The sequence below is a fragment of the Lichtheimia ornata genome (genome assembly GCF_029851405.1).
Source record: "Lichtheimia ornata isolate CBS 291.66 chromosome Unknown scaffold00027, whole genome shotgun sequence".
Taxonomy (NCBI): Eukaryota; Fungi; Mucoromycota; class Mucoromycetes; order Mucorales; family Lichtheimiaceae; genus Lichtheimia; species Lichtheimia ornata.
In genome coordinates, this window is record NW_026695347.1 from 157,771 (window position 1) to 229,859 (window position 72,089).

Here is a 72,089-nt window from a genome sequence, read left to right on the forward strand (position 1 = left end):
CTCTCATTATTGTTGTTGTCAAGGATACCATAACGCCATGCTGCAACACGCCAAGCTGGATGGCAAACACCCCTGCAGCAGATACATTGACTCTATCAGACAACTTCGTTGCAACCTCGTTATGGGTACACTTGTTCCCATGGTTATGAATGATGATTTGCCGTTTGATACCATTATCCCATATACGTGCATGTGTATATGTCTTTTTGTGGGGCGACCATAGCGATGGTTTACGGTTTATGGACGACTTTGATCAAGTTAACGGTTATTGAAGGAATTGGACAGCTCATCCTGCTTCACCAATGTACAAAGATGTCGATGATGATATCGCAAGAATATGACTGAATGACTTAGGCTGGTTACAGGAGCTGGACATCAATGGTAAAGTGGACAACACATAGCTATTCTTTTATTGACCATGGTCTTGATTAGGAATTGCGTATCCTCATTGTATGAGTCGTATTCGTCTTCAACATTTTCAAGATTTTACCGTCACTCACTGCTGATGGATTGTGCTGTCATTTGAATCCTACCATGACGCTCCCTGACCTTGCTCTCTCTCGCTCTCTCTCTCTCGCCATGAACCCGGGTTATCTTAAGGACGATGACTATCATTCACGAAGGAAGCAAGTTCAGTAGCGATTAAATGGTAGGGTTTTTGAAGGCAGTATCATGATACAAAGCACTTACACATTGAGCAAGGGGTGGCGTGTAATATGCATTTGAGGTGCCTGTATCAGGAGCCTTTCACGTTTTGGGAGATATCAAGGTGTTCATCATACCTGCATGGATACATGGCATGCATCGAAAAAGATGGCAGCATGATTGTACATTATTGTGTTAATGGTATGTATAGCGTTCCATCGACAAACCAGGCATCTTCGACCATACAAACTTCATCTCAACCAAGACTTCTTATCAAACTTGTATAGATACCCTTTGCTATGGTTACTAGTGGTGGTACGTGAAATAGGATGGGCACAGGATTCATAGAGTGTTAACTTCTTGCAGGCAGCCGATCATCATCATCATCATCATCATCATCATTGGTACATGTCTCAACACTACACCACGTATGCTGTTGCTCTGGATTCAGGTATGTATCTGTTATGGAACCCCTTTCATCAATACGAATTGCAAGCTGCATGATCACCTCGCAAGAAATGCATTGCCATGATCCAGTCTCCATTTGAACCTTGGGTTGTATTCGGTGACGACGTTGTGTTAAGGTGCCATTGTCTTGCAAGTACTTTTGTTGGTTCATGCATATCACGGTCAAGTACGGATGCAGGTAGGTTACTTTTGGGTTCGGGAGGCAATGTGGGGCCTTTGCGGATATGCATGTCCAAGGAGCATCAGGTTTGGTTTGTATGTATGTGGATATCTATACACGTTCGAGAATGGTGGAATGGATATGGTTAGAGCACATGGATTAGTGGTATGCGTGGACGATTCGCTTTCTCGTTTCCCTAGTTGTATTAGTATAGCCTCGCAATGCCTGAAAATAAAAACGGGTCATCATCCAATAGAAAAGAACTGTCAAAATGTAATAGCAGTGGGAGTGAGATGCGTATTGAATTGTGTTGAATCCAAGTAGTAAATCCTGCGCCTACATACCACGCAGTAAAACATCCACACACCTATAGGCGTAGACCTGTACTGGGTGATGCGTGTTGTACCATTGTTTGCCATGGCACAGTATCTCAAATGATCAATGAATAATAACCTCGCAATCCGTCGAGAGATGGTAATCCTGGTATACAATGACCGAACATGCTTACCTCATTATCCTTCATCTACGTTCCTAATTGTATTGTAGTATAGTGAATACTACAAAAGAGAAGCATTTCTTTCCCTTTAAAAGTGATCCATACGACAACACGCTTTCTAAAATCAGAAACCATGATGATGATGATCATTGCATTCAATTTGCAATGAAGGCAACATCATGCCATTCACCATGCAAAAAGGATAACGACACTAATTTTTCACCAGGCTCTGGGGAACGCAAGCCCATCGCTTGCAACATTTATTATTGTAAGTTGAAGAATGCCAACATGCACTATAAACTAATGATGTTGATAGGCAGCTATTGTTACACAAGCACGTTACACTTGTCTTCCCCAATATTGCCCTTCTTCCATTACTATCTCTCATGCTGTATGCACACTGTATCATGGTAGACAATGTTTGTGGGGGAAGGGATCCATAATGTTTAGTGTTCAAGCCAATTGTGGAGTGAAATACAATTTAGGCTGGTCACCAACATGAATCATCATCTCTTCCTTCTCCCAATACCACTCAACCATGAACCCAATCTACGATACCAACGTTTCCCCTGTTCATTCAATCGCTTCTTCTGTTCAACAACGTGACACCTCCATTTTAGCAACAACAAAAGCGGTCGATCAACTTGCATGTCAATTCATGGCGAAACTCAATGAGCGTGCGACGGCATTTGCGAATGGAGCCAACTTTGATCTTGCTTTGCGCGATGCAGCCCTTATACGAGTCATTACTCCAACGTCGTCACTTGGCTACTTGAAAGCAGGCACCATTTACCATCAACAAGGACGTCAGCAAGAAGCAGCATCAATGTATGAAAAAGGACTTGCCATGGTGCCATCATCGGATGAATGTTACGCCGACCTGCAAATGGGGCACGCTAATGCAACAAATGCCGGCAACAAACGTGTCGATTTCATTACTCAACTACCTTTCGAGATTGTCGCATCAGCCATCTTGCGTTTGTTATTTGACGAATGCATGGAAGCAGATACTCCTTGCCCTTATCTTTATGTATCACGCACATGGCGAGAACGTAAGTTGGTATGCAACAACCTGAGCTTTCATCACGAGGAGCTGCACGAGGGCCATCCAGGACACATGCGTGAGCTGAAACGGTTTTCACACCATGTGAAAACATTGTCAATGGAATCAGGATGGATGGACGTACTTGAGAACTCTCTTTCCATCTTCGACACATGCAAATTCCCCAATCTCACCAAGTTGACAATCAAGTGTACGTATTTGGTGAATGAGTGAGCATTAACAAGATAACTAATGTATTTAATGTAGACTATGGTTATTGGGCAGGCGATGTTACATATGCACTTGAAGCTGTGAGCCAGACCGTGACGGATTTGTACCTGTACACGGAGGAGCATCAAACACCTGATATTCATTTGACTATCGTACTCGATCTTTGCCCCCGCCTTGTATCGTTGAATCTTACGGCTTGGGACATTCTCGATCTCACTGAGCAATATCCAACATTGACGCATCTCACCATGAACATCTTGTGTGAACGGCTTTCGCATGATACGATGATCAACCTCCTCTCGCATCTTCCCTCACTCGTGCTATTCGATATCTACAGGGTCCCTGACATCCAATTTCTCACAAGCGTCCGCCAATATTGCCCACACATGAAGCTGCTGATGTGCGGTGGTCACCACATCTTCCATCATGACAACTACAATCGGCATGGTGAAGGCTTGCAAAAGCTATGTCTTGGATCTATTGATAACGACGAGCCATATGATGGTGCTGATCTCATCCCACTATTACATGACAACCATCAATCTCTCGAACACATTATCTTGGTCGGTGGCATTACAATGGAGGAAGGAGACTTGGAGTCATCCCTGGAATTCAACCGCTTGGAGGAACTTGAGGTCGATGCCTGTAATGACGACCTGGCAATACTCGCTATATGGATCATCCATCGATCATCACATCTCCATCGGGTCAAGATATGCAATCATGTTGGAATCGATGATGATGATTTATACAACGCAATGAAAGGATTGAAGGATTTGCGCATGCTTTCAGCAAGAACGTTCGAATGTCATTCGACATGGTTTGGCAATTTACTTGAATACCATGTACAACTTGGGCAGGATTCACCATTGAAGGAGCTAACGGTGGCCATGGATGATCATGTATCGACGTTTCCGTGGATGGATGCAATTGCCGGATTGAGAAGCTTGCAGAAGCTTGTGGTATCGACATCTGGTATCGAGTCATCTTCGGCATACTTTTCCACTATTGCAACAATCACCAAGGGGTGCCCCTCTCTTTCGTACCTTGAGTTGGACTTTGGTCGTAATCCAGCACCTGAAGGATTCATTTCCCAAATCAATGATCGGCCTACGCTCGAATGCCTCCATGTCCATGCTTCATCAATCAGTGCCAGAGATATCATTCGCCTCTTGTCGTTTGCCAACCTCAAGAATGTCATCATCATCGCACCTGTGGAAGACTACCTGATGGACTTGTTACGAAAGCACATACCACATGTGGAACAGCAACCTCGTTAAAGTATCGACATGTATGTAGCATCGTAGAATAGCAAATAAACGATCATCATCGTCATCATTCTCGCTCCTTTTATTGATATCATATCCGAGAGATGCAATAATAATTGGTAAACCAAAACGGCATTCATAGCTACATCCTGCCTACATCGATCACTCCTTTGTGCATGACATTGTACTGCTGCGTCTCGCGCTTTCCACAATAAATAGCGACATACACGTTCGTAGTATAGTATGAATGCCTTTCCTATGTTGTCTAGTGCCAAAGTGATGTTGCAATTCACTCTTTTTAGGGAGCAGATACCTCTTCGCCAAAATATGTACGATGGCTGATATTATACATCCATTTGCCATTCAACCAAAGGCAATCGGATCACGAGAGTCCTAGGATTGCCATGATGGGTTCACGCAGGACCATCCTTGGCAGCTTGTACATAGTTGTACTTGAATGGGCCAACACGTGAGAATGGGAGGAAGAGAAGATAAAGTGTGAGTGGAAGAAGTGGAAATTCAATAGGGTGGACACCTCTTGTACATATGCAAGAACACTGTACATCATAGCTTGATAGTGAGATTGCCTCTCTCGAAAGTGAAACTTTCACACAAGGTGCTCTTGGGCATGCTCATCACGTTGTCCTAAAAAAAGACCCTATGTTCATTCAAAATTATTGAATGGGAGGATGTAAGGTGGGTTTACTATGTAAGCCGGAAATGGAGATCCGCGCCAGATTCAAGATTTACCGATGTAGTATGTATTACCTTGGGATTCCCCATTTAGGACTTGAAACTTTGCCAGAAGGTTCGCTGGGACATGCTGATCACCGTCATTCATTTAAAATTGCCATACTTTATTGTGAATTTTTAAAATGCGGGGGGACCCAAATGGTGGACGATGCTAACAAAAAGAGGACGGCCAGCACGCCCCGAAGTTGGCCACCTCCAACTTGAAAATTGGTCTGAATGGTGCTCTCGAGCATGCTGATCAACATTTTTTAATAAAGACTTCACACTTCATTTGAAAATTTGGAATGGGCGCGTCCAAAAGTTTGAAAGGCGGAGACATTCGCAGGGTATGCGATTCATTAATTCTCATGTTTGCTGTTTCAGCGTAGCTCAGTCAAATCGGCTCGGATCGAGAAAATTAAAAGATGGGAATGATGGGCTGGAGCAGGAGAATCGTTCGTATGCAGTGTATTGGTTAGTAAATGAAAATAGGGTGAATGGGCTATTAGCTGTCAATGATTGGCTGCTACCGGATATCATACATTGCCGCTTCCGGTCATGTGTAATGAGCTGCGTTACACAACACGCGCCTCTGCATCTTTGGCTCTATCTGGGTCTAGCTACTTTACAATGAACAATGACCTCTTTTCATATACCATCACGCTTACAGCATATGTGAAACATACAGGTACCAGTATCTCTAAACTTTAAAATGAAACATGGGCTCTTTTTGGAACCACCGTGCTCAGCCAAGCTCAAGCAACCTTGTGTGCGCGTTTCACGATCGACCTCGTCAATCCCAAATTTCACCATGTCACCACCTGCCCAAGATGAAAACAGGTCGACCTCTTGAAACTTTTTTGGCTGGCCATCCACAAATCCAAAAATTGCTATTGACGAGTTCGATCCTGAAACTTTCACACAAGGTACTTTCGACCATGCTGAGCATGCTAGTATCAAAAAGAGCCCATGCTTCACTCTGAGATTTTGAGTTACACGTGCGTGAATGGTTTGCTATTATAAAGTCGGGTCTTTTTCAATTGTGACTCATATGTACATTTATAGTGAGATACATGCGAAAGATGGTATTTGGATATGAAAGCCAAGAAAAAAGAATTAAAACAGCAATGGATGATATGGGTACACTGTCTGATGGTCCTTCATAGATTGGATGCTATTACCCAATTCCACCCAATTGAGCCGATTGTGGATTTGACAACATGTGGTGAATGTGCCTGGTCCAAGGTTCCGCTTCATGGTTTAATTGCATTGATCCGAGCCAATTTGGATGAGCTACTCTTAGACCAAGTTTTGTCTAATCCATACACCCGTATAGGTTGCATGTTGGGAGCGATGTACCCGCTACTTGGCTGTAATTTCCTCAAATTGGCTCGGATCAATGTAATTGAAGGACGCATACGAATCTTTGGAGCAGGCGCATTTTTCGTATGTTGGCAAATCCACAATGGTCTGTATTGGGTGCAATTGGCTGATAGCTAGCAATCTATGAATGACTTTGAGATAGCGGATACACATTATCCAATGCTCTTTTAATCCTATTTTCTTTGCTTTCGTACCGAAACACGGCCTTCCCCAGCTATTTCACTACAAGTGGGTATATGAGTGACAATCGAAAAAGATGACTTTCCCATATAGTATCATCTTTACAGCATAAAGACAACCATCCATAACCTGAAACCCCTCAATGAAGCATGGGCTCTTTTTGAAACCAACGTGCCCAGCCCAGCGCACGCAACCTTGTGTGCCAGTTTCAAGACCGAACTCGCCAATCTCAAATTTGGCCATGTCACCACTCGCCAAAATGAAAACAGGTCGACCTCTTGAAACTTTTTCGCTGGCCATCGACAAACCAAAAAATTTGTTATTGACGAGTTCGATCCTGAAACTTTCCCACAAGATACTTTTGACCATGCTGAGCATGCTGGTATCAAAAGGAGCCTATGCTTGATTGAAAGGTTTTGAGTTACAGGTACATGTATGTTTTGCTATTATAAACGTGGGTCATTTTCGATTGTGACTCATATGTACATTTATAGTGAGATAGGTGCGAAAGGCGATGTTTGTATACGAAAGCGAAGAAAAAAGGACTAAAAGATCAATGGATGATATGCGTACACTGTATCACGGTCATTCATACACTGCGAGCTATAAGCCAAATCTACCCAATTGAGCCCATTGTGGATTTGACAACGTGTGGTGAATGCGCCTGCTTCAAGGATCAGATCCATGGTTTAATTACATTGATCCGAGCCGATTTGGATGAGCTACGCTTAAATCAGGTTTTGGCTACTGCATACATCTGTGTACGCTGCATGTTGGGACCGATGTACACGCTACGTGGCCGTAATTTCCTCAAATCCGCTCGTATCAAGACACTTGAATATAGGAAATGAATCTTTGGAGCAGACGCATTTTTCATATGGTATCAAGCCCACAATGGGCTGGATTGGGTGGAATTGGCTGATAGCGAGCAATGTATGAATGACTGTGACATGGCGTATACATATGATCCATTGCTCTTTTAATGCTGTTTTCTTTGCTTTCTTACCCAAACACGGCCTCGTGCAGCTATTGCACTATACGTGGTTATATGGGTGACGATTGAAAAAGACAACTTTTTATATGGCATCATGTTTACAGCATAACGACATCCATCACACAAAATGTCACAATGAAGCATGGGCTCTTTTTGCAACCACCGTGCTCAGCCAAGCTCAAGCAACCTTGTGTACCAGTTTCAAGACCGAACTCGTCAATCTCAAATTTGGCCATGTCACCACCCGCCAAAATGAAATCAGGTCGACCTCTTGAAACTTCTTCGCTGGCCATCGACAAACAAAAAATTTGCTATTGACGAGTTCGATCCTGAAACTTTCCCACAAGGTACTTTTGACCATGCTGAGCATGCTGGTTCCAAAAGGAGCCCATGCTTCATTGAAAGTTTTTGAGTTACAGGTGATGTGTATGTTTTCCAAAGCGCTGCTATTATAAAAGTGGTCTCTTTCAATTGTGACTCATATGTACATTTATAGTGAGATAGGTGCTAAAGGCGGTGTGTGTATACAAAAGCGAAGAAAAAGGATTGAAACCACCAAGAACGATATGGGTTAATGAGTCTGAATGTCCTTCATAGATTGGAGGCTATTACCCAACTCCACTCAATGGAGCCCATTGTGCATTTGGCAACGTATGGTGAATACGCCAGCTCCAAAGATGCAGTTCCGTCCTTCAATTCTCGTGACCTGAGGTGATTTCAGTGAATTACAGAGGTCCACCACTTTATACTTGGAATAGCCTCAATGAGACAAAAAATCTCTTCCAATTGACCAAAACTAGTTTATTTGAGAGTGAACGCGTTCTAGCGGCATGCGGCCAACTTACGCAGAAGGGCGCAACCTAAACCGAAAAAGGAAATCCCCGTCTCCATGACGACCATTGGATGAAAATCTAAAGGAAGTTAAATCATGACAAACACGGTACCATTCGAACCGCCTCAATGAGCAGAATCGACTTTTCTAACCTGGCAAAGGAAGTTTATTTGAAATTGAACGCGTCAGGATGGTTTACGGTGAACTGCTCGGTTGCAGCGCGCGCTTTGTGTAACCTCACAAAGAAAGAAACCTTGGTTACACCACCGCTGTGAAATGTGAAATACCAAAGTGAGCCGAATCATGACGAATAGGGTACCATGCGAATCGCCTCAACGAGCCGAATCCACTTTTCTAAGCTGGAAAAGGTAGTTTACTTGAATTTAAACGCGTGGTGACTGTTTACGGCTATCTGTCGGGTAGCAGCGCGCGCTTTGTGTAACCTCGAAAAGGAAAGAGATCTTGGTTACACGGCCACTGTGAAATGAGACATACGAAAGTGAGCCGAATGATGGCGAATAGGGTACCATTCGAATCGCCTCAATGAGCCGAATCCACTTTTCTAATGGTAAAATGCATGTTGAGTTGAGCGTTTCCTTGTAATTGAGGGCGACAGAGAACGAAAAAAAAGGTCACCAGGTCAAGGTTTCACAAGGAGAGAATGGATTCGGCAAGAACGTGTCAGCCTGCCAACGATTGGTTCCGTCTCAGTTCCCGAATTCGCAATGAGAGCAGGGTACGCGTAAAGTCGCGTGAGCATCGCAACGATTGGTTCGGTCGCGAGCGAGCGAAGTCACATTTTGAAGCTGCTGCGGCAGCCCCAAAAAACTATATAAGAAAGTGCTTTCCACAGCAAGTTTTCTTCACAATTTCAGCACACGACTACGAACACGAACACGAATACGAATACGAATACGACCACGAATACGAATACGAATACGAATACGAATACGAATACGAATACGAATACGAATACGAATACGAATACGAATACGAATACGAATACGAATACGAATACGAATACGAATACGAATACGATTACGACCACGATTTTAGCTTAGTATTAGGATAGATGGTCCGAAACGACCTTAAACTAGGGCGTGGATTGCCAACCACCTCCTCGTGGTCACGCCTGGAAACCATCTTTATGATGGGCTAAGAGTTGGCGCAGCTATTTTTTTTGTGATTTTTGATAAATCTTATCTTTCATTTATAAACGTGTTCTTACTAATCCGAAATCAATCATCATGCAAGGAGATATGATCTACCAAAAGGCAAGAATTGAACGAATTATGAAAGTCAAGCATCCAACCTCGTGAAACTTTTTTGGCTAGCATCGACTAACATGAAACTTTTGATTGACGACCTCGTGCTTGTACTATCACACAAGATACCTCGGGCCATGCTGAGCATGTTGGTTCTATTCACGACCCCATGCGTCATTGTGAGATTTTGAGTAACGGCCATCTTTATGTTTTTGTTATGCGTGAAGCCTAATCTTAAATAACAAGTTATCTTTAATGATTGTCAATTGTCTCGCACAAGAGCTGGGTATGAAGGCGAGAATATTGTATTCTAAGATTGATATTGAAAAACTATCTAGCTCCGAAGGCTTTAGCTGAATGGATGTGTTCCTATCTATTCCCCTTTCAAATTCCAGCGTCTTTGGGTTGTTGAAGGAAAGAAAGAATGTCAAATAAGGATGCCGAAGCAAGTACAAGCGAAAATGCGAAGCTGTATCGACGATGCCGTAACCAAGAGACGAAACATCATATCGAACCGATTGCCTGGTCACGAGTGATGTACGTTTAGAGTCCTCAATTGTGGATCACCAATAAAGGGGCTACGACATACAATGAAAGAGAGCTGCATTAGCAACCATACAAGAGCCACACCCCTCAAAGAGCTGTTATGGACTATAATATCCAAACTAGTCATGTACATACCATATGTCCTGATCCAATCCCAATACAACGAATGTAATCGCTCACAGCGGTACCTCTTCTCCCAAATAGAAAGGTTCCTGTAAATCGCCACGCCACGTTGCCTAGGCACGATCCACATGCCATGCTTGCTGCATCTTGAGGGGCTCATCCATCACTATCGCAATCCCAAAGCTGATACCGTTTCCCTGGTGGCTTGATTGAACGCGTACAGGATCCCGGATTGGGTCAATGTATACCTCCTGCATCCTCCGTAAACACGAATATCCCAAAATGCCCATCATCCAACCTACCTCATTCACCCAAAGAAACATCACGATACTGGATTTGATCAGCTCCATATATACGATGTGCAATCGTGACATGCCCAGCATTTGCAGGAATGCTCATGGAATACACTGATGGCAAAGACATGAAGGAATGTGGAGGTTCGACCATGACATAGGACTTGGATGACTAAAGGGTATCATTGGTGCTTGTCATTATTCTTTGGTGGATCCCTTGCGCTGAAACAATCCAATTCAATAACCAACCCAGTGTTCATCCTACAAGAGATGGACCATGAAAAAGATGATGATACAGTAAGCACCTTGAAATAGTGACCAATGTTTCCTTTGCAAGCAATCTCTCCTCATGTATTCCACATACCAATGCCTTTGTGTACGCAAAGCTCTTCAAAAATGTTTGCCCAAACCGACCACCATAAAGACCCACAATAGCGACCTACTAAATAGAGAGGCCTTAGTACTTGCGAATCAAAATCCAATGCACTTGAATACACATTACCGGAAAGAGTGACCAATGAAAAGTATATCCAAACACACCGGGTATCACGATGGTCCGATACGATGAATGTTTATAAGTTGCGTTGCTGCATGGTCTTGAGGCACCTTCCAAGAAGAGCAAGCGTATCAGCATTATGCCTTGCATTGTTACCGTGCACATACCAGGCTTGGTACCATCCCATCCAATGCATCCACATCACCAGGAATGAGCAAATTCAATGATGGTGACAATTCTTGAGGACTCTGCTCTACTCCATTAGTCATCCTCCCATGATACACTCCCTTGTCTTCAGTATCACTGCTCTTTGTACATACCATCTCCAATAGACGAAACATTTTCCCATGCTCGGTTGTTGCTTTGCATCACGTGATCCAATCGCGGGACAAAGGTTGCTGCTATTGAGTACAAGAAACACGCCTATAGAGCACACCAATGAATGCCTTTGCTGCACACGTTTCAAGTGGTCTTGCTTACCTCATCAGCAGTGCAACCTTTGCCGTTCGTGAACAGAATCTCTTTCCACATTCCTCTCTCAATCCTGAAATTGTCGACATTCCTGAAACAAGAAAGCTGTAAAAACACACGCCTGTCAGTATACACAACGAACAAAGGCAAGTCGGCTTTTACACTGTATTAACACGTTACGTACCTTCGTTGACACTCTTTTGCACATGTCGGTGACTAATGAGGGGCTGCATGTCGAACCACGATTGTGCTGTTGTGAGGTCTGGGTAAGAAGCAGCAAGGAGAAGCTGAGTAGACAAATCACCCCTTTGACACAAACACATGCAAATCAGCCACTACCAACATGCATGCATGTAACATACACACCGCTATCGTAGCCCACGCAACCAATCTCTCCATGGAAACAGGCTTTACTATTGTTGTCTTTCACGAGGTGCCCGAATGAATGATGGGGCACTCATCTATATAAGGTACAACATATAAAAACAAGATCCATAGACCGAGGGTGAAACTCGTGACATCGCATGTAGGAAGATAATAGTATAATTGATATGGGACATAAGGAAAGCTGTATGAATAAAAGGCAATCGCGTTAGCAATGGTGTTTTCTGTGTGTTCAATCTTGTGCCAAGGTGGGGTTGTTATTATGGTACTTCGATTGCAAGTTTTTTAGGCTCGTGCTCGTTATCGATCTTGATCGCATCTGCTTGCCTTTGTAATGCAGACAGATCCAGCTGCAGCTCCCGATCTATTATAGTATGATTGAGGTGATTAAGAATGAGCCCAAGACAATCTTTCATTTTGTAGCATCATGTCTACAGCATAACGACAGCCATAACTCAAAATGCCACAATGAAGCATGGGCTCATTTTGGAACCAACGTGCTCAGCCCAGCTCAAGCAACCTTGTGTGCACGTTTCAGGATCGAACTCGTCAATCTCAAATTTGGCCATGTCACCACCCGCCAAAATGAAATCAGGTCGACCTCTTGAAACTTTTTGGCCCCACAAATGCAAAAATTCCTATTGACGAGTTCGAGCTTGATACTTTCACACAAGGCAGTTTCGACCATGCTGAGCATGCTGGTTCCAAAACCAGCCCATGCTTCATTGAAAGATTTCGAGTTACAGGTGCGGGTATGCTTTGCTATTATAAAGGTGTGTCTTTTTCAATTGTGACTCATATGCACATTTATAGTGAGGTAGGTGCTAAAGGCGATGTTTGTATACGAAAGCGAAGAAAAAAGGATTAAAAGAGCAATGGATGATATGGGTACACTGTCTGATGGTCCTTCATAGATTGGAAGCTATTAACCAAGTCCATCCAATTGAACCCATTGTGGATTTGACAACGTGTGGTGAATACGCCTGCTCCAAGGTTCCGTTCCATGGTTTACTTAAATTGATCCGAGCCAATTTGGATGAGCTACGCTTAGACCAGGCTTTGGCTACTCCATACACCCGTGTACCTTGCATGTTGGAACCGATGTACCCGTTACTTGGCCATAATTTCCTCAAATCGGCTCGGATCAATCTAATCAAACCATCAAAGTGAATCTTTGGAGCAGGTGCATCTTTCATACGTTATGAAATCGATGATGGTTTTGATTGGGTGGAATTGGCTAATGGCTAGCAATGTATGAATGACTGTGACATGGCGTATACATATGATCCATTGCTCTTTTAATGCTGTTTTCTTTGCTTTCTTACCCAAACACGGCCTCGTGCAGCTATTGCACTATAAGTGGTTATATGAGTGACAATTGAAAAAGATGACTTTATAATAGCTGCAGCTTTGCAAAACATACACGCACCTGTAACTCGAAAGCTTTCAATGAAGCATGGGCTCTTTTTGCAACCACCGTGCTCAGCCCAGCTCAAGCAACCTTGTGTGCCAGTTTCAGGATCGAACTCGTCAATCTCCAATTTGGCCATGAAATCAGGTCGACCTCTTGAAACTTTTTTGGCTGGCCATCCACAAATCCAAAAATTGCTATTGACGAGTTCGAGCTTGATACTTTCACACAAGATACTTTTGACCATGCCGAGCATGCTGGTATCAAAAAGAGCCCATGCTTCATTGAAAGGTTTTGAGTTACAGGTGCATGTATGTTTTGCTATTATAAAGGTGGGTCTTTTTCAATTGTGACTCATATGTACATTTATAGTCAGATAGGTGCGAAAGGCGATGTTTGTATACGAAAGTGAAGAAAAAAGGATTAAAAGAGCAATGGATGATATGCGTACACTGTATCACGGTCATTCATGCACTGCGAGCTATTAGCCAATTCCACCCAATTGAGTCCATTGTGGATTTGGCAACGTATGGTAAATGCGCCTGCTCCAAGATTCATTTCCATCATTCAGATGTTTTGAACCGAGCTGATTTGAGTGAACTACAGAGGTCCCCCACTTTGCACTTGGAACAGCCTCAATGAGACAAAAAATCTCTTCCAATTGACCAAAGCTAGTTTATTTGAGAGTGAACGCGCTCTAGCGGCTTGCGGCCAACTTACGCAGAAAAGTGCAACCTTAACCGAAAGACGAAATCCCCGTCCCCATGACGACTATGGGATGAAAATCTAAAGGAAGCTAAACCATGACAAACAAGGTACCATTCCAACCGCCTCGACGAGCGGAATCGACTTTTCTAAGCTGGCAAAGGACGTTTATTTCAAATTGAACGCGTCAGAATGGTTTACGGTGAACTGCTCGGTAGCAGCGCGCGCTTTGTGTAACCTCAAAAAGGAAGAAATCTTTGTTACACCACCGCTGCGAAATGGGAAATACCAAAGTGAGCCGAACCATGACAAACAAGGTACCATTCGAATCGCCTCAACAAGCCGAATCTACTTTTCTAAGCTGGAAAAGGTAGTTTATTTGAATTTAAACGCGTAGTGCTTGTTTACGGTGAACTGCTCGGTAGCAGCGCGCGCTTTGTGTAACCTCAAAAAGGAAGAAATCTTGGTTACACGACCACTGTGAAATGGGAAATACCAAAGTGAGCCGAATCATGGCGAATAGGGTACCATTCGAATCGCCTCAATGAGCCGAATCCACTTTTCTAATGGTAAAATGCATGTTGAGTTGAGCGTTTCCTTGCAATTGAGGGCGACAGAGAACGAAAAAAAGGTCACCAGGTCAAGGTTTCACAAGGAGAGAATGGATTCGGTAAGAACGCGTCAGCTTGCCAACGATTGGTTCGGTCTCAGTTCCCGGATTCGCAATGAGGTCAGGGTACCCGTAAGGTCGCGTGAGCATCGCAACGATTGGTTCGGTCGCGAGCGAGCGAAGTCACATTTTCGAGCTGCTGCGGCAGCCCCAAAAAACTATAAAAGAAAGTGCTTTCCACAGCAAGTTTTCTTCACGATTTTCAGCACACGACTACGAACACGACTATGAACACGAATACGAATACGATTACGATTACGAATACGAATACGAATACGAATACGAATACGAATACGAATACGAATACGAATACGAATACGAATACGAATACGAATACGAATACGAATACGAATACGAATACGAATACGAATACGAATACGACTACGACTACGAACACAAATACGAATACGACCACGATTTTAGCTTAGTATTAGGATAGATGGTCCGAAACGACCTTAAACTAGGGCGTGGATTGCCAACCACCTCCTCGTGGTCACGCCTGGAAACCATCTTTATGATGGGCTAAGAGTTGGCACAGCTAGTTGTTTACTTTGATTGAATAAAGCTTTTCTTATATGCAAATGCATCTGTTGTGGTCGTCTTCTTATACAAGTAATACAATGTCTATAAGCACAGTGGCTTCTCTTTTATATGTTGTAGCTTTTATATATCAAATAAACAATCATTTATCCACACATAGTGATAGTAGGCATATAGGTTGCTATGGAAGCAGCTAGGTGTGAGAGATGTTGGGTAGTGCTGGGTGTAGAAAGGTGCATGGAGATGGGCCATTGTCATTTATGTGCATCAAAGGGTACGCCATGTACTCAGCTTCTCCTTCGTTGGTTCTATCCCGAGTCAACAACACGATTGTAATTCGATAATGAGATGAGGGCATTAGCAAACGGTGTGTGGTAGAGGGTGCCCACGAAGATGCGTATCGTCATAATAGCGTGCAAATGAAGACTTGCCTTTGTTGGTTTTGCATACTGATACTGTTGTCTTATCACCGCTGGGGTGGTTCAGGAATGGGTAACAAAACCAGATGCGTGTTGTAGGTGGATGGAGAGCTGCGAATGGTCGACATGGGTGTGTGTGGCATGGGTGCGTGGCATGGTTGCTGTGGAGTAGTAGATAAAGTGGAACCGCATCCTGCAGTATGAAAACCAAAAGGCGCCTCTGTAAAGTGGTTGCTCCTCATCACCATACCTGTAAAACAACTTGAGCCCTACCTTCGTCCCATAACTGCCAGCTTGCCCTTTTTCACTACCTTCATGTAAGATGTAACGCGACTTGTAATTACCAAACGACGTGACCTGTGATATGATAAAAAGGTACGGTAATCATTAGCTGGTTGCAAGTAATTGCCTACCCCATGATATTACCTTGGCATATACCCCACGGTCACTGATGAATTGTGTCATTTCCAATGCCTAAGCCTGTAATCCTCAAATGCAATTGATAACGCCACGATCGGGTCGGCACTCTGTTGAATGGAAACCATAGTTGCCAAGCATGCTTTACACAAAAGAGCAAATCCGGATCTCGTTCACCCATACATAGCAAACAAATATCCACCATAGCAGTAGTTGCTGCCATCAAGCGCCCTTCTTGCTTTGGCATCATCAGGGACACAGCATGCATAGCACCAAATAAATGTGGTCTTGAAGATATAGCACAAACGAAAGAAATCACATGCTGAGAGAATGAGCACGATGTTCATTCAGGGAATTGAAAATTGATGTGTGCCATCGAACCAATAATAAGCGTTGCTTTGAAGATCCACCAATAAAAGAGACAAGCCGCAGGCAGACGTAACCGTACTTGAGAACCACAACACATACGACGATCCAGTTCCTGCTTCTGAGTAATCCATCCAAAGCCAAATAGAGACCTTCGCCCTGCACAACAATAGCGCCCAGCATGCAAACCAAATAGACTTTCATGATACCAAAGAGTACTGAAGTCGATGGCCTGGTGGAATGATCGATCTATGGAGTCACATGTTACCAATTTATCTTTCAAGTAATGGATGCAATACTTACCCAAAGCCATATTCAAGTCCACAATGCTTGATGCCACGCAACAACCAATTTTAATTTCGCTGCTATAGAAATGCCCATACAATGACGATAACCGTTATCCAGGGGATGGTATGCTACTTGATGATGAATGCCTTTGGCAGCCGATAACCCTTGATACAACCGAAAGCCACATACACAATCGCTTGTTGATGGTATGATGGATCCGTGGAGAAGGCGTGTTGTCGTGTGTCCTTGAACGCAATTGGCAAACAATGAAATCCACGGGAGGGTCGAATAATGTTGATAGCATCATACCATATTGCTGCTTCTTGCATGTGCTGATAGGATCCATCGAAAACATGTGTGCATAGCAGGGTGTGGATGAGAAGAAATGTTGACACCACGGTACCGCTTAGGTGCCCCAAAAGATATAAATGGCGGTGTTTGTTGCTGGAGATGCTCATACAAAGACAGGTCAAAATGAAATCATGTAGTATGGTATGCCGATAATGAGAGATGCTGTAGCTGTTGGTACTTGATCCTCGCATGCTTCCCCTAAAAAAGATGCATGATGAACAATTTTCCCAAACGGAAATGCACGATACTTACATTGATTGCTGCATACACGAAGGATCCAAACACCAGAAGACAGGTAGTTAGTTGAATAGCCCACGTGCTATAATAAAAGAGGAGGTTCGTGGGTGTTGTATTATAAAAGAATGAATTATTACTTACCAATGATACCCATATGCTTGTAAACGTGTTGGTATTGAAACGAACCTAATCCTTTGCAATGGTCCACTTGCCATAACACGCTGCATTGACATACGGCCTGCAAGTGAAGGAAGGATACCTGGTAGTATACAAGTGAGAGGCGTGAAGAATACAGGTAGCACCAACGATAGTGCACTTACGTGAGACCGAGGAATCCATACACGGACCAACGTTGGCAATCCCTTTCAAACAAAGTAATGATACTTGATAGCCAAAGATATTCGACAAGCCAATCAACATGATGCCACATAAAGGTGTTCGCCTCGAACGTGTTGCGGACAGAGAGTAATCCATGCATAAGAGATGTGATCATGAAGAGATGCATTAAACTCGTTGCTCGGAACACAAAGCACCAGATGATGCGGTAAAGCTTGCTGGCTGACGCCAAAAAGATCGATTGCTCAGATGATCCACAAATAAATCATTAACGTGATAAGCATCCTTCGAAGGAATTCCCATGAAGTTCAAATGTAACCCATTCCAGAATGAACCCAATACCTTGATTACCACCAGGGGTGAAAGAAACCTTGTATCCCATCCGCTCCAATACGTGCTGATGCTGTTTCATTTTAAGACTCGTTGATCATCCTGTCGTATGTTCCAAATCCAATACCATGCGTACCAGTAGAGCCACATTCCACTGCTATAGGTTGTAAAAGAGGACGTTGGCAAGTGCCTTCCAAAAGAATGCGGTATTCACTTACCAATGATAACCGTATGTACCAGAATCTGGTGACACTTTTTCCAGATGATCCACCTTCAAGGCATGCAGTAGGGTGGTACCAACAATTGAAACAAAGTAAAATAAAAGAAGTGTACATTGTAAGAAGACGCGTAATATTGGTATCACCAAACACTTCATACTTACTCAATGCAGAGGAAAATATAGATAGGCGAATGTCCAACCACTTTTTGATCATACATGGTACTGGATGCTCAAAGTCATACGGGCTCCCATTGATGTGATGCCATACAAAGATAAACGCCTTGTGTTTGTTACTGGTACAAAGTAATCCGCCGATACGAGGTGTGGGCTAGGCGATGTACATCAAGCAGGATCTCGGTAATGGCAATCATCAGATGATGCGATAACGGTTGATGGCGCCAAAAAAGAAATAAACGTTATTGGTCAATCCATCCATAATCCATTACGTCGATAAACGGTCTTGCAAGGAATTGCCGGTAACCAATAACCACCAAACGCTCGAATAAATGCTGATGATGGCAAAGATACACACGCTGTTGCTTGATGCTGATGGATGATCCACCTATGTAATGATAGCTGTAATCCTGGAGACTTGAACGCACAATAATCCATCTACAGGCGACGGATATCAGTAAGGATGTTTCCAATTCCCAGGAAGTTTCCAAATGTCATACGTACTTGAATCTTTAATGAATGCGGCAACAGTGGACAGAGGATGCGATTGGAATTGGTCTTGGAATAACCCATAGCACGATGAGCACATGTTGCCACGTAAGGTGGTAACGGCTACATGGCCTTCCCAGGACAGTACACAGTACAATACCATTCTTGACGTGGTAGTGATATGAAGCCTTCTTAATCCTGTCAGTAAAAGCTTCCATCGTCAGTGCACTTGTATTTGCCACGTCCATAATGAGCGCTCTTACCTTCTGGTACTTGTCAATAGCATCCTTGCCTCAAATAAAAACATGACCCCATTCCATCCATAGTATGCTGCTGCTGTTCTATTGTAAGGCTCGTTAATTAACCTGCCACGGTTTGTAGAAAAAGCTGTACATACCAATGGCACAATAGTGTACGAATATAGTGCCTTCTTTTCCATACATGCCATTCATCCATATAAGTATGTTGTACACCTTCGTGATGCTCCCATCCTTGAAAGGCCACTGGCGGGTGGATAATACTCTGACACAGCGAATCCAGATCCTACATCGGCGCTCGGTAACGCGTAAGTGCTGTATTTTAATAATCCCTCAGAATCCTTACTATTTGATTGCTAACGTATTTGTCTCCTTCTTGGGTCATAGACATCGTCCTTAAGATGAGCCGAGTTTTCATGGCGATAGCGAGAGGTCCTGAACCACCATCGTAGGATTCAAATGGCACCGCAATACATCAGCTGTGAGTGACTGTAACATGTTTGAAAATGTTGCAGACCAATACTATGCATACAGTGAGGGATTTGCATTACCTAATGCATATGATGATCAACGAAAGAATAGCAAGGTGTTGATCCTCTTTACCATTGATGTCCAGCCGCTGTAACCAGTGTAACCCATTGACGCATAGCAAACGATTCAGCCATACTCCTTGGGGGTACCATACAATAATCAACATCTTTGTAGGTCGTTGAAACAGGATGAGCCGTCCATCTCCTTCAGGTTTGGTATCAAGGTCCAAGTCATTCATCAGTTGTAAGCCAACGCAATGATCGTGCCACACACATTCTCACGTACCAATATGGGATAATGGTGTCCAAAGGCATACCATCATTCATAAGCATGGCAACAAGTGTTTCCATAACGAGGTTGGAACGAAGTTGGCTGATAGAGTCAACGTATCTGCTGCAGGGTTGTTGACTTCCGTTTTGGCGTGTTGCAGCTTGGCGTTATCGTATCCTTGACAACAACAATGATGAGAACCTGCTGGAAAATATGGATAATATTGTACTGGTTACCTTGCCCACTGGGAACATTGGCTCCACATGACTATTCAAGTGTTGTCCATGGTGAGCGTTGTGACATGTGCTTCCCATTGTGAAAGGGCAAAACTAATGTCGCGGCATGGCGTTCCACCGATGGCGAATTGGTTCGAAGTTGACAATGAGGAATGCGTGGAATGTTGGCATTGGGGTACTGAATCGTAAAGCTTTATAAGATACGTGAGGGTGTCGGTAAAAGTGGGTTGAAGTGGAGAGAGACAAAAGATACCCAGCCTAGTTTAATGCCAGGCGGACCTCTTTGGCAGCACCTGCCACAAGGCATCATCATGCTTGCCATGCATCAAATAAAGACGCTACAAAGTCTTGCTTCATACGATAGAATCATCCAGCATTATTACAAGTAAAGATAAATAGAGAGAGACACACCACAGGTTACTGTTTAATCTTCGGTCTACGATTTTTATCATATTCGTGCTACACGGGCCCTTAACAATATCAGTGCGACATGTTGTATACTTGTGCCATAATTCTTTTAATGCATGAATAGGCAATGAACGAGCATTGATGATATGGCCCACCTTCATACATAAAGCAATCATTCAGCTAGATACCCATTTCTTTATATCGGAGATGGAGCTAAGGGCAGGCATCATTTGTCTTGTGAGAGATGAAACATCAGCAGTGGTTACACAGGATCCCACGATATGATGATTGACCCCTTTGTCTTCTTCACCTTATCCACCATATCAAGGGACACACAGCTGGGCACATGTTATTAGAAGTAGTTCCACACTCTTCAATGAAAAAGAAATCAAGGTCATCGTACGAGCTAGCGGCCATATGCGTTGTATTCCTTAAGATGATGATCGGATTTACTAGTTTTCATCAACATCGTACCAATGTATCAAGTAGGGATGTTGAATATGGATGTAATTAAAGATGTCTCATAAAGGGTGTGTACACGTGCTCCTGGCACTAAAGCACATAATTTAGGATGAACAGGAAAAGAACGCTAATGCCATATAAAGGGTGAGCAAGTACATCCATTAAAGTTACTGTACAGAAATATGGATACCAAGAGTGAATCTTTGACGCAAAGTCACACGATCACAACTGTATATGCCTAAAGCGGCAAGTCAAGACAATGATGGAATGAAAAAGATATCAGATCTAAGGCAGGGCTAGGACTGAGGATGAAGGCACAAGACAACCAGACTGTGGATTTATTCAATAAAGATGATAGCTTGTTTATGATGCAGGAGGTGAACGAGAAGGAGACGGCAATGATGCGATACGTGACCAAGCATCCAAGATAGTTTGAATGATGATCCTTACAATGTCCCACACGAACCAATACCAGTGATCCTTCACAATAGTACGCTGACTATCTTTATTTCCATGAGTCATAAAACTAGCCTAGTCCATCCAGCTACCAAATACAATAGGTGACCTCTATCATAGCTCCCAGATTGCGTGAGCCTCCAGCCAATACATACACAATCCTGAAGCTATGGAAGTAAACATATCCAATTGATCCATCATCCATACTTACGCCTTATCCCAAAGGATTACCACCCATGCAGGTATTCGTTGCGTAGACCTGGTGTACAATGATACCATCAGACAATGTCGTAATCGCATACAATGAAAACAATGAGACGTGGACGAGTTGGCACTGCATAATGGTAAAAGGTTTTCGTGATAAAAAGGTGCTGTGCAGCGTACAATCCGGATCGTTGAACTCGTTGCAAATACATCCATCAGTAATCATGTACAGCAGCATACGTGGAGGTTGAGTGCTTTGGCAAGTACTTGATGGTGGATGATGGTGCTGGTGATGATACTGATGGTGCTGGCGATGATGCTGGTGATGATGAACATGATGATGATGATGGTTAGCTGCTTGAATCAATTAATCATTGTATGACCATACCGCCGTTGCGTCCTTATTACTTCACGTACCAATACCTGTAACCATGGCAAAATGTATCCTACGCGCATTGAAAAGCTGCCAGCCGTTTACCTGTTTAGCCCTCTTGCGTACCTTTGGATTGGGCAAGACGACCAAGCTCAGTGCCACGATCTTACAAAAGAAGAGACAATGTGTGGTTGTTGAGGATGTATACTTGAGTGGGAGGTGTCGTTGACGAAGGTGGAGGTTGTGTAGCGTGTTATAGAATAGGAAGTTGAAAAGAGTACAAGCGAGCAATGACCCACCAGAAGTTGTTGTTGCAGAGATGGCGCGTAACGAAGGAGACGAATGTCGGCTGACACCAAATGTGTTGGCAGATGGCGAACGAGCAATGTCGACAAGGAGCAAAAGTAAAGCTTTAGTAAAAGTGGTAAAGTATAGAAAGGAGCTGTTGTTGGAAAAGAGGGAAATAAAGCCGCTTTGTTTGACTGGACGCGCTTGAACCAATAGATTTGATGCTTGGGTGGGACAAGACCTCTTCCTTCCTTCCTCCTCAGCCAACCAACAATGGCAGATTCCATTTGGCACGCTTTATGCAAACATCCCACTCAGCCTGTGTCAACTGAAAAATATGCAACGATTGTGGACGATGCAACCACTCAACTCCATGAACCCATTCACTCCATCCTGTCAACTTTGAATCGGCGCGCCATGGCATTGACCAAGCTTGCCAACTTTGAATCAGCTCTTCACGATGCCAAAGCTATACAACAGCTGTCACCCTCTTTAGCGCTTGGCTATATACGTGCAGCCGACATTCACAGTGAACAAGGAAAACAGCAACAAGCGATTGACGTATGCATCAAGGGACTCGATGTTGTCGATGCCAACGATCATGGTTATGCCACATTGCAACGAGCCAAAATGGATGCTGAGCAACGCCTAGACACACGCATCGACTTTATAAGCGAACTGCCTCTCGACGTTGCTAATACAAGCCTCGTTCCCATGTTTATCGACCGCCATTTACAATGGGATGTACAATGTCCTTATTTGTATGTGTCCAATCTATGGCGCAATTGTGTTTTTCAATTCATGGATGGATCAGAATTCGACATTCTATATCAAGGCGACGATCTTACACCAGTCGTTCAGCTTGCTCGTCATCTCAAGATATTGGAGGTTGATGAATATTCAAAAGGCACATGGCTTGGTGACTTACTACGCAATAATGACTTTGGCTCTTTACAGCAGCTAACCATTGGTGGTAAGTTGTATTCATACGTTCATGCACCTTTACTCATCCTTGTTTCTATAAGACGTCTCGGCCAATTGTGTTAATCACTTCGTTTCATCATTGAAGGCCGTCAGCAGCACTTTGACACATCTTGAAATTGAGCACGATGGAGAGACAACCCTACCGATCGGCGACATTCTTGTCAACTGTCCCAATCTGGTATCCCTCGAGATAACTCAGCCCAATGCAGCACCAGATATCAGCTCCCTTCCAATGACGACATGGCCCAAATTAACGACCTTCAACATGTTTTTGTGTGGAAAAAACATGATTACCTGTGATGAGATCATAGCGATTGGCAAACGTTTTCCGTCACTCAAGAGGTTACAAGTTTCCCCATGCGAAGATATGGAATCAACACGCGTTGTCTTGGATCATTATCCATGGATGAACAGCCTTTGCCTTATCACGTTTGTTGTGGGGTCCTGTATGATTTTTCTCGACGATGGACCCCGATGTGAAGATGTTGGGATTACGAGACTCGATCTCATCACCTATTGTCGGGAAAATGGTCCTTGGAAACGCGTTATTCACATACTACAACAGCATCAAAAAACGCTCGAATCCATCGACTTCGACGTGGCTACTTCCAATGAACCCAGAGAGATCTACAGCATTGAGTACGCTCGATTGAAGAAACTTCGTCTTTGCAAATCTGGATGGTGGATACCGCACAATGCACCTATGCTTGAGGAATTGGAGATATCATGGTCCTGCTCACTTGGTTCAGAGTCTACCATGCCTGACGCCATACCATTGCCGCCAACTTTGAAAAAACTGGAGCTACGCTTGTATCCTGGAAATAATGATACCGAGAAAGCGCCTCTTGAACGATGCATTCATCAATATGCCCATCATCCCCAGTTGAAAGAACTTGTTATTGCGTTTGACATGTCCAAGGATATCGACAATGTGCTAGATGCAATCCATCACCTTGGTCATCTTGAATGTTTGAGCATTGAATGTGCTGGTAATTGGGATACCATTCACATGCAACGATTCTTTGATGGGCTTGGCAAAGGATGTCCACGTTTATCGAGCCTTGTGATCAGCTGCAGACACGTCCCAGAAATGTACCCAATGAATGCTTTGAAACGGCTCGAACATTTGGAGGAATTTGGGGTTTCGATCAAGAACACACATGACGACGATGGGTTTTGGCATGCAATTCAAACCTTTTCACAACTGAAGCGTATCCATGTATACCCTGGAAATGGAACCAATATGGATCATCTTCGCCGCCTCCATGAACAAAGGCCTGATTTGAAGATTGTCGTCAACAAACGGCTGACATTCCGGTGAACGTTCTCTTCATTACATTGCCCTTCTCTACTGTATCCCTAGCTCGTGTCTCTGAAGACTTGTAAACAAGATGAATAAAGGTCGCTTTGCTTTCATGTATTCATAACACACCTTGACGACTTCTGGACTAAAATGCATTGTTGTCTCCTATGTAGGAATGTTGTGACCTCTCATTAACAGTGACAGCCTTCTTTGGTTTTTCGAATTTTTCTTTTGTAGGAGCTATATCAAATGACAATGATTCAATCTTATAGCAGGTCTTCACGTGACAACCGGCACCGATTAAACCAGCAACCAAAATAAAATTGCTAAAAGTAGAAGCTTGGGTAGCGCTTGCGTGCCAACATTCTCTTGCACTGCATAGTTGCATGCATTCAAATCATCACCCAGTTCATTAGCCAAGCAACCAAAACCACCATATCCTTCAATTGGTGCTACATGGATGAAATTGGTATCGATTGTGCTGATTGTAGTCCATTGCGTATGTCTAATCAGACTTTCTCGGTAGCGGCAACTACGTTTTTTCTTGTTTAAACGCTCTACCCTTACACAAATGTACTTGTTCTGGATCCATACATTTAAGTTAAACAAAAAATGTCTTCATTATTGATGATCACTGATATGATCCATAGCTACGCGTGACATTTGCAAAGCTCGGACATCTATTTGGTAACGTACCAAACCTATAAAAGGCTGCACGTCATCCAACTCAGAATGAGAAAAGCATGGGCCCATTTATTGTGGAAGGGGCAGAATCAGCTATACAGTATGAAAGAAGGAGCATGATGATTTGATGCCATCATGATGATGATTGAATGTCTGATGCCAAGTGGCTGCTGGACACGAAGACGTCCTCATGAGGAGATGGAAGTAGTGTGCGGGTGTTACTTTTGTGACTCCATGCTCATTCCACTATAAAGCCGGCAGAAATAGTAATGGGGCTCTAGGATTGTTTCATATCCAACGCTTGGCAACCGATCTCCTTGGCAACTGCATCCACATCATTTTATTCTGATAACCCAAATAGCTATACTACGATGACTAGCGAGACACCAATATCCATCATCCACTTTAACCACAACATGATGATCCCTTACCATATCCCATTGTGCGCTCATTCATTCAGCAAAAGACCATGGATACAGCAAATACATAAATACCCTGCCACTCCTTGCGCCACTTGATCAAGCATATCCAAAAGATCCATCGTCTTACTTTACCTCATCACCACGCATGTTGCTTCGATCCGGCTGTGCATGCACCGTAAAAGGAAAACCATCGCCACGATCCAACACCAAGGGGACAGCATATAATGGAAGAGATGAACCCATACATAATGAGACCCGATGGTATCAAATGAACTGCTTGAGACAAAATATGGCGTGGTACATGGCATCATCCTTTGCCGATTCGGGTGCTGAAACAACCACATACAATAAAAACGATCGCGAGCTTGCTTTGAAAGGTGCTTGATGATGATGATCATGATGATAACAAGCAACTTGAAATAAAAACCCACCCTTAGCAAACGTTGTCACCATTTCCTCGCTCACAATATTCCACTTACCAATGCCTTACCCACGTCAAAATGTAGTGAACAACGTGGTAAGAATGCTTGGTTTGGTGATGGCCCCTTTAAACACCATACCCGTTTTAGGTGCCTTGGGAGTTGTCAAGCTCAAAAAGAGAACCACGATCTTGAACCCAATGAGCCGGTACCAATTGTTGACGATCGTTTTGTTGTGGACGCCTTGTTATCAACTTGCAAGTTGTCTACCGTGCTGTAGTAAAATAAGCTGAAAAGAGTACAAGGAAGCTATGAGCCACCTGAAGTTGTTGTAGAGATGCGCGTAACCAAGGAGAGGAATGCTGACTGAGACTAATTCTGGTGGCAGATGGCGAACAAGGAATGTCGACAAGGAGCATAAGTAAGGCTTTAGAGAAGGTAGTCAATTATAGAAGGGGTCGTTGTTGGAGTAAAAAGGGCAACAAAGCAGCAGCCTGTTGCCTCGGCGGATTGAAGCCAATAATTTTTCTGTTTCGGTGGCGACCCCTTCTTGTTTCCCAGCCAACCAACAATGGCAGACACGATTTGGAACGATTTATGCAAGCAGCCAATACTCAAAGCCCCTTCTGAAAAGTATGCACAGCTCGTTCACGATTCGACCACACGACTCCATCAATCCCTTGAACCCATCTTGTCAGCTCTGAATCTACGCGCCATTGGGTTGACAAAGTGTGCCAACTTTGAATCAGCTTTTCACGATGCCAAAGTTATGCAATACCTGTCGCCTTCTTCTGCACTTGGATACATACGGGAAGCCAGCATTTACAGTGAACAAGGAAAACAGCTTGAAGCCATTCGTGTATGCAACCATGGCATGAGTCTTGTTGACACCTTGGATACCCACTATGATACACTGCAACGAGTCAAAATGGATGCTGAGCAACGCCAAAACACACGCATCGACTTTATCAGCCAACTACCTCTCGACATTGTAACCACGACACTCATTCCCATGTTTATGGATGATCAACCCTTGCGTTCAATGGAGCCAGCTCCTTTTTTGGATGTATCCAATGTATGGTGTGATCGTATTATCAAATGCTTTGGTGGATTAAGCTTTGAGACTGGGGATGATGACGACGCCATTCATTCACAAATCGCCCAGTTTGCTCGCCATGTCAAGAGATTGGATGTTGATTGGTATTCGGAAGGCACGTGGCTTTGTGATTTACTACGCAACAATGACCTTTGCTCTTTACAGGAGTTATACATTGAAAGTAAGTTGTACATATTCATTCCATGATGCGCTTGTGTTCATCCTACTTCCTAAAAGGTTTCTCGGCCAATTGCTTGCCTTACTTTATTTCGTCATTGAAGCCAATCAGCGACACTTTGACACATCTTCAAATTCAAGTCGAGAATGGGATGATGGTACCGATGGAGGAGGTTCTTGTCAACTGCCCCAATCTGGTTTCCCTGGAAATAGCCCAACCCTGTGCTACCGGTATCAGCTCCCTTCGAATGGCGTCATGGCCTAAAATAACGACATTGGTCATCTTTTCGACTGCAGAGGATATTAACAACAGTGCGATGATTACATGTCACCAGATCAGAGCGATTGGCAAGCGTTTTCCATCCCTCAAGAAGCTACAATTTCGTCCATGTGAAGATACGGAATGCATACGTGTTGTCTTGGAATATTATCCCTGGATGAACAACCTCGACGTTATTGAGTATGGTGCGGGTTTCGATATTACTTTCTATGATGATGGACATCGTTGTAACGAGGTTGGGATTACGAGACTCTTTGTCGACATTTATCATATGACACACGCGCCTTGGGAAAGTGTTGTTTATGTACTATGTCAACATCGAAAAACGCTTGAATACATACACTTCGATGTGGACACTCGCACTGAACCCGAGGAGATCTACAACATTGAGTATGTTCGATTGAAGAAACTTCATCTTCAAAGCTCTGGATGGTGGATACCACACAACGCACCCATGCTTGAGGAATTGGAGATATCATGCTTCGTACTTGCTGCAGAATTTACCGTGCGTGATACAACACCATTGCCACCGAATTTAAAGAAGCTGAAACTGGACCTTTCTAATTCGCTTCGTCCTATTGACAAAACGCCTTTTGCAAGATACCTTCATCGATATGCCCAGCATTTATGCTTGAAAGAACTTGCTGTTTCTCTCAACCCTGAGGAGCATATCGACAACATGCTCGAAGCTATCCTTCACCTTGGTCAACTCGAACGCTTGAGCATTTTTGTTTCTGGTCATTGGGATTCGATCCAAATGCAAGAATTATTTGAGGAGCTTCCCAAAGGATGTCCCAATCTATCCAGCCTGATGATCAGCTGTGAAAACGCCCCAACGATATACGCAATGAGTGCTTTGAAAAGGCTTGAACATTTGGAGGAGTTTCGGTTCCACATATGGAACATGGATGGCAACGACGGTTTTTGGCACGCAATTGCAAGCTTTTCACAACTCAAATGTATCCATGTCTACCCTGCAAATACAAAGAACATCCACCATCTTCGGCATCTCCATGCACAAAGGCCTGATTTGAAGATTGTGGCCAACAAACGATTGGCGCATTTTTATAGCACTGTTGTCATTTGATGGGTCCTTACCTACTTTATATAGCTTTTTTTCCAGCGGCGTATACGCAGCATGAATAAAAAATGCTTGGTTGTCATATATACATCAACAGCGTGAATACATATGGATTACACTGGATTGCTATCTCATATAGGCCGCTTGGGGTCACTCATGAACAGTGACAGCCTTCTTTGGTCTTCAATTTTCCATTGTAGGAGTTGTATCTATCATTAAATGCTATAATTCCATGCACCGGATAATCCGCACCACGCAAACCAGCATCTAAAATAAGTTTGCTAATAGAAAATGGAAGCATAGGCGGTTCTTGCTTGCTAACATTCTCTGGTGCTGCTTAACTGCATGCATTCACATCATCACCTACTTCAATAGCCAAGCCGTCAAAACCATCATATCCTTCAATCCACGCTACATAGACGAACCATCATTTGCTCTTATTGCTAGCGATTGCGCTAACCGTAGTGCATCGCGTATGCCTAATCAAGCTTTCTCGCTAGCGCCAGCTACGTTTTCTTAATTAAATGCTATAGCTGTTTTAACCACAATCATAATCGCATAAATGTAATCGTGATCGATCCATACATTGAGTTAAAGTATAAACGTCTTCATTATTAATGATCACTGATATGATCCATACCTACGCGTGACGTTTGCAAAGCTGGGACATCTATTTGGTAACGTACCAAAACTAAAAAGGCTGCATGTCATTCAACTCAGAATACGAAAAGCGTGAGCCCATTTATTGTTGAAGGGGCAGAATCAGCTCTAGAGTATGAAAGAAGGAGCATGATGATTTAATGCCTTCATGATGATGATCGAATGCCTGATGCCAAGTGGCTGCTCGATACGAATACGTCCTGATGATGAGAGGGAAGTAGTGTGCGGGTGTTCCTTTTGTGACTCCATGCTCATTCCACTATAAAAAGCGACAGAAATTGCAATGGGGCTCTAGGATTGTTTCAAACCCATCACATGGCAACCGATCTCCTTGGCAACTGTATCCACATCATTTTATTCTGATAAGCCAATAACCTATACTACTATGACTAGCGAGCCACCTATGTCTATCATCCGCTTTAACCACAACATGATGATCCCTTACCATATCCCATTGTGCGTTCATCCAACCTGCAAAAGCCCATGGTTACGGTGAATACATGTATGCCTGCCATTCGTTGCAGCTCTTTCAACAAGCGTATCCACAAGACCCATCATCCTAACCAACCTTCTCCTCCGTCATCATCCTGAAAGATCTTCCTGCATGGTATTTGGACCCGGATCTGCATATACCATAGAAGGAAATATGGCGACCCAATCGAACACCAAAGCAACACCATATAATGAACGTAAAAAGGTAAACCCATCTTGAGACTTGCTAAAGAGACTAGATCGAGGGAAAAAGTTGTAGCCGGGCATGTCATCATCCTATGGGAATTTGGGTGCTGAAGCAATGACATCCAAAAGTTTGACCTTGTGAATGGTTTGACAAATGTCTTGAAGATGATGATGATGATGATCGTATTGGCCAACAGCTTGAAACCAAAAAAAACACCTTTAGGCCGTTGCAGCATTTCACTCCTCATGGTATTGCACCTACCGATTCCTTTTTCCGAGATCAACGTATATCGAACAAAGTTGTACAATACCTTTGGGTTGCTGGTAACTCGTTTCTATACCATACCTGTGTTAGGTGTGTTTGTCCATGTCAAGCTGAATACTTACCCAGAATCTCGACCAGATGAGGCTGCAACAATGGTGGCGATCGTTTCCATTCTGGAGGGGTCTTTGTCAAACGTTCACGTTGTCTAGCGTAGTGTAAAAGAGGAAGCTGAAACGAGTACAAGAAAGCGATGCGCGACCCAAAGTTGCTGTAGGGATGACGCGTAACCAAGGAGACGAATGTTGGCTGAAGCCAATTCTGTTGGCAGATGGCGTACGAGGAATGTCAACGAGGAGTAAAAGTAAGGCTTGGGACAAGTATAGAAGGGTGTCGTTGTTGGGGTAAAAAGGGGAATAAAGCAACAGCCTGTTGCCTCGGAGGATTTATCCGCCAATTTTCAGTTTGGGTGGCGACGTCCCCTTCTTGTTTCCCAGCCAACCAACAATGACGTACTCTTTTTGGACCGATTTATGCAAGCAGCCTGTACTCAAAGCCTCGTCTCAACAATATGCAGAGCTTGTTTACGAATCAACAATACAACTCCATCAATCCCTTGAACCCATCTGGTCAGCTTTGGATCGACGCGCCATTGGGTTGACAAAGTGCGCCAACTTTGCATCTGCTCTTCGCGATGCCAGAGTTATGCAACACCTGTCGCCTTCGTCAGCACTTGGATATATACGCGAAGCTGACATTTACAGCGAACAAGGAAGACAATGTCAAGTCATTCGTGTATGCAACAAGGGACTGAGGAGCGTCGATCCCATGGATACGCACTATGATGATTTGAAACGAGCCAAAATAGATGCTGAGGAACGCCAAGACACACGCATCGACTTTATCAGCGAACTACCCCTCGATATTGTTACTACAACGCTCATTCCTATGATCGCGGATGGTCGACCCTTGCATTCATTCAACCAACCCCCTTATTTGGATGTATCCAATGTATGGCGTCATCGTATTATAGAATGCTTGGGTGGATTACATTATCAGACTGGAGATGATGACGAAGACGAACTTTCAGACATCACTAAATTTGCTCGCCATGTCACATTATTGGAGGTTGTTGGATATTCCAACGGCACATGGCTTGATGATTTACTTCGTTACGACAACTTTTGCTCTTTAAAAAAGTTATGCATCGATGGCAAGTTGTACATATTCATTCTATCATGCGCTTGTATTCATCCTACCCTCTATAAGGTTGCTCACCCAATTATGTTGGTCAATTGGTATCGTCGTTGGGGTCCATCAGCAGAACGTTGACGCATTTTGAACTGGAGCAGGATGGGGGAACCACACTTCCGATAGGCAACATCCTCGCCACGTGCCCCAATCTCGTTTTTCTCCGGTTAACCAACCTTTGTGCTACAGATATCAGTTCTCTTCCAATGACGACATGGCCCAAATTAACATCATTCACTATTATTTCCAACAACATGATTACCTCGAATGAAGTGATGGCTATTGGCAAACGTTTTCCATCGCTCAAGCAACTACAATTTTCACCATGCGAAGATATGGATTCAACACGCATTGTCTTGGATTATTACCCCTCGATGAACAATCTAAGTCTGATTGAGCATGGTGCAGGCGCAGGTTGCAACATTGCCTTCAATGATGATGGATCCCGACGTGAAGACGAAGCGATTAGGAGGCTTTCTATCAACATGAATAACGTGAATCACGCTCTTTGGGGAAGTCTTGTTGATATACTAAGGCAGCATCACCACACACTTGAGGATATCAACTACCATGCGGATGCTAGTAATATGCGCGAGGGGATCTACAACATTGAGTTCGTTCGATTGAAGAAACTTTATCTTCGCAACTCTGGATGGTGGATACCGCACAACGCGCCTATGCTTGAGGAATTGGGGATTCAATGCTTTACCGCCGACACAAAACGTCTCGTATCTGATACAGCACCATTACCACAAAATCTAAGGAAGCTTCAACTGGACCTTTTTCCTCTTCAGTACCGCGGCACAGAGCCTTTCGCACGATACCTTAATCGCTATGCCAACCATGCCCAGCTAAAAGAACTCGTGATTGCGTTCGCCAGCACGATTGATATCGACAATGTGCTAGGGGCAATCCTTCACCTTGGCCAACTTGAACGCTTGATGATTCGATTTACTGTTGATTTCATTGAAATGGCAGACTTTGTTGATGGGCTTATCAAAGGATGTCCAAATTTATCTCGCCTTGGTATCAGAAGCAGAAATGCCCCATCGGCTTACTCAATGAGCATTTTGAAACGGCTTAAACATTTGAATGAATTGGAATTTTCAATCATGGACATGGATGACGACGATGCGTTTTGGCATGCAATTCAAACCTTTTCACAACTCAAATGTATCCACATCTATCCTTCAAATGCAACCAACATGCATCGTCTTCGGTGTCTCTATCAACAAAGGCCTGATTTGAAGATTGTCGCCAAGAGATGGTAGGGGTACTATTGAAATTATCACGATTGCCTGGATCCTTGTCTACCATACCTCGCTTGTGTGCTGTAGTGATTTTCAAATATGATCAATAAACATTACTTTAGGGTTATGCATCTATAAACTTGAAGATGGATAGATTACAATTATACAATGGTGTCTAATATAGAGGAACAGTGTACCTCCATGACCATATCAATGTAAAAGATGTATATGCTTTAAGATTGTATCATGTCCATCACCTGGCAACCCATCTCCTTGGCAACTTGACCCACATCCTTTTATTCTGATAAACCAAAAGCTATACTACTATAACTAGCGAGCCGCCAATGCCCATCATCCGGTTTGCCCGTAACCCCATGATCCCTTACCATATCCCACTGTAAGCTCATCCAACGTGTATAGACCCCTGGACACAGTATGTACATGTATGCCTGGCACTCCTTGCATCACTCTGAACGAGCATATCCACAAGATCCACCATCCTAACTCACCTCATCATCAGGCATGTTGCTTTGATCCAACTGTGCATGCACCGTAGAAGGAAAAACATCACCACGATCCAGCACCAAGGCGATAGCGTATAATGGAAAAGATGAACCCGTACATAATGAGACCCAATGGTATAAAAGGAAAAGCTTGAGACAAAATATGGCGTGGTACATGGCATCATCCATTGCCGATTCGGATGCTGTAACAAATACCTTCATGAAAAACGATCGCGTGTATGCTTTGAAAGGTTGATGATGATGCTGATGATGCTGATGCTGATGCTGATGCTGATGCTGATGATGCTGATGCTGATGATGATGATGATGATGATGATGATAACAAGCAGCTTGATATAAAAAATCACCGTTAGCACGTTGTCGACTTTTCCTCCTTCATCATATTCCATGTACCAATACCTTTATCCCACGTCAAAGTATAACGGAAACCGTCATAAGAATGCGTGCTTTGCTGATAGCCTGTTTAAACATGATACCCATGTTAGGTGCTTTGGGAGTAGTCAAGCACAAGAAGAGCTCCACGATCTTGAACCCAATGAGCCGGTACCAATTGTAGCGATCGTTTTTCCCCTGGAGGGGTCACTGTCAATCATGCGAGTTGAGTGGCGTGGTGTAAAAGAGAAAGCTGAAAGAAGCATAAGAAAGAGACGAGTCACCAGAGGTTGTTGCCATAGAGATGACGCGTAACCAAGGAGAGGAATGCAGACAGAGACTAATTCTGGTGGCAATGGAGGACGAGGAATGTCGACAAGGAGCAAAAGTAAAGCTTTAGAGAAAGCGTTCAAGTATACAAAACAGCTGTTGTTAGAGCAAAAGGGCAATAAAGCAGCGCCCTGTCCGCAGGGAGTATTTAGCCAATGAATTTTTCTGTTTGGGTGAGCTGGCCCCTTCTTGTTTCCCAGCCAACCAACCATGGCAGACTCGATTTGGAACGATTTATGCAAACAGCCCACGCTCAAAGCCTCGTCTCAACAATATGCAAAACTTGTTCACGATTCAACAATACAACTCCATCAATCCCTTGAGTCCATCTCGTCAGCTTTGAATCTACGTGCCATTGGGTTGACAAAGTGCGCCAACTTTGAATCTGCTCTTCACGATGCCAAGGCTTTGCAGTACCTTTCGCCTTCTTCACCACTTGGATACATACGCGAAGCCAACATTTACAGTGAACAAGGAAAACAGCTTGAAGCCATTCGTGTATGCAACCATGGCATGAGTCTTGTTGACACCATGGATACGCACTATGATACACTGCAACGAGCCAAAATGGATGCTGAGCAACGCCAAAACACACGCATCGACTTTATCAGCCAACTATCTCTTGACATTGTCATCATGACACTCATTCCCATGTTTATGGATGATCAACCCTTGCGTTCAATGGAGCCAACTCCTTTTTGGATATATCCAATGTATGGCGTGATCGTATTATTAAATGCTTTGGTGGATTACAGTTTGCGACTAAGGATGATGACGACACCATTCATCCACAAATCGCCACGTTTTCACGCCATATCAAGAGATTCGACGTTGGGTGGTATTCCAAAGGCACATGGCTTGGCGATTTACTACGCAACAATGACCTTTGCTCTTTACAGGAGTTATACATTGGAGGTAAGTTGTACATATTCATTCCATCATGCACTTTTATTGATCCTTGTTTCTATAAGACGTCTCGGCTAATTGCTTGCCTTACTGTGTTTCGTCATTAAAGTCAATCAGCAGCACTTTGACACATCTTCAAATTCAAGTCGAGAATGGGATGATGGTACCGATGGAAGAGGTTCTTGTCAACTGCCCCAATCTGGTTTCACTGGAAATAGCCCAACCCTGTGCTACAGATATCGCCTCCCTTCCAATGACGACATGGCCCAAAATAACGACATTGACAATCTCGTGGACGTTAGACGACATGTTCAATGGTGGGATGATTGCTTGCGAAGAGATCAGAGCGATTGGCAAGCGTTTTCCATCCCTCAAGAAGCTACAATTTCGCCCATGCGAAGATATGGAATGCACGCGCGTTGTCTTGGAATATTATCCCTGGATGAACAACCTTGATTTTGACGAGTGCGAGTGTGGTGATGGTATCGATATTACTTTCTATGGTGATGGACCCGGAAGTAAAGAGGTTGGGATTACGAGATTCGACATGAATCCTGATCAATTCACTCCTTGGGAATCCGTTATGTATATACTACAGCACCATCAAAAAACGCTCGAATACATCAACTTCGATGTGGAAGATGACGGCGAACCTGTCGAGATCTACAACATTGAGTATGCTCGATTGAAAAAACTTTGTCTTCAAAGCTGTGGATGGTGGATACCACACAACGCACCCATGCTTGAGGAATTGGAGATATCATGCTTCGTACTTGCTGCAGAATGTACCGTGCGTGATACAACGCCATTGCCACCAAATTTAAACAAGCTAAAACTCGACCTTTGTACTTCATTTCCACTTCGCCCCATCGACAAAACGCCTTTCGCAAGATACCTCCATCGCTATTCCCAGCATCCACGGTTGAAAGAACTCGATGTGTCGCTCAGCCCCTCGGATTTCGACAGTTTGTTAGATCCAATCCTTCACCTTGGCCAACTTGAACGCTTGAGGATATTTGTTTTTGGTCATTGGGATGTCACTAGAATGCAACACTTCTTTGAGGAGCTTACCAAGGGATGTCCCAAGATATCCAGCCTTATGATCAACTGCAAAAACGCCCCGTCAATATACGCAATGAGTGTTTTGAAGCGACTTGAACATTTGGAGGAGATTGGGTTCGACATATGGGACAATGATGGCAACGAAGGTTTTTGGCATACAATTGAATCATTTTCACAACTCAAATGTGTTCATATCTACCCTGCAAGTGTAACCAATATGTCCCGCATTCGGCGCCTCCATGAACAACGACCTGATTTGAAGTTTGTTGTCAATAGACGCATGGCCTACTTTTGAAAATTCCCCCGTTACATGGATTCTATGTATCCGATGTACCTCGCTTGTGTTCTAAAGGAATTTGTACGCAGGATAAATAAACATTGCTTTTGGCATCATGTATCCCTTAATGCACGTTCAAGGCGAATCGATTAGAATTATCAGCTGCTGCCACATATAGGCTAACAGTGGTTCCCTATTAACATGGTCAGCTCTTTGTTCGTTTGGGATTGTTTATTGTAGGGAGCTACACGAAATGGTAAAATTGTATGATATCATTGCCATGCTATAGCTGCTGCGTAAATGATAATCATGACGTAAGAGAAAACGGGGGTTCAATGATCCCTGCTGCTGAACATGTTGTTGCAATCATGGTGTCATACATTAAAATCATCTCCCAGTTTACTACACAAGCCATCATAGCAGCCTTATCATTGATTCATTGCTACGTACATCAACCATCATGCGATCTTTATTGGCAAGGATTGCACTAAATGTAGTCAATCGCATATGTGTAATAGGCTTTCTTAGTAGCGTCATCTATGTGGTTCGTGTTTAAATACAACATTTGGCATCACAGCCTCAAAATTGTGTGTGTCATCCTTCACGGAATCAAGTCAGCTTTTGAAGGACAGCATTGATGACGAACATGGGTATCGTTAATTTGCACTTGTTACATTTGCAAAGGTGCGACATCTGTTTTCCAACGAACGAGAACTTCAATATGCTACACGTGCTTAAACTTGGGACGCGAAAAGAGGCCTTGAGAGTATCAAGAGTGGTCCCATTTATTGTGGAAGCAGCAGAATCGGCGATAGAGAAACAAACAAGGAGCATGATGATTTGATGCCGTCATGGTCATGATGGGGTGTCTGCATGATGATGATTGAATGCCTGATGTGAAGTGGCTATTGCATGAAAAGACGTTCTCTTGTTGAGAGCGAAGCAGTGTTTGGTTGTCCTTCTGTAACTCCTTGCTCATACCAATATAAGGAAACAGAAGGTATGTATGTGCTCTATGATTGCATCGCGTCCATCACCCCGGCAACCCATACCCTTGACGATTTGATACATCTCATTTTATTTTGATAATCCAAGAGCCATACTACTATCACTATCAACTTACTAATGCCCATCATCCACTTTTACCATAATCTCGGGAGCCTTCCCATATCCAATTTGCGTTCCCACATGCATCGTTCCCGGGATACACTACCAGCCAATCCTTTTACGTCCTTCAACAAGCATATCCACAAGATGCATCATCCTAACCTACCTTATCTACCCAGCTCCAGATCCATCACAAAAGCATGAAACAGTGACACCACCCATCACGAACGGGGCAGCGTATAATGAGAACCATGCCGTAAGGCATATTGAGACGTGATAACATCAAGGGACCAGCTTGACGGAAAAGGTGTTGTTGCATAGGCCATCATCCTCTGGTGACATAGCTGCTGAGACAACCAGATTCAATAAAAACGATCGCGAGCTTGCTTTGAAATGTCCTTCATGATGATGTTGATGATGATAACAAGCAGCTTGAAATAAAAAACGACCGTTAGTACATTGTCAACTTTTCCTCCCTCACAATATTCCACGTACCAATGCCCTTATCCCACGTCAAAGTGTAGTGAGCAACGTCGTAAGAATGCGTGATCGGCTGATAGCCCCTTTAAACACCATACCCTCTTTTTAGGTGCCTTGGGAGGGGTCAAGCTCAAAGAGAGCACCACAATCTTGAACCCAATGAGCCGGTACCAATTGTAGCGATCGTTTTTCGGTGGAGGTATCGTTGTCAAACGTGCAAGTTTAGTAACGTGGTGTAAAAGAGTAAGCTGAAAGAAGTACAAGAAAGTGATGAGTCACCAGAGGCTGTTGTAGAGATGACGCGTAACCAAGGGGACGAATGCTGGTTGGAGCCAATTGTGTTGATAGATGGCGAAAGAGACATGTCGACAAAGAGGAAAAGTAAAGCTTTGGAGAACGTGGCAAGGTATAGAAAGGAGTCATTATTGGAGCAACCGGGAATAAAGCCGATTTGTTTCAGGGTGCGGTAGGCCAATAATTTTTATGTTTGGGGTGGTGGCACACAGCTTTCTTGTTTCCCAGCCAACCATCAATGGACGACTCGATTTGGAACGCTTTATGCAAACAGCCCAAACTCAAAGCCTTTTCTGAAAAATATGCAAAGCTTGTTTACGATTCAACCATACAGCTCCATCAATCCCTTCAACCCATCTTGTCAGCTTTGAATCTACGCGCCATTGGGTTGACAAAGTGTGCCAACTTTGAATCGGCTCTTCGCGATGCCAAGGTTTTGCAACAACTTGCACCTTTTTCAGCACTTGGATATATACGAGAAGCCGGCATTTACAGTGAACAAGGACAACAGCTTCAAGTAATCGATATATGTGACAAGGCAATGACGATGGTGGGTACCATGGATACCCAGTATGATGCATTGAAACGAGCCAAAACGGATGCTGAGCAACGCCAAAACACACGCGTCGACTTTATCAGCCAACTTCCTGTCGATATTGTGATGACAACACTTATTCCCATGATTACGAATGGTTGTCTTTCGAATTCATCAAAGTCAATCCCTTGCTTGTATGTATCAAACGTATGGCGTGATAGTATTATCAAATGCTTTGATGGGTTGCATTTTGAGATTGGAGATGACGACTCCGCCGATCTTTCAAAAGTCGTCGCGATTGCTCCCCATATCGTGACATTGGAGGTTAATCGATATTCGAAAGGGACATGGCTTGGTGATTTACTACGCAATAATGACTTTTCGTCTTTAGAGGAGTTAACCATTGAGGGTAAGGTGATAATCTTCATTCAATCATACGCTTGTATTGATCCCAATCTATATAAGGCTGCTCGGCTAATTGCGCTGATTACTTGGTCTCATCATTGAAGCCCATCGGCAGCACTTTGACACATCTTCAGATTGCACACAATCGAGCGACAACGATATCGATAGAGGACATTCTCGTCAACTCCCCCAATCTTGTTTCACTCGAGGTAACGCAATCATGCGCAGCAAATATCAGCTCCCTCCCAATGACCACATGGCCCAAATTAACAACATTGACACTTCCATCGGATGACATATTTACCTGTGATGAAGCTATGGCGATTGGCAAGCGTTTTCCATCACTCCAGAGCCTCGAATTTGCCTCTTGCGAAGACATGGAAGCAACACGTGTTATCTTGGACTATTACCCTTGGATGAACGATCTCGACTTTTATGAATATGGTTCACGTTTGGGCATTAGATTCAATGCTTATGGCCGCCGACATAAAGATATTGGAGTTACGAGATTTTCTTTGGAAATGACTCATATGGCAAGTGCAGCTTTGGAGAGTGTTCTTTATATACTAAGGCAGCACCGAAACACGCTTGAATCCATCAGCTATCGTATGGATCCAACGAATGTATACGAGGGGATCTACAACATTGAGTACTCTCGATTAAGGAGGCTTTACCTTCACGACTCTGGATGGTGGATACTGCACAACGCGCCCATGCTTGAGGAATTGGATATATATTGCTCCCTACCTGATCCAGAATCACCCGTGTTTGATACTCTACCATTGCCACCCAAGCTAAAGAAGCTAGGATTGACCCTTCCTTGTACCGTTACACGTGTCGGCAGCAGGCCACTCACAAGATACCTTGATCTGTACGCCCATCATTCCCATGTGAAAGAGCTTGCCATAGTGTTTTATAGCTCCAAGAATATCGACGATGTGCTAGACGCAATCTTGCACCTTGGGCAACTTGAATGTTTGAGGATTGAATGTACTGGTGATTGGGATTCTACTCAAATGCAACGATTCTTCGACGGGCTTCCGAAACGATGTCAAAATCTATCCACCTTGATGATCAGCTACAAAAACACCCCATCGACGAGCTCAATGAATGCTTTGAAACGGCTTGAACATTTGGATGAATTTGGGTTTTCAATCAAGGACATGGATGACGACGATGGTTTTTGGCATGCAATTCAATCCTTTTCACAACTCAAATGCATTCATATCAGCTCAGCAAATGCAAAGAACATGTACCGTCTTCAGCGTCTTGAGGAACAAAGACCGGATTTGAAATTGATTATCCAGAGGTTGCTCCGACCTTGTTGAAAATTCCATACATTAGATGGATCCTTGTTTGTAGCTCACTTTTAAGCATCTGGGAAGAGGATGAATAAATAAACATCGCTTTGATGGCATGTATGCATTAATACGTACATATTAAGACGCATGGGTAGCAATCATCATCTTCTCTCTCATATAGGGCAACGTGGTCCCTCATAAACCATGTCACCTGTGTTTTTGGTTTGTGATTGCATTTGTAACGAGATACACCAAGGGATACCATGCTATGATTCCTTAGTATAGCAGCTTTGTAGGACAGCGTAATAAGCTCAAAAGAGAAAAAGAAAGCTTAGGTACTCCTTGCTTGCCACCGTTCTTTTCCACTCCATGGCTACATGCGTTTAAAGTCACCCAGACTATTAAAGAAAGCTATGATGGTAATCGTATCCTTCCTCAGGGCTACATGAATGAGCCAGTATGGTACCTTTCTTGGCAGGGATTGCTCTAATTGTAGTACGTCGCATATGTGTAATAAGCTTTTGATAGTAAATGCAGCTACGCTTTTCTGATTTAAAGACAAAATTTACCGCAACGCTCTCATAAATGTACTCATGGATCCTCCATAAACCAGATTAGATTACTAGCTATGGCATTCAGGATGACCACTGATGGCTCTTTTGTACTTGTTGTACTTGCAAAGATGAGACATCTGCTTGACAACGAACGTGAACTACAATATGATGCACGTGATTAAAAATTGAATGCGAAAGCGGTCATGAGCATATTAGGTGTGGAGCCATTCATGTACAAGGGGTTGAACTATGTATGGAGTATCAGAAAAGAAGGAGCATTATGGTTAGATATCTCTTGCATGATGATGATGATGATGATGATGATGATGGTGATGATGATGATGATGATGATGATGTTTGGATGTTTACATGGTGACGGTTGCAGGTATCATATCGAGTCCTTCTCGGATAAGATGTTCTTTTAATGAGGGATAAACAACTTTGAGTCTTCCTTTTGTGACGCATGGTGATACCAATGTCAAGGTGGCAGAAAACGTGTATGTGCTCTACGATTGTATCACGTCCATAGCCTAGCAACTCATCTTCATGCAATATGATGCATTCCGTTTTATTTTGATAAACCGAAAAAGCTATACTACTACCTCTAGCAAGCCACTAATACCCACCATCCACCTTGATAACAACATTAGAAGCCTTACCATACCCCTTGTGCGTTTATCCAAAGTGCGTAGTCCCAAACATAGCTGCCAAATCTTCGCCCTGATGAACAAGTATACCCACAAGATCCATCATCCTAGCCTACCTTATCTGCCTAAAGACCCGCCATGGATCTTACTTTAATCCAGCTCCAGATACATCATAGAAGGAGAAAACTATGACAACACCCATCACCAACGCGACGGCATAAATGAAACCGAAGACAGGAAGGAATGCTGAGACCTGATAATATCAACGGACCGGCATAAGGGAAAAGGTGCCATAGTACATACAATCATCCTCCATCGACTTACATGCTGCAACAATGACAGGTGCCTGTTGATGATGATGGTGATGATGCAGATGATGATGATGATGATGCAGATGATGATGATGATGACGATGATGATGAGCAGCTAGAAAGAAATAAACGCCGTTAGGGCGTTGCAAACACTTTCCAATCCCATAATATTACACGTACCAATGTTTTTAGACCATATGAAAGTGGAACAAAGCAGACTTGGTTTGCTGGCAACTGGTTTACACCCCATAGCCGTGTTGGGCACCTTTCGGCTAGTCAAGCTGAAAGCCAGCACTAGGATCTTGAACCTGATGAGGCTACAGCAATTGTGGCGATCGTTTTGAGGGGAAGCGTGAACGATAAACGTGCAAGTTGTTTAGCGTGGTGTAAAAGAGGAAGCTGAAACGAGTACAAGAAAGCGATACGCGACCCAAAGTTGCTGTAGGAATGACGCGTAACCAAGGTGACGAATGTTGGCTGAAGGCAATTCTGTTGGCAGATGGCGTACGAGGAATGTCAACCAGGAGCAAAAGTAAAGCTTTAGAGAGAGTCAAAGAGTATAGAAGGGTGTCGTTGTTGGAGCAAAAGGGGAATAAAGCAGCAGCAGCCTGTTACCTCGGGGGTTTTAAGCCAATAATTTTTATGTTTGGGTGAGTTGGCCCCTTCTTGTTTCCCAGCCAACCAACAATGGACAACTCGATTTGGAACGCTTTATGCAAACAGCCAACACTCAAAGCCTCGTCTCAAAAATATGCACAGCTTGTCTACGAATCAACCACACAACTCCATCAATCCATTCAATCGATCTTGTCAGCTTTGGATCGACGCGCCATTGGCTTCACAAAGTGCGCCAACTTTGAATCGGCTCTTCATGATGCCAAAGCTATGCAAAAGCTATCGCCTTCTTCACCACTTGGATATATACGAGAAGCCAGCATTTACAGCGAGCAAGGAAAACAGCTTCAAGCCATTCGTGTATGCGACAAAGGGATGACGAAGGTGGATGTCATGGATACGCATTATGATGAACTGCAACGAGCCAAAATGGATGCTGAACAACGCCAAAACACACGCATCGACTTTATCAGCCAACTGCCTGTCGATATTGTGATGACAACACTTATTCCCATGATTACGAATGGTTGTCTTTCGAATTCATCAAAGTCAATCCCTTGCTTGTATGTATCAAACGTATGGCGTGATAGTATTATCAAATGCTTTGGCGGGTTGCACTTTGACATTGGAGATGATACTTACGCTGATCTTCCAAAACTCGCTCCATTTATTCACCATATCAAGGAAACGGAGGTTCATGGATACTCGAATGACCCGTGGCTTGCAGATTTACTACGCGATAACGATTTCTGTTCGTTAAAGACATTATTCATTAATGGTAGGTTGTACACGTTCATTCCATCATGCGCTTGTATTGATTCCAATCTCCATAAGGCTGCGCGGGGTATTGCATTGATGGCTTGGTGCCATCATTCAAGTCCATCGGCAACACTTTGACAACTCTCCAAATTGGGCACGATGACGATATAACATTACCGATAGGCGACGTTCTAATCAACTGCCCCAATCTCGAGTCACTCGCGATCACCCAACCAAGTGCTACGAATATCAGATCCCTTCCAAAGAAAACATGGCCCAAGTTGACATCATTAATTATCGAATCGATTGAGAACGACGTCATTTCCTGTCGAGAAGTCATGGCTATTGGCAAACGTTTTCCATCGCTCAAGAAGCTACAATTTTCTCCATGTGAAGATGTTGCATCAATACGCGTTGTCTTGGATCATTACCCCTGGATTAGCAACCTTACCCTGGCACAGCATGGTATGAGTTTCATGGTTACTTTGGATACTGAAGGATGGCCATGTGAAAAGGTTGGGCTTACAAGGCTTTCTACCCGCATTTTTCACGTGGATGGTGACCTTTGGGAGGGACTTGTTTACATAATAAGGCAACATCGGCACACACTCGAAGAGATCGATTTCCATGTCTATCCTATGGCTATACTAGAGGGGATCTACGATTTGAGTATGTTCGATTGAGGGAGCTTCGTCTTTACAACTCGGGATGGTGGATACCGCACAACGCACCCATGCTTGAGGAATTGGATATCACATGCGACGCACATGGCGCAGGATCGGTCGTGTCTGATACAACACCATTACCACCCAATTTAAAGAAGCTTGTTCTGAATTTTCATCTTGCACTTAACCGCCGCAACAACGCGTTGCTCAAGCGATACTGTACCTTGATCGATATGCCAACCATACCAAGTTGAAAGAACTCGTGATTTCTGTCGACACCGTGGCTGATACCGACAATGTGCTAGATGCAGTCCTTCACCTTGGTCAACTTGAACGCTTGAAGATTCTATTTTCTCGTGCTTGGAAGTCCACTCAAGTGCAAGGCTTTCTTGATAGGCTTAGTGAAGCATGCCCAAATTTATCAAGCCTTGCGATCACCTGCGACAACGCCCCATCTACGCAATCAATCAATACTTTGAAAAGACTTGATCACTTGGAGGAACTTGGGTTTTCAATTAAAGGATTGGATCACGATGACGGCTTTTGGCAAGCAATTAAAACCTTTTCGCAGCTCAAATGTATTCATGTCCACCCTGGAAAGTCAATCAACAGACACCGCCGTAGTAGTCTCCAGAAGCAAAGGCCTGATTTGAAAATTATCGTCCAGACTAGGTTCATACCCTGTTGAAAATTTGCGGCATTACATGGATTGTGTTCACCTTATATAGCTCTTGCTTCATAGACATTTCGAAGGATGGTAAATAAAGCTTGCTTTGTCGCCATGTATGGATTATGATAGGTTGTGCACGTATGCACTACCATATATTGCTATTCCATATAGCAGTGTGGTCATCATTAACAGTGACGGCATTCTTTTGGGGATTCGATGGTTTCTTGTAGGGAGCTACACCAAAGGATAAAAGGCTTTGATACCTTGGCATAGCGAGTGTGCATAACATACATAAGAAGCACTCAAGAGAAAATGGAAGTTTCGGTGAGGTGCATCTTGCTTGCTACCATTGCCTTGCACTGAATGGTGTCAAGTATTACAATCATCATCCGGCTTGTTACACAAGCTATGTTAGCCGTAAAATCGTTCGTTTAGGGATACAAATGGACCGCCATGGCATATGACGTAGATGCAACACCCTCAATAATGTACTCGTGAATGTCAAAGAAAGTGCGCATGACGACATTAAGAATATCCATTGATATGGTCGGTGTGAGCTTCTTTCGTTTGTAAATAGGGCATTTATTTGCCATTGAATGAGAAACACATTATCTTGCACATCATTGAACTCATTAGAAATGCGACGTTGAGCATGATAGACAGGGCCATTTATTGCGTAGGGGTAGGAGCATGGACAAAGTACAAGAGAGGAAGGTAGATGATAATTGGTTGCATGCATGATGATAATTGGGTGTCTGTACGATGATGATTGCATTTATTAAACAGGTTAATGATTGGCTTCCGGCATGATGATGATTGGATGTCTGGTGTCGATTGGCTGCTGTATCAGAAGATGTCTTCTTGGTGAGAGATAAATACCGCCAGGGTGTTACTTTTATGACACCATGCTCACATCAGCGTAAACGCGAACGACAAAAGGTCTGTATGCTCTAGGATTATATCATGCCCATCACCTAGCAACCCATCTCCTTGACAACTGGATCCACGTCATTTTATTCCGATGAACCAAAAGCTATACTACAATAACTAGCGAAACCACAATACCCAGCCGCCGCTTTGATCCCAACATCAGGAGTGTTTACCTATCCGTTTTGCTTTCATCCACCATACTTAGTTCCCTGGATACGGTATACATGTATGCACCTGATAATCCATGGCCACCCTTAAGCAAGAATGTCCACAACATCCTTCATCCTAGCTTACCTTATCTGCTGGAAGATCCACCATACATCATGCCTGATTCCAGGTTTCGCTATACCTTGAACCAAAAGAAAGAGAGGCCATCCAACACTACCGCGACACCATAGGATGGAAGTAAAGAGGGGAAACCACACATATTGAAACCCAATGGTATCAAAGGAACAGCTTCAGAGAAAGGCTATGCTGGATCTTCGGCTTCCTTTGACAAATCCCTTGATGATGATGACGATGATGATGATGATGATGAGCAGCTAGAAAAAATAATGACCGTTTGGGCGTTTCCAGTATTTCCCCCCTCATAATATTGTAGGTACCAATGTTTTTCGACCATCTTAATGTGTAAGGATATAAAGTTGTATCAAGCCATGGGTTGCTAATAACACGTTTCTACACCATAGCCAAGTTAGGTGCCTTTGTACAAGTCAAGCCGAAAACGAGCACCAGGATCTCGAAGCAGATGAGGGTACGGCAATTGCGAACAAGCGTTTTTCCCTGAAGGGTGTCATTGTCAAGCGTACAAGTTGTTTAGCGTGGTGTAAACGAGGGAGCTAAAACAGGTACCAGCAAACTTTGAAACACCAAAGGTTGTTGTTATAGAGATGACGCGTCACCAAGGAAACGAATGCTGACTGAAGCCAATTGTGTTAGCAGATGGCGAACGAGGAATGTCTACAAGGAGTAATAGTTGAGCTTCGAAGAGGGGCGTCAAGAATAGAAAGAAGCTGTTGTTAAGAATAAAGGGGATAAAGCAGTAGCTTTGTTGCCTGGGAACGGCGCTCAGCCAATAAATACCTGTACTGGAGCGGGGCGACTTGAATTGCTTCCTTCTTCACTCCGTTCAACCCACTCTATGACTTACTCTATCTGGAACGGTTTATGCGAACAGCCCACTCAGCCAGTGTCAACTGAAAAGTATGCAGCGATTGTCTACGATGCAACCACACAACTCCATGAACCCATTGGCTCCATCTTGTCAACTCTGGATCGGCGCGCCATGGCATTGTCAAAGCTTGCCAACTTTACTGCTGCGCTTCGTGATGCAAGAGTTATGCAACAAATCTCGCCCTCTTCACCACTTGGATACGTTCGTGAAGCCACCATTTACAGCGAGCAAGGAAAACAGCGCGATGTCATTGATGTTTGCAACAGAGGGATGATGATAGTGGAGCGATATGGCATGTACTATGAGGTATTGAGAAAGGCCAAGGCCGATGCTGAGCGACGTGAGGTCACACGAATCGACTTTATCAGGCAATTACCAATCGACATTGTTACAACAACGCTTATTCCAATGTTCGTGGATGATGATTCTCGTTTGGATACATTGAAGCCATGTCCCTATTTACATGTGTCGAAACTTTGGCGTGACTATATTCTCCAATGCTTGGATGGGTTACGTTTTGAGACTACGTACGAGCAAAAAGAGCAGGTTATTGAGGAGCGTTGGCAATTAATCAAGTTTGCTCGACACATCAAGGAACTGCATGTACGCCGATATTCAGAAGGAACGTGGCTGTCGGATTTATTATGCAACAATGACTTTTCTTCCTTGAAGGAGTTGAGCCTATTTAGTACGTGCTATCGATTTCTTTTCATTCATGTACTTATCATTGTTCATACATACCAGGTTTGGTACCCGGCTATAGTGATGACTTCACCTTGATGTTGGGATCGATCGGCAGGACATTGACGCACTTGGCGATTTATGGAGAGTATGCTGACAATGCACCGTTGGATGTGATACTATCAAATTGCCCCCGTCTGGTCTCGTTTACCATACACCAGCCCAGTTGTGATGACTTCAGCTCTCTTCCAATGACAACGTGGCCCATGATGAAGACATTATCGGTTAACTATACCGAGGATGATGAATTCACTCGCAATCAAATCATGAGCATCTGTCAGCGTTTTCCTTCACTGACGAATCTTGACATTCATCCATTTCCTGACATCGAATCGGCACTGATGATCCCACAGCATTGCCCATTGTTGAAACGCGCTGAAATTGTTATTCATGATTGGCACATAACCGGCTTCTTCTCCGATGAAAGTACTGGACATGAAGACCTTGTGGTTACGAGGCTTTCTATTTACGAGGATGATTGGTTTGGAAATGAAGATTTTGTGGATACGGCTCCTCTTTTAAACCGGTATCATGCAACAATCGAGGTCATCGAATGGGACATCACCCCTGATAGAGACTTTCAACACCTTCACAACATCGAGTACCCTCGGCTGAGGAAGCTAACGCTTGAAACGTCCGGATCATGGATATTACAGCATGCACCTATACTTGAAGAATTGGTGATATCATCCACAGTCATCAACACCCACCCTGAAGCGCTGCATACAATACCATTGACTTTGAAGAAACTTGAATTCAAACTTGATGACCTTGAAAACGAAGCAGCCATCGGGACATACCTTCAACGCGTCTCTCAGCAATGCGAACTACATGAACTTGTGATTCGAATCAACAGCTCCAAAGCCTCTCGCGATGTGCTTGATGCTATCCCTCGTATCAACACCCTTCAGCGTCTGATGATCAGTGTTTGCGGCAAGTGGAAATCCTATCGAATGGAAAGATTCTTTGAAGGTCTTAAGAACGTGTGTCGTAACCTATCGTGTCTGGAGATCGACGCCATGATCGCGCCATCGGTTACTTCGATCAATGCGTTGAAATCGCTTGAACGCTTAAAGCGATTTACATTTCCGATCCATCACATGCGTGACTCTGATAGCTTTTGGCATGCGATTCGAACCTTTCCACAGCTCAGCTGTATACGGATTTACCCTGAGAGTGCCATCAATCACGCCGACATTCGAGTTCTTAAGGACCATAGGCGTAGCATGAATATCATTGTGGATGATCAATTTACACCGTTCTGAACTTTGCCTTGAAATCTTCCTTTATCATTGTTATCATCTCCAATGTCGCGATAGCTGTTTGTTCATGGTGAATAAATATGGAATACGTTACGTGTAAACATTTGGATGTTCGGATTAGCGCAAGGGAAGGATTAATCAACGCTGCATTATACTCTCTTTTGGGTCAACAAAGATAGATTTTGCTTAGCTGAATTGCTGCTTGTGAATTATTACTGGTCACCCACTACCGAATACGGCATTCAATGATATACATCTCGTCCCGAATAATCCTACATATCAGAAGTAGACCTTCTAGAAGAGGCAAGGATCTTCGGTGATGCTCGCTTCCCTAGGAACGCTCACAAAGGAATGTTAGGATATAGAATTATGGTTATTGACGTAAGCAAATACAATTGCTTCATAGTCGCTGCAGCCTATGCGGTGGTGTTTGTGAATGCATCCAATAAGCAAGGTTGTAACCAACAATTGTATTCAACTTTGAGCCACCCATGTAATCGATCATAATGAAACCTACTCATCTAGAAGTGAGCGCGTGATCGTTTGCATATAATAATGTAGCGGTCTTCCTCAACAATCTACATGCCAATCTACCTTTATATCGAAAACCGAACCACCCTCTTAATAAACCTTCCAGTAGTTGACCAAGTTTATCAGAGAAGATATCATCAAACAATCCCACTATAGAAACACGCATATGCAAGAAAAGCTTTTTTGGCAATTACTTGACAAGTCGCAACTTGAGTGATCTCAAGTCTCCCTCACGACTACAAACATAGCCTTCTCTACAATTTCCCCTATGATATGAGAGAGGGTCACAGGCAAGCCTAGTCATGTACTTCTTGAGCCCGTGATCTCTTTCATATGAACTTCTGTCAGTCGTATCACGACATTCTACATGTAAACCTACCTTCAAATTGAAACTCGACTATTACACCATCCATGTTCTAGAACTTTGGTTAGTGGCCCAAGGTGATGAGAGAAGAAATGACACATGCCTACCTTACCCCACATCAGCGAATTTTTTCTCTGTTTCTCGACAAGTGGCAAGTCGACCGCATCTGAAATTTTGTTTACCACTATAAAAGCAGTCATTGTGGTCAACTTTGACTAAGGGGTCACAGTGGTCAGAGTCAAGCCTAGTGCGATACCTCTTGAGCACGTGATCGCTTCCCTATGAACTTCTATTCATCGTATCTCAGCATCCTACCTAGCAACGTACCTTGAAATGGAAAACCCCATTATCAACGTATCATTTTTCGACAACTTTGCTTAGTGTCCCGAGTTCATCAGAGAAGATAAAAAACATGTCCCTTTGGCCCACACGAGCGAATTTTTTCTCTGTTTTTGGACAAGCCACAAATAAACGTCACCTGAAATTTTGTTTACAGGTATAAAAGCAGTCATTGCGGTCAACATTGACTAAGGGGTCGCGATGGTCAGAGTCAAGCCTAGTGCGATACCTCTTGAGCACGTGATCTCTTCCATATGAACTTCTACTGGTCGTATCTCAGCATGCTACATGTCAATCCACCTTGAAACTGAAAAGTCCACTATAAAACCATCCTTTTTCTATAACTTTGGTTACTGGCCCAAGTTGATCAGAGAAGATAAAAACCATGTCCCTTTGGCCCACATGAGCGAATTTTTTCTCTGTTTCTCGACAATCCACAAGTAAACGTCACCTGAAATTTGGTTTATAAATAGAAAAGCAGTCCTTATCTTCCACTTTGATTAATACACAAAAGCGATTGGACACGATTCCGGTATGGTTGCCAATCACAGCATCGTATCCATAGATACCGGGTGAAATCGGTTGCCATGGAGCGCCGCTTGAAATTTACAATTTTAACAGGGTCAAACCAACTTTTCCTTTTTTCCCCACCTCTTTTTATCACTCGCTATCCGTTGCTATGTTGTTCCCCTTCGAGCTCTCCGAGGCGTTTTCTCTTTGCGCACAGCTATTGCTGTTGCTGTTCCTGATCATGATGATCCATGTTGGTGATGAAGGCCGAGCTGTCGTGTGGCACGCACTTTGGTGTTGCTTCTGGTGCTCGTGCGTCGTCCTTGTTCTTGGCACAATTTGTTTCGTGTGGTGGTGTTTCAACCCTGCTGGTGCCCGAAGTGGTGTCTCCTTTGTGGCCTGGATGCAACAGGGTTACCATCAGCGTTGTCGTGCTTCTTTGGTGTCCTCTTCTGTGGCCTTAGTGCCTTCCTCTTCTTTGCCTTCTGTGCCTCAAGAGCCAGTTGTGCCTTCTGTTGCCAATGTGCCTTGTGCCATTGTGCCCGTCGTCTGTGCCCATGTGCCAGCTCCCGCCATTGTGCCTCGCGCCAATGTGCTTACTATGCCTTCTGTGCCACAAGAGCCAGTTGTGCCCGCTTCTCTTGCCAATGTGCCTAGTGCCATTGTGCCTGCTCCTGCCAATGTGCCTCGTGCCATTGTGCCTCATTCTGCCAATGTGCCTAGTGCCATTGTGCCTGCTCCTGCCAATGTGCCTCGTGCCATTGTGCCTGCTTTCGCCAATGTGCCTCACGCCATTGTGCCCGCTCCTCTTCCTGTTGTTGCTGTGCCTGTTCCTGTTGCCACCACCACCGATGCCGATGTCGATCACCTTTGTAAGTATTTCAAATCATGGTTAATAAGGTATACATTATCTCACATTCACTACGTATGACATAGGTGCGGCATTCGAGTCCCTTTCCTTGGTGGATGTGGGTGAGCTCGGTAAGTTTTAAGGCTATGGCAATGTAGTGGTTATTATTGTATGTACTCACATAAGGTTTTGGACACCCATTAGTGCCCATCTTCGAGGCAATGACAGTGTTTGACCAGTATGATGAAGACGCATACATGCGACCCCCCGTGGATGTTCCATACCAGGAGCCATTATGGCTCGCTGAGATCCCTTTGAGTGATTTTATGGACATCACGGATGATATGGATGCTTGTAAGTATAGATAAATGAGTCATTGTAATCCTTTCGAATTCGTTCTAATATGTATCATGATGCTTATAGCTTTTTCTCCTCTTCCTTCGCCTCTTCTTCCTCCTCCTTCTTCCGCTTTTGGTGCCCCTGTTGGTGAATCCATGGATATCATTGATGACATGGATCTTTGTAAGTATTTATACATGGCTTAGTGTAATCCTTTTGTCACTTATTCTCATATGCATCATAATCTTTATAGCTTTCTCTCCTCTTCCTTCGCCACTCCTTACTGCTCTTCCTTTCGCTGCTGGTGTCCCTGTTGTTGCATCACCTGAACCTGTTCCCATGTCACTTGGTAAGTATGAAATCCTATCTACCGCCCTATGTACATGGACAGCTATCTAATGTGGTTCAAAATTAGATTCCGCTTCTGCTATCATTCCTCTTTTGCCCGCACATATGCCATCACCTGAACTTATGCCACCACCATCACCGCCACATCCTCAAGCTTCTCCTGTCACCTCCGTCTCCTCCTCATCATCATCATCGTCATCATCATCATCATCATCATTATCATCATCATCGTCATCATCATCGTCATCATCGTCCGCTTCACCATCACCATCACCATCACGTTCATTAGCACCCTCACCACCATCACGACTACGATCACCTTCACCACCATCACCATCACGACAACGATCACCACCACCCTCGCCATCATTATCGTTGTCATCAGGGGTGTCGTCCTTGGCACCATCGGTATCATCATCGGCATCCACTGTTCTTTACAACGTGGATGACGATGATGATGACTGAGAGTTGGGTGGCTTTTCGGTAAGTTCAAGTATACGTTTATATTTGAAACTATTGTTTACGTATTCCTCTTTCATATACAGGCCGCGTCGTTCGGTGCTTCTTGGTTGGAGCGTTAGGGATGGGATACCCTGCAGTCCAGTCTCAAGGTGTGGAAGATTCTCAGGTACGTTCAGCTTCATGTGTGATGAGTGAAAGGATCGGCATGTAGGTTTCGCGGTGGGAGGATCTGGAGGGTCATCGATGACGCTACCTTGGGTGCTGAAAGGTCCAACGAGAAGTTCCTATCTCTATCCATGTTCCAGCAAGCTATGAGCAAGTCCTTGTATGCCTACGTCCTCTCATGGTCTATTTGTCATGTTGCCCACTGGGGTATTGGATTGGGTCTTGAAAAGGTAAAACAAAATACTGGTATTGTTTTGTGATCCATTTGCTTACATGACATCCTTTTACGTTGTGGGGGCCCATCATGGTGATTGATACTGTGATGTGTCCCTGCATAGTGATACCACCTTTACATGTTGGATGATCATGTTTTGGCACAAGCGGTAATCATCTTTGAAGTGGGCACTTGAAAAAGGAGCATCAAGACATGGTGGGCAAGGCATCACAGCCTGGACTTCGAAGAGATGGAACGTCGTTGGACCCGGTGCTCTTGGTGCAGAGGATAAGACTTTGAAGGATCCGTGGGTGGGAAAGAGGCCTGCATGTCGTTTCCTTTCACTCTCCCATGGGGTTGGATGTGCCCTGGGATGACGCCATGTCTTGTTTCTGGGTCTGTGGGGTATCCCTGTGAACAGGTTATGGTCACACGTTATGGTATGTATTCATGTGTGAGTGTTTACACTTAACAAAGTACTCATGGATGTCTTTTCAATATAGGCCTTGTGGCCCTTTTTGGGCGATCGTTTTAGCAGCGGCAGCTGTTAGGGAGCGTAGGAGTTCTCTTTTCTTTTTATTGGTGTCTCGGTGCCGAATTGGATCTTCAACATTTGGTGACACGATTGGTGACATTCAAGAGTTCTCTTTTCTTTTTATCGATGGTGCTCTCGTTGGGATACGATATTGGCATAGCGACAACGTGCAAGAGTTCTCTTTTCTTTTTATGGATGGCGATATCCGCTTGGCATATCTATCACAATGGGGTCATGGCACAAGACGTCCTTTTCTCGTTATGGATGCTGCCGTCGTTTGGTTGCTGTATTGGCATGGCGACAACGCGCAAGAGTTCTCTCCTTTTTGTGGATAGCGGTATTCGCTTGGCACAATTGCCAATACTGGTTCATGGCACAAAGCTCCGTGTCGTTTTTATGGACGGCGTTACTCTTTATGGACACGATGGTCGTCATGGAGACAGAAATTTCCTTGTTTGGATGGCGGGACATGATGCATGGCAACGCAAGCAAGATGAAATACAAGATGTTCTCTTCTCTTCATGAGTGGCAAGGCAACAACGCAATTACATGCGGGCATTCAAGTTTAGAACCATGTTTCAAAACACTGGTGCTCTCTCTCCCTCTCAAGCTTTGGGATGCACATGGAATTTACAAAGGATCGAATGAATCAAGCTTGTATATGACAGCAAGTATGGATTACTATTTTGGGGAAGGTGTCTCCATGGTCATCAAGATGGCTATCAGCAACTTTTGGATCGACGTTACTTTATGAAAACGGTGCACAAAAAGGATCAATTCAAGTATCAGCAACTTTGCATCGACGTTTATTTATGAAGACGTTGGTGCACAAAAAGGATCACTTCAAGCATCAGCTCTACCCTCCTGGTGGTTACGGATGACTGATTCAACCGGCATCATGGGCTACATACGACGGACCACTTGTCACATTATCATGGCAGCTTTATCCTTGGGCAATAATGAGGAGACTACAAGCATATGTATCCTTGATTGGGTGATGGCAGCAACATCAGCATTCCAATTCGCATCTTGGCAGACACATCAAAGTGTGGTTTGGCATATCGGAGGCAAGGCATGTTTGCGGATACCATGCTTTCAAATGGATGGCATATTGGAGCTATGGCTTTATATTGGTCCTTTGCATCCTCGACACAGTACTCGCACAAGAGCATTACAACTTCAAACATACATGGATCGTATGGCGTTACATCAGCATTTACATTTAAAGTCTGGATTTTCTCTACAATGTCATGGCGATCCAAAACTTGGCGGTGGTCCGGTCTATGGCCCTTTTCAAATCATTTGTGGCTTGATGCATGCTTATGGACAACATTATGAAAACACAAATCACATTGTCCACATGGTCGACGCTGCAACCAAAGTCAACAACTCCAAAATCGGCTATGAAAAACGTACGTATAGGATACAAACGCTGCCCTTTAACCATTTAACTTACCATATGATTATATAGATGCAATCATTAAATGCCCTTATCATGCAACAACGGTTCTGGTGATCGATTCTGGATTTCCTATGCACAACAATTGCACGATTCCACATCTCAAATCAAATCAACAAAAGGCTCTCTTTTCTCTCTTACGCGCATACACTCTCATCAATTATTCAATCAGCGCGACATCAAACACAAATCACAAACATCAAAGTATGCATTCGTGGGTTGGATGTTGTATAGGGTTAATGTATTAACAAAGACATTATAGAACAAACAAGCCGAGACAAAAAGGTCCATGGCATCAAGACCAATCTCGGGGATATGTATCGGTTTGTCATTCAAGGTCACAGGGCACCGTGCGGCCACCGATTAAGAGTCGCCTGGCCGTTGGGTGCCGTGCTGAATCGGTTCGACAATCCCGACATCACTCAAGTTGGCATTCAACCTCATCAAATCCGAAAGAGCCTGAAAAAGAAGTACGTACATGGATATCAACATTATCAATGGATACCAAAGTCTCATCAATGGCTTGTAGAAATCAACATACAAGAAAAACAAGAAAACGTGGGACTTGCAAGAACTGTGCTGGGAAGGCTGGGATCACGCTGGTGCCGGTGTTGGACCCGAATCGCTTTAGGCTACCACAAGCAAAAGAATACTGAGAATCATATATGATGTCGTCATGGCAATGGGTAAGTACATGTGAGCTATACAACTTGCTATGTCATTACTTATATGGTTGTGATAGGTCGATCATTGTAGACGTCAAAAATGTTATGAGGGCATCATCATCTATCGGAGCTATATACAAGAAGGAATGAAGGGAACTCAAATTTTGAAGCAAGACAAAGGATCATTTACGTGAATGGACAAGAACACAAAACACGCATACAGTAGAAAAGGTGTATTGGCAATGGCATCGTAAGTATCTTTGATGGGCAATGTGAGTCAACAGCAAGCGTACTAACATCTGGGTCATGTGATAGTGAACTCTGGATCAAAAGATATCGTTTTCAGGAAATGGTGCATGTCCTGCATTATCACGGCTTTGCTCTTTGGTAGTAGGAGCACTCGTTGATTGGTGGTGGTCAACAAGGCTATGGCAGATTTCCAGATTCAATGTTATGCCATGCACATGTACTCTCTCACATAGAAAAGAAATAATGATACTCATTATAAGAGATCGTAGCTTATGTTAGCCTTGGGGCATTTATTCATTAAAGCTATTAAACACACGAAACAATACCTTGATACCCATAGCTTCATATAGCAGCCATGATCCCAAAGCTGGATTCGGTCATCTGCGACAGTATTTCGCATAACGCTGTCAAGTAGAAGATGGCTACCGGTATCAATGAACTACCTGTGCCATGGCACATCCGGCTTTGAAGCATGCATATCGAAGGGATTTGACGTATAGGGAAAGGTGAATGCTAAGTCAGCGTATAAATGTATACTCAAGATATCAAAGTGCAATGAGGGTGTAGATTTATTAAAGGATGACAACAAAAATAGCCCTTCACTACTAGTATAAGATTTGTAAACCTGGATAACTTTGAAGCAACATGCATCGACTATGATGGTCAGTCCGCCTGTAGCAAATGTTGCGTTCCAAATGACGGTAACGGTGTGATGTTAACACGATGGCGTACGCATCATGCAAGTCCCCAGTGACAATAACGTTCCCAGAATTTCATAAACCACCAAGCCCGTAAAGGGTATAGCTGAGCATGGAACCATCGTCCATGATACGCAATGCTATCAAGACTTGGTATCCATCCCATAATGATCCGAACAATATTGTAAATGGCTCCGGTACCATAGCGTTGGTATATAGCTGCAAAAACGTTCAAACGTCCCAATTCTCGTATGGCATCGATGAGCATGGCGTGTGCTTGGTACAGTGGTATTGTGATAGGTTCCCAACGTGATACTCCTTTTTGAAGCTGTGTGATCCACGTGGTATCCAAGGAAACCCGCCACATGTAAATCATCTCCATCATGTTGGTGGGTGTCATGAACATTGAAATCCACACCACGTAGATGCATGCCTTTGGCGAATGCTTTCAAAGAAACCTGGTTCGTTGTATAGCCCTTCAACACCAGGATGTGAAAATATGTAGTGTGCTGATTGATGCTGGCCATGAAATAGTGACATGTTTGCATGGTGTCACTTTTTGGTGTGGTAGTAGACAGGATATAGGTCATCAAACTTTTCAGTGACGCGAATTCAACAGGCTGTAATTGTGCATGGTATCGTTCATGTTGCTCATGGGTGTTGGTATCCATCCATCCAAATGTGTGTTTCAATAAATGTGCAGTGGTATGGTGCTGAATGATGTGCGGTGCAATGTCATGATGCGAAAACCAGTACTTGCAATGAGTGATCGAAAGCAAAACCAATCCCTGATATTGATGGTATCACGTCGTCAAGCCGATGATACGAGGTATCTGGTCCATCGCCGTATCCCAAACAACGAATGAATGGTACCCATCTACGCTCCATCCATCATAGCCTCCATCCATCTTTGATTGCGTATCCAATGTCTTCAATATAGGCAGCTCTTCACAAATCATCAAGTGCTGGTAATCGACTATTCCTGCCACGACGTATGGCATGAGTCCTTTTGTCATTGTGTAAGCCTCCTGTGTGCATAAAATGTCGATCATTGCTTGGCAATCGAACAATATCAAGATGGGACACTTTCCAAGATAGGTTGCAGTTGAGCGATATGTTCTTTCAGTTGATGGATAACGCAATCGACATACCTGCTATTGGAGTATGCAATCCTTGAGCTGTGTGTCAATGGATTCCAATGCTAAAAGGCATTCGCCAAATGTGTCGTATGATGGAGCTGTCGTGCTATTGTAAGTACATTTGTTGACATGCTACAATGTACCTTGAATACCTACCATATATTGGCAATGTTGCCAAGCATGCAAGCGATAGCTTCGGAAGAGATGAACCAATGCTGTTTTGCAAGCCATGACGGTAAACCATTGTGTATGGGTGATTGACTGAGTGGGCACATCGCTGCTTTCATCCAAAGGAAACGGTGCTGGTATAGTGAATTTTAGGTGTTGGGTTGCCATGATACGATGCCACCATGAGCTCTTCTTGTTGCCGATCGTATACCTCGTGAATAGTGATCTCTTCGATAATACAATCATTGATTCGCATGGAAATGTCGCACATAAAGTCACTACGTTTTTTGCATTGGCGTATGGGATCTGTTTGGCTGTGTAATCGTGGCACACAATGGATCATGCTTATCAACTCGCTCATGTGCTCTGCCATACGGGAGATGCTGTAGTGTATCGTCCTTGCTCCATATACATCGATCGTCGACATAAATAAACGAGTGATGGTGCTGGATGCATTCCTTTCATTCTAATAGCTGTGCCGAAGACTATGGCGAAATGTGAACAAGCAAGCTACGATCGTGGTTCCATGTCGAGTAGATGGAGTTGAAGATCTCGAAATTCGTTGCCAATGGTGAATGTCTGCTGAATGACATGGGCAAGTTGGCCTTCAGATGTCGAAGCGTGTAGGTTGTTCATAACGGCAAAGTGCGTTGAGTCAGGAAATGCCCAGAAAGGAAGGGAGAGAAAACAGATACCAGAGTTACGAGCGGCATCATGGGGCTGAGGATAAAGAGAGAGCTTGTACCACCTTGCATGCAGATCAGCTTTCCAAATGTAAATCCATCTTTTAGACATGTGCTCTTTACTTCCACTGCTTTATGGGCTATGATAATAAAAGCATGGATCGTCATAAATATCTGAAACCATGATACGTGAATGTGTACTTGTATTTACTTTGCTTCGGTGATGAAAGTTACATGGCCAATTCATCATCTCTGTGTAACATCCAATACCGTTGTGAAAGATGATTCGCTGTACGTTTGCTTTTAACATCTTTCTATTGCCAATGCTCCTTGTCCATGCTGTTTTCTTCCCTCAACTCGGTATACGAAATCCCTCTATAGCGCTTCACTAGAAAAAAACACGTTGTTATTTACTCGTAAACCACCAGCTAATAAACCATTCACCCCATTCGACATTGTTGCCGAAAACAATGCACGTGTCAGATTGTCGTGGACCAGCCCATCATCTCCATCCTTCACCTTTCTCGGCACGAGAGGATTTGGTTGAGTTACACTCAAACACAAAACATCATCCAATTTCACAAAAATCATTTTGAAAAGGTATTTGTAATGCAAACAAAGCCTTTATTAAGCGATCTTTGGGCTTGAATTGCTCGCCAATACAATTACTCATATGCGTAATCCACGACACAAATATAATCAATGTTATCGGTAAATCGCTTTTTATTTCATGAGGTGCTTAGCTATGACTTCGTATCGAGGTGAAGCAGTTCACTAGTAATGGCTGTAATCAACTCGTGGTATGTGCTTCCGCAATGATGTTATGAGATACTCCTCGACACGTGCGATGACGATGATATGTTTGAGGCTCGTGAACGAGGAGATATTAACGATATCCTGGACAGCAATGGATGATGCATGAACCTTGAAACGTTGCAGCGTAGGATGATCATTGATTCGCGAGATGAAGCTTTCAGGTGCTGAATAATAACCAAAGTCCAACTCAAGATACGATAGAGAAATGCATGCATTGATAATCGTCGCAATAGTGGAAAAGTTTGAGGGAATTGTCGGGGTTGAAGCTGTCGATATCACAAGTTCCTGTACGCTTTGCAATCCGCCAACCACATATTCCCAAGATGAAGGCGATAGACGAGTGTCGATGGCAAGCTTTAGCTCCTTTAATGGTGAATCCTTGCCACGCTGTACATGATGTTGAAGTCTATTGTAGAACCATGTCGAATCCGGTGTGAGTTTTTTTGCTGAAAACATGCCCAAGTTGTTCAATCCATTCATTGCATTCGATAGATCATCATGGTTAACTGCTGCATGAACACCAATGGTGAGTCGTTGAAGATATGGTGATCGCCGAATGATTGAGGTGGCGAGTGTAGCGAGTTCATCATTGAAAGCATCGATCTCAAGTTCCTCCAAGCGGCTGAATACCAGTGATGATTCCAAGCTTCGTTCTTGCAATGTAAGATTTTTGCCGGTCATTCTTCCCGCCAATATGATATGATCCAGGGAATGTTTGTTCTCAAGTAACAATGAGATGAGGGCATCGGCATTGTACAACGATAGACCATTCGATAGCCTGTAAGCATCACTGAACCCAAAAGATAGCTTCTGCAACCCGCCAACATGTCGATCATATTTGTCGTCATCGAAAGTGTGACACCCGCCGCATTTCAGTAGCTTGATGTTTGGGCAATATCCAGTGAGGTTGCTGAGAAAATGGGTGTATGGAACGATGGATACATCAAAGAACACGAGTGCCGGAAGATGCGAGAGTATGTTGGTCATCGTATCATGTGATAGTTGGCCACCCTGAATGCTCAAGGTGAGATGGGTCAGCTTGGGATGTTCCACTGTGAGGTTGACGGTGGTCCAGGTCGCAAGCTTGAATGATACAAGGCTCGGGCAAAGATGGAGTGCAAGATTCAAATGATCTCCAGGTGTATGGGCATACGCTATGCAAAGGTCCAAATGCGTCAAAGTTTTGCGAACAGTATGAAGAGCACATCCAATGTCGTTTTGGTCAACGCCGTGGTCTACATACATATATTAGGTGTCATGTATATGCTTTATACATCATAGGATCAACTTACATAACATGGACAAGTTGGTGAGGTTGCGGAAATCGCCTCGCACGAAGTTGAAAAGAGGGTCCAGATCTGTACAATGGGCTGTGCGTGCTTCGATGAACAATGTTTTGACATGTGCTGAAAATCTGCGTAGCTCACGGAATTCAAATTGATTGATGGCTTTATTGCAAGAGGTATCGAAGCTCAAGTTGTTGCATTGCAAGATACGTTGTCGCCATGTGCGTGATACATAAAGATAAGGGCATGGTTCATCGTCTTGCAGCTTGTAGTCGTGAAACACCAAAGGCAATATTTCCAATGTAACAAGGTCCAAAGGTAGCAGGCTGATAAAATCGATACGCTTGCTACATGCATTCACTGCCTGAACGTGCTGCATTTGGAGGTCGGCGTAACATTCATCCGATGATGGCACATGGTAAGGCCTTTTTCATACATGGCTGCTGCTTTTTGTTGCCGTCCTTGTTGCTGATAAATGGTGCCAGCTTTCAAGTAGCCAAGAGAAGACGTCGGGTTGAGAACTCGCATGTAGGCTGCATCGCGCAAGGCAAGTTGGAATTGAGCTGCATTCGCTAATGCCGCCGAACGCTCATTGAGCTTCTCCATGAATTGACATGTAAGCTGGGTGATCTCTTTTGTTGCTGTCGAAATGGTTGTGTCTCTTTGTTGGAGAGAAGAAGGGATTGACAGGAAAGGAGGAACGTTGTTATCGTTGAGGGTGGTCATGGTTGAGTGAGATTGGTAAAAGGAAGAGGTGATGATTCATGCTACGGCCTGCCTAAAGTGTTATTTCACTCCGCAATGGCATCGAAGACCAAACATTATGGACCCCTTCACCACAAGCATTACCTACTTTGATTTGATGTGGAATCAGCATGAGAAGTGTTAATGGAAGCAGTATGATGGTAGGGGAGACAAGTGTAACGTACTTGTGTAACAATAGCTGCCTATTGCTATCATTAGCTTAGATGATGCATGTTGGCGTTTTCAGGGGGCTAATAAATGTTGTATGCGATGGCTACCCACACTTTCTTACAAGGCGAGAGCTACGTGGAACTACTGTTATAGCATAGTATCATCTTCATCGATTGGCAAATGCCATGGTGATCATGACCTTGATTTCTGGTTTTTGGATCCTTACCGTGTTGAGGAACAGTTTTAAACAGAAACAAATGATTACCTTTTTTATTGGATTCATGATACTACATATTAACTAGGGACATCGATGAAAGCTAATATGCCAAGCAAGTTCGATTGTTCTACTAAGATCATCGTCCATGAATGTAAAATGTAATGCGAGTCTTTTTATCATTGATCACTTGAGAAAATGAATCATGCATGAAAACAGTGATAAGCATCGTCTAGTGCACGTCCCACGCCTATAGCTGTATCGATGTTGTTACTGCCTGGGAGGCATAAGATTACCATCAGCATTATTGAATACATCTAATCCCCGCTGCTATTACATCCTGACTGCTATCTTCTATTGAATGATCACGCATGTTTATTTTCAGAGATTGAAAGGCTACACTAATACGACCTGGGAAACGGCAATGCAAAGCATCCACCCATGTATCACTCACCCATATGCTCTTACCATATCCATTCTGCCATCATCCAACGTGTACAGATATCCATACACATACAAGCCAAACCTGATCCTCCTTGAACATGCATATCCAAACAATACACATCATTAGCTTTGAAGCCAAATGATCACCAACCATGTATCCATACTTAACTACCGATATGTATGATCCAAAAACAGTACTTGCAAGACAACGGCACCATCAGAGCAGATCGTGAAAGATTACAGCAGCAGGTTTCAATGGGAATGGGCCATAGCAAAACAACTCTTGGACGGTCATCATGTTGCTTGCGATCCTTGGTGCCAACACAGGGTCCACGAGATACACCTCAAACAAGAGCAACAGCGTACATGATGTGCTGTTTTCACAACTACAACTTGAAGATGATGATGATGATGATTAGCAGCAACCTTAAAGAAAAGCTCCTCTTTGAACCCTGTCAACCCTGTTGCACCATCCTATTCCACATACCAATGCTAATAGCCATGGAAAGATGTATACATAAAAGCTTGAAAGAAGTCTTGCTTTGTTGTCGCGACGTTTAAATCAGACGCTGGTGTTGGGCGCCTTTGTAGTCAAGCTTCTCGCGATTGGCGCCAAGCTCTTGGTCAAGATTAGTTGATGGGTGTTGTTGACGATCGTTTTTCACCGGAGAAGTCCTTGTCGAAGGTGTAGGTTGTTTAAGCTTGTGCGAAAGAAGAAGCTGAAACAAGTAAAGGGAAGAGGTGAGCCACCACAAGTTGTTGTGGAGATGACGCGTAAGCAAGGTACGAATGCTAAGCTGAACACCAATTCTGTTAGCAGATGACAGCAAGCAATGTCGACAAGGGATAAAAGTAAGGCTTTAGAGAGAGTCGTCAAGTATAGAAAGGAGTCGTTCTTGGAATGGAGGGAAATAAAGGGCGCTTTTGTATGACTGGACGCGCTTGGCCAATAAATGCTTTGTCTCCGAGGGTCCGGCTTATTCTTGTTTCCAAGCCAACCAACTATGGCAGACTCAATTTTCCACGCTTTATGCACACATCCCACACTCAAAGCCTCTTCTGAAAAATATGCAAAGCTTGTTCACGATTCAACTATACAACTCCATCAATCCCTTCAGCCCATCTTGTCAGCTTTGAATCGACGCGCCATTGGGGCTGACAAAGTGCGCCAACTTTGAATCTGCTCTTCACGATGCCAGAGTTATGCAACTGCTATCGCCTTCTTCAGCACTTGGATACATACGGGAAGCCGACATTCACAGTGAACAAGGAAAACAACTTCAAGTCATTCGTGTATGCGACAAAGGGATGACGAAAGTGGATGCCATGGATACGCATTATGATGAACTGCAACGAGCCAAAGTGAACGCCGAGCAACGCCAAAACACACGCATCGACTTCATCAGCCAACTCCCTGTGGACATTGTAATCACAACACTCATTCCAACGTTTACGGATGATCAACCCTTGGATCCATGGAAGCTTACCCCTCATTTAAATGTATCCAAGGTATGGCGTGATCGTATCACCAAATGCTTTGGTGGGTTACATATCAACACTGAGCATGATGATGATGCCAATGTTTCCAAAGTCGTTCAGTTTGCTCGCCATATCAAGACATTGCAGCTTGGTCGATATTCGAACGGCACATGGCTTGGTGATTTACTATGCAAGAATGGCCTTTGCTCTTTACAAAAGTTATTTATTCGTCGTAAGTTGTACATACACATTCATTCCATCATGCGCTTGTATTCACACAACCCTCTATAAGGATGCTCAGCTGATTGCGTTGATCAATTGGTTTCATCATTGAGGTGGATCAGCAGCACTTTGACATATTTTGAGATTGAGCACGATCGAGAGACAACGCTACCGATAGCCGACATTCTTGACAACTGCCCCAATCTTGTTTCACTCGAGATAATCCAACCGTGTGCTACAAACATGGGCTCTCTTCCAATGACCACATGGCCCAATTTAACGTCGTTAACGATTGAATCGAATAATGGCGGCATCATTTCTTGTGGTGAAGTCATGGCAATAGGCAAACGTTTTCCATCGCTCACATCCCTGCAATTTTCCCCATGCCAAGATATGGAATCAACACGCGTTGTCTTGGATTATTACCACTGGATGAACAGGCTTAACGTGGGAGAGCATGATGCTGGTTTCTATATTGGTTTCTCTGATGATGGGCCGCGAGGTAAAGAGGTTGGTTTTACGAGGCTTCTTATTTTCATACAGGCCCTCAATGATACCTGTTGGGAGAGCGTTATATATATTCTAAGGCAGCATCAACAAACGCTTGAACACCTCAGCTTTAATGCATTTACTACCAATATACACGAGAGTATGTACAGCATTGAGTACACTCGTTTGAAGAGACTTTGGATTGATGGCGCTGGATGGTGGATTCCACACAACGCACCCATGCTTGAGGAGTTGGATATTACGTGCATGACAGGCGACGCAGGAGGTGTCATATCCGATACAGCGCCATTACCACCTAGTTTAAAGAAGCTTCAATTGGATTTTTATCCTTCATTTCATTATGACAACTATGCTCGGTATGCACGGTACCTTCGTCGATATGCCAACCATTCCCAGCTGAAAGAGCTTTTGATTGTGTTCGACACCTCGGAGGATATCGACAATGTGCTAGAGGCAATCCTGCATCTTGGTCAACTTCAACGCTTGAGCATTCGAATTAAAGGTGATTGGGAATCCACCCAAATGCAAGGATTCCTTGATGGGCTTTGTGAAGCATGTCCAAATTTATCTAGCCTTGGGATCAACTGCAACAACGCCCCATCGACGCACACAATGAATGCTTTGAAACGTCTTGAACACTTGGAGGAATTTGGGTTTTCTATCGAAGGCATGGATGACAACGATGGTTTTTGGCATGCAATTGAAACCTTTTCACAACTCAAATGTATTGATATTCACCCATCAAAAGCAAGCAACATGCACCGTCGTCGCTACCTCCATGAACAAAGGCCTGACTTAAGGATTACCATCAATTCATGGTTGCCATACGATTGAAAACACTGGTAGCTACATGGATTTCCACCCACTGTATCTCGCTCATGTGCTTGTAGTGATTACTAATCGGTTAAATAAACATCACTTTCGAGTCATGGACCTATGGATAGAGCTTGAGCTCTATTGTGATCAAACCTGTTGAAAATGAACAAATGCCACTTTTCATATAGCATCATGTTAACAGCATAAACATGGCCATAACTCAACATTCCATAATCACACATTGGTGTCTTTGCTTGAACAAAGTTGTCAGCATGCATGAATGCACCTTGTGTAAAGGTTTCAGGTGCGAGGTGAGCAATCTCAATTTTAACAATGTCACCACCAGCCAAACCAGGATCGGGGCAAGCACTTGAATTTTATTTTCTGCGACAAACAAAAAAAATTGGCTGCCAGAGGCATTCGTACATTTGGGTTACCCCATCTCGAGTTTCATACTTGCACACAAGGTGCTTTCCACCACGGCGAGCAATCGTGTTTCATTAAAGATCCCCCTGCTTCATTATGAGCTTTTGAGTTATGGCTGTATTTATCCTATAGGAATGATAAAATACCAAGCGTGGTGTTATTTGATCTCCAATCGTCTCAGTCATGGTCATATCAACGTTGCAGCAGGACCTTTGTATTACCAAGACTAGAGGATGGGATAACGAGCACGTGCTTATGCGCCTGGCAACGAACACACCATCATCAATACCCTTTGACACAGGATTGAACACACCCACACACAATACAAGTAATACGACCCTTGACTTATCGAAGCTTTATTGATACGCATATATATAGGCTTTCTACTGAATACATTTATACCAAGGTGAAGGGTTGTTGGTTGCCATGGAGAGATTGGTTGCGGGGGCTGCAATAGCGGTGTGTATGTTGCATGCATGTATCATTGGCAGTGGCTGATTTCCATATGTTTGTGTCAAAAGGGTGATTTGTCTACTCAGCTTCTCCTTGCTGCTTCTTACCCAGACCTCACGACAGCACAATCGTGGTTCGACATGGAGGCCCCTCATTAGTCACCGACATGTGCAAAAGGGTGTCAACGAAGGTACGTAACGTGGTAACAGAGTTTAAAAGCCGACTTGCCTTTGTTCGTTGTGTATACTGATAGGCGTGTGTTTTTACAGCTTTCTTGTTTCAGGAATGTCGACAATTTCAGGATTGAGAGAGGAATGTGGAGAGAGATTCTGTTCACGAAGGCAAAGGTTGCAACTGGTGATGGGGTATGCAAGACGACGTGAAACGTGTGCAGCAAAGGGATTCATTGGTGTCCTCTATAGGCGTGTTTCTTGTACTCAATAGCCACAACTTTTATCCCGCGATTGGGTCACGTGATGCAAAAGCAACAACCGAGCATGGGAAGACGATTGGACTTTTTCGAGATCGTATGTACAAAGAGCAGTGATACTGAAGGCAAGGGAGTGGATCATGGGAGGATGATTAATGGATTAATTCAGGGTCCTCACAAATTGCCGTCATCATTGAGTTTTTCATTCGTGGTCATGTGGATACATTGGATAGGATGGTACCAATCATGGTATGTGCACTGTAACAATGCAAGGCGTAATGCTGATACGTTTGCTCTTCTTGGAAGGTGCCTCAAGACCATGCAGCAACGCAACGGATTACATGCATCGTATGGGATCATGGTGATACCCGGTGTGTTTGGATTTACTTTTCATTGGTCACTCTTTCCGGTAATGTGTATGTACGTGCATTGGATTTTGTTTGTCAGGTACTAAGGCATGCCTTTTTAGTAAGTCACTTTTGTGGGTCTTTACGGTTGTCGGATTGGGCAAGCGTTTGTCATGCTTTGCATGCACAAAGGCATTGGTACGTGGAATACATGAGGAGGGATTGCTTGCAACGCAAACCTTGGTTACTATTTCAAGCTGCTAACTGTATCATCATCTTTTTCATGGTCCATCTCTTGTAGGATGAACACTGGATTGGTTATTGAATCGGATTGTTTCAGCGCAAGGGATCCACCAAAGAATAATGGCAAGCAGCAACGATACCCATTAGTCATCCAAATCCTTGGTCACGGTCGAACCTCCCATATTCCTTCATGTCTTTGCCATCAATGTGTTCCATGACCATTCCAGCAAATGATGCGCATGTCGCGATTGTACATGGTAGTATATGAAGATGGCCAAATCCGCTATCGTGATGTTCCTTTGGGTAAATGAGGGAGGTTGGATGATGGGAAATTTTGGGATATTCGTGCTTACGGAGGATGCAGGAGGTATACGTGGCCCTAATCCAGGAACCAATACGCGTTCAATCCAATCCTCAGGGAAACAGTATCAGCTTTTGGTATTGCGATGGTGATGGATGAGCTCGTCAAGATGTAGCAAGCATGGCATGTGGACCGTACCTATGCAACATGGCGTGGCGATTTACTTGAACCTTTCCACATAGGAGAAGAGGTACCACTGTGAGCAATTACATTGATTGTATTGGGATTGGATCAGGACATATGGTATGTACATGACTTGCGTGGATATTATAGTCCATAATAGCTCTTTGAGGGGTGATGCTCTTGTATGGTTGCTAATGCAGTTCTCATTGATGTCATGTCTTAGGCTCTTTGTCAGCAATACAAAATTGAGGACTCTCTTAACGTCCATCACTCGTGAGTTGGCAATCGGTTCGCTATGATGATTCGGCTTTTGGGTACGGCATCAACGATACAGCTTCTCGTTTTCGCTTACAATCTGTCAACTACCACCACCTCTTCATTCATCTACGACACGCATCGCTATCCAATAGCACGCAAAAGCAACACTTTATTATGGGTCGCTCATTTACGAAGTACAAAAGAGAATAGATGGATCTAATGAATAATAAAATGATGGTTGACTTGGAAGCGTGATCTTACTGTGGTGGCAAAAGAGCTTTTAAGAAGTGTGTGTATGGGTGTCAATAATAAAAGAGATACGAGTCAAGAAAACACAGTGAGAATCTGACAAGGGTCCAATGTTTATTTGTGTCTCTTATTTATACTATCAAAGACGGAGTCACATTGCTGAGATAAGATCCTGTGTATCCATCCAGATACCACACTTACATAAGAATTCGATAGTGATTATTTACATTTGTATACAACCAAAGCTTTATTAAAATAAAAGTAAACGACTAGCTGTGCCAATTCTTAGCCCATCTCCATGGAGATGGTTTCCAGGTGCGACCACGAGGAGGTGATTGGCAATCCACACCCGTAGTTTTCGTCGTTTCGGACGAATTGGTTTAACATCGTAATCAGGATGCAAGTTTTCGTCATTGAAGACGACCAATTTATAGTCGTGGTCAGACCACCACCCATACACATACCCCTTTATCCCCTCTTCTTTTTTCTTCACCACCATCCACATACTCTACCACAATAGTCCTCTTTATCTCGTCGTCTTCACCACCCATTCACATACTCTACCACAATAGTCCTCTTTATCCCCTCTTCTTCACCACCCATTCACATACTCTACCCCAATAGCCCTCTTTATCCCCTCTTCTTCACCACCCATTCACCTACCTGTGGAAAGAAACTTACCTTTGAAGACCGTCCGAGGAGGAGAAAGAAAGATACTTTGGAGTTGGGGAAAAAAGGGCTTCTTTTTTATAGGAAAGTGGGTGCCGCGGAAGCTTCGTGTCACCCGAAACCTTACACGCTTTCCTTCGTTTTCGATAATCTTCGTATCCCATTTACTCAAAACATTTCAATTCAACATGCTTTTTGCTCTTAGAAAAACGTGTTCCTCTCATCGAGACGATGCGAACGGTATATTGTTTGTGATGGTTTTGTTTACTTTTGTGAATTTGAACGTTGCCATGGTCACGTAGTACAATTTCCTTTTTGGGGTAATGTTTCAGTCTCGGGCCGAGCTCTTTCGAACCACTTCTACATGGCGTAACGCGTTGATATTCAAGTAAACCTCATTTGTAGTAATAGAAAAACGTGTTCCGCTGGATGAGACGGGCATAACCGTATGCTATTCGTATAGGTTGAAAGGTGGTGACTTTATTATGTGCAGACGCACGGCTCTGTTTCAGCCATTCAGGATATAAAAATCTATCATACGAATAGCATACCGTTATCCTCGTATCATCGAGACGAACACATTTTTCTATTACCACAAACGAGGTTTACCTGAAAACCAAGGAGTTATGCCCTGTGGCAGTGGTTCGAAAGAGCTCGGTCCGAGATCTGAAACCATAACCCAAAAAGGAAATTGTGCTACGTGACCATAGCAATGTTCAAATTGACAAAAGTAAAGAAAACCATCAAAAACAATATACAATTTGAATCGTCTCGATGAGAGGCACACGTTTTTCTAATGGCCAACAATAGGTTGAATTGAGTGGTTTTGAGTAAATGCGATACGAAGATTTTAGCAAGTTGGCCGAATTTCGTGTGACACAAACGCTTACGCGTCTAAGGTGCTATGACAACCCACTTTGGTATAAAAAGGAAGCCCTTTTTCCCCAACTCCAAAGTATCTTTCTTTCACTCTAGGTTTCCCGGACAAGACCGCAAGTATGGCTCGCTAGGTCCTATAAACAAGCGTCACGAAACACGGTATCCAGGTTAGCTGGGGGAGGGGATTCGGGGTACTCACGAAACCAGCAAGACACCCACGAATCGAAAGGGTTACGAAACTGCAAGGTCACGAAACACGGAAACACTTTACACTAGTACCGCAATCAACTCGACGCAGCCAAACCTGAGCAAGAGTCCGCAATGACAAAAAACTAGGGTGTGGACTGTCAATCACCTCCACGAGGTCACACCTGGAAGCCATCTCCATGGGGATGGGCTAAACATTGGCACAAGTAGTCATTTCTTTTTCATAATAAAGGTTTCCTTGTATTCAAAACAAAGCATTCTTTTATACGGCTATAGGCTTCTCTTATATAGCAAGTATCCTCCATAGTAAAAAGTGTTCATTTAGAGTCTCTTTCACACGTTGCTATGGCAATATGGGTAGTAGGTGGTGAATAGGCGCTGAATTTAGTGCCTCCTGGTAAGCGGTGTCTTGGTGTTGGGAGGTACATATGTGTGTGTGTTTAAGGTAAGCAGGAAGTTACATTGTGCTTTCAATCCTTTTACGAACGAGTACCCACAATTTACAAAAGTTGAACGTTACTCAAAATCTCACAATGCTACATGAGGTCTTTCATAGAACCTGCATGCTCAGGATGGTCAAAAGTATCTTGTGTGGAAGTATCAGGATCGAACTCGTCAATAGCATTTTTTGCATTTGTCGATGCCAGCCAAAACGTTTCAAGAGGTCGACCTCTTTTCATTTTGGCGGGTGATGACATGACTAAATTTGAGATTGACGAGTTCGATCCTGAACCTGGCACACAAGGTTGCTTGAGCTGGGCTGAGCACGGTGGTTGCCAAAAGAGCCCATGCTTCATTGAGAGTTTTTGAGTGATAGATGGCTGTCTTTATGCTGTAAAGATGATGCTGTATGAGAAAGCCATCTTTTTCAATCGTAACTCATATAAACACTTATAGTACAATAGCTGCACGAGGCCGTGTTTAGATACGAAAACAAAGAAAACAGCATTAAAAGAGCAATGGATCATATGTATATGCTATCTCACAGTCATTCATACATTGTAAGCTATCAGCCAATTCCAGCCAATCAAGACCATCATGGATTCGATAACGTATGAAAAATGCGCCTGCTCCAAAGATTCATTTCCATCATTCAGGTGTCTTGATCCGAGCTGATTTGAGGAAATTATAGCCACGTAATGGGTACATGGGTTCCAACATGCAACGTATACGGGTATATGGAGTAGAGCAAACCTGGTTGAAGCGTAGCTCATCCAAACCAACTCGGATCAAGATAGTTGAATGATGGAAATGTTGGGCTGGAGCAGGAGCATTCACCACACGTTGTCAAATCCACAATGGACTCAATTGGATGGAATTGGTTAGTAGCATCCAATCTATGAATGGCCATCAGATAGTGTACCCATATGATCCATTGCTCTTTTAATCCTTTTTTCTTCGCTTTCGTATACAAAAACCATCTTTCGCACCTATCTCATTATAAATGTACATATGAGTCACAATTGAAAAAGACCCACCTTTATAACAGCAAAACATACACGCATCTGTAACTCAAAATCTCAGAATGCTACATGAGCTCTTTTTGATACCGGCATGCTCAGCATGGTCGAAAGTACCTTGTGTGAAAGTTTCAGGAACGAGATCGTCAATAGCAAATTTTTCGCTTGTCGATGGCCAGCGAAAAACTTTTTCGAGGTCGACCTGTTTTCATTTTGGCGGGTGTTGACATGGCCAAATTTGAGATTAACGACTTCGGTCTTGAAACTGGCACACAAGGTTGCTTGAGCCGGGATGGGCACGGTGGTTGCAAAAAGAACCCATGCTTCATTGTGGTATTTTTAGCTATGGATGTCTTTATGCTGTAACCATGATGTCATATAAGAAGCTGTCTTTTTTAATCGTCACTCATATAACCACTTATAGTGCAATAGCTGCACGAGGCCGTGTTTCGGTAAGAAAGCAAAGAAAACAGGATTAAAAGAGCAATGGACGATATACATACGCCATGTCACAGTCATTCATACATTGCAAGCTATGAGCCAATTCCATCCAATCAAGACCATCATGGATTTGATAACGTATGAAAAACGCGCCTGCTCCAAAGATTCATTTCCATTATTCAGATGTCTTGATCCGAGCCAATTTGAG

The 72,089-nt window shown here is 43.6% G+C and overlaps 15 protein-coding genes across 15 annotated transcripts; 12 read left to right on the forward strand and 3 right to left on the reverse strand.

Moving 5' to 3' along the window:
- Positions 1-2,307: 2,307 nt before the first annotated feature.
- Positions 2,308-4,322, forward strand: O0I10_006266 (uncharacterized protein; the record flags this gene model as incomplete). Its single annotated transcript, XM_058486296.1, has 2 exons — positions 2,308-3,022; positions 3,079-4,322. The coding sequence occupies 2 exons, from the start codon at positions 2,308-2,310 to the stop codon at positions 4,320-4,322; spliced, it is 1,959 nt and encodes a 652-aa protein (XP_058342908.1).
- Positions 4,323-9,092: 4,770 nt separating this feature from the next.
- Positions 9,093-9,503, forward strand: O0I10_006267 (uncharacterized protein; the record flags this gene model as incomplete). Its single annotated transcript, XM_058486297.1, has 1 exon — positions 9,093-9,503. One exon carries the CDS (start codon positions 9,093-9,095, stop codon positions 9,501-9,503), a length of 411 nt encoding a protein of 136 aa, XP_058342909.1.
- A 3,616-nt stretch (positions 9,504-13,119) lies between these two features.
- On the reverse strand, positions 13,120-13,676 carry O0I10_006268 (uncharacterized protein; the record flags this gene model as incomplete). Its single annotated transcript, XM_058486298.1, has 3 exons — positions 13,120-13,158; positions 13,335-13,354; positions 13,433-13,676. The coding sequence occupies 3 exons, from the start codon at positions 13,674-13,676 to the stop codon at positions 13,120-13,122; spliced, it is 303 nt and encodes a 100-aa protein (XP_058342910.1).
- A 1,277-nt stretch (positions 13,677-14,953) lies between these two features.
- Positions 14,954-16,071, reverse strand: O0I10_006269 (uncharacterized protein; the record flags this gene model as incomplete). The annotated part of the gene is made up of 2 exons (XM_058486299.1): positions 14,954-15,182; positions 16,028-16,071. 2 exons carry the CDS (start codon positions 16,069-16,071, stop codon positions 14,954-14,956), a joined length of 273 nt encoding a protein of 90 aa, XP_058342911.1.
- A 6,649-nt stretch (positions 16,072-22,720) lies between these two features.
- Positions 22,721-24,752, forward strand: O0I10_006270 (uncharacterized protein; the record flags this gene model as incomplete). The annotated part of the gene is made up of 2 exons (XM_058486300.1): positions 22,721-23,420; positions 23,473-24,752. 2 exons carry the CDS (start codon positions 22,721-22,723, stop codon positions 24,750-24,752), a joined length of 1,980 nt encoding a protein of 659 aa, XP_058342912.1.
- A 2,078-nt stretch (positions 24,753-26,830) lies between these two features.
- O0I10_006271 (uncharacterized protein) lies at positions 26,831-28,899 on the forward strand (the record flags this gene model as incomplete). The annotated part of the gene is made up of 2 exons (XM_058486301.1): positions 26,831-27,536; positions 27,593-28,899. 2 exons carry the CDS (start codon positions 26,831-26,833, stop codon positions 28,897-28,899), a joined length of 2,013 nt encoding a protein of 670 aa, XP_058342913.1.
- Positions 28,900-31,000: 2,101 nt separating this feature from the next.
- On the forward strand, positions 31,001-33,015 carry O0I10_006272 (uncharacterized protein; the record flags this gene model as incomplete). The annotated part of the gene is made up of 2 exons (XM_058486302.1): positions 31,001-31,706; positions 31,763-33,015. 2 exons carry the CDS (start codon positions 31,001-31,003, stop codon positions 33,013-33,015), a joined length of 1,959 nt encoding a protein of 652 aa, XP_058342914.1.
- Positions 33,016-34,430: 1,415 nt separating this feature from the next.
- Positions 34,431-36,483, forward strand: O0I10_006273 (uncharacterized protein; the record flags this gene model as incomplete). The annotated part of the gene is made up of 3 exons (XM_058486303.1): positions 34,431-34,850; positions 34,976-35,135; positions 35,192-36,483. The coding sequence occupies 3 exons, from the start codon at positions 34,431-34,433 to the stop codon at positions 36,481-36,483; spliced, it is 1,872 nt and encodes a 623-aa protein (XP_058342915.1).
- Positions 36,484-38,584: 2,101 nt separating this feature from the next.
- Positions 38,585-40,614, forward strand: O0I10_006274 (uncharacterized protein; the record flags this gene model as incomplete). The annotated part of the gene is made up of 2 exons (XM_058486304.1): positions 38,585-39,290; positions 39,347-40,614. The coding sequence occupies 2 exons, from the start codon at positions 38,585-38,587 to the stop codon at positions 40,612-40,614; spliced, it is 1,974 nt and encodes a 657-aa protein (XP_058342916.1).
- A 2,172-nt stretch (positions 40,615-42,786) lies between these two features.
- Positions 42,787-44,899, forward strand: O0I10_006275 (uncharacterized protein; the record flags this gene model as incomplete). The annotated part of the gene is made up of 4 exons (XM_058486305.1): positions 42,787-43,492; positions 43,549-43,938; positions 44,351-44,810; positions 44,881-44,899. 4 exons carry the CDS (start codon positions 42,787-42,789, stop codon positions 44,897-44,899), a joined length of 1,575 nt encoding a protein of 524 aa, XP_058342917.1.
- Positions 44,900-46,879: 1,980 nt separating this feature from the next.
- On the forward strand, positions 46,880-48,918 carry O0I10_006276 (uncharacterized protein; the record flags this gene model as incomplete). Its single annotated transcript, XM_058486306.1, has 2 exons — positions 46,880-47,600; positions 47,657-48,918. The coding sequence occupies 2 exons, from the start codon at positions 46,880-46,882 to the stop codon at positions 48,916-48,918; spliced, it is 1,983 nt and encodes a 660-aa protein (XP_058342918.1).
- Positions 48,919-50,828: 1,910 nt separating this feature from the next.
- Positions 50,829-52,661, forward strand: O0I10_006277 (uncharacterized protein; the record flags this gene model as incomplete). The annotated part of the gene is made up of 6 exons (XM_058486307.1): positions 50,829-51,531; positions 51,596-51,640; positions 51,714-51,863; positions 51,933-52,031; positions 52,102-52,197; positions 52,264-52,661. 6 exons carry the CDS (start codon positions 50,829-50,831, stop codon positions 52,659-52,661), a joined length of 1,491 nt encoding a protein of 496 aa, XP_058342919.1.
- A 1,845-nt stretch (positions 52,662-54,506) lies between these two features.
- O0I10_006278 (uncharacterized protein) lies at positions 54,507-55,700 on the forward strand (the record flags this gene model as incomplete). The annotated part of the gene is made up of 3 exons (XM_058486308.1): positions 54,507-54,984; positions 55,044-55,235; positions 55,285-55,700. The coding sequence occupies 3 exons, from the start codon at positions 54,507-54,509 to the stop codon at positions 55,698-55,700; spliced, it is 1,086 nt and encodes a 361-aa protein (XP_058342920.1).
- A 3,707-nt stretch (positions 55,701-59,407) lies between these two features.
- On the reverse strand, positions 59,408-61,461 carry O0I10_006279 (uncharacterized protein; the record flags this gene model as incomplete). Its single annotated transcript, XM_058486309.1, has 3 exons — positions 59,408-60,684; positions 60,742-61,061; positions 61,172-61,461. The coding sequence occupies 3 exons, from the start codon at positions 61,459-61,461 to the stop codon at positions 59,408-59,410; spliced, it is 1,887 nt and encodes a 628-aa protein (XP_058342921.1).
- Positions 61,462-63,312: 1,851 nt separating this feature from the next.
- Positions 63,313-65,353, forward strand: O0I10_006280 (uncharacterized protein; the record flags this gene model as incomplete). The annotated part of the gene is made up of 3 exons (XM_058486310.1): positions 63,313-63,387; positions 63,473-64,019; positions 64,080-65,353. 3 exons carry the CDS (start codon positions 63,313-63,315, stop codon positions 65,351-65,353), a joined length of 1,896 nt encoding a protein of 631 aa, XP_058342922.1.
- Between the last annotated feature and the right edge of the window lie 6,736 nt (positions 65,354-72,089).